This window comes from Tyto alba, unplaced genomic scaffold, assembly GCF_018691265.1.
Source record: "Tyto alba isolate M040663 unplaced genomic scaffold, T.alba_DEE_v4.0 Super-Scaffold_15, whole genome shotgun sequence".
Lineage (NCBI taxonomy): Eukaryota > Metazoa > Chordata > Aves > Strigiformes > Tytonidae > Tyto > Tyto alba.
The window spans coordinates 7,652,008-7,722,244 of NW_024881277.1; the positions used below are offsets into that span (position 1 = coordinate 7,652,008).

Sequence of the window (70,237 nt, forward strand, 5' to 3'; positions counted from 1 at the left end):
GCGGAAGAGCAGGGGGTGAATGTGTTGGGCTCGCTGATGTGCCCCAGGGCACTCTGCCTTGGGAAGCTGTCTGGGCCAGCCTCTCCAACCCTGCGCTGCTTCCAGCGCCTGCTGCAAAGCCAGCGGGCTTGCTGGGCTGAGTTTCTTGGAGCTGGTGTGAGCGGCAGGGAGTCCTTTCTCCGGAGCGATACCTCCGTGCACGCTTTCCTTCTGGATCAGCGTGGCCCAGGCACCCAGTACCTGTCTGCACAGTGCTCCTGAGGGGAGGGGGGGGACGAGTGCCATGGAGCAATCCCCTGTTTGAACTGCCTTCACGCCCCTGTATTGTTTTGTATAGTGAAATACAGTTCATGGGAGCCTCTCGGTTCTCTTTGTTTACAGACGTGGCTGGAGGCGATGGCTACCCAGCTTCCCAGCCGGCTTCCAGGGCTGACGCTCAGGGAGATCGCGTGGGTACGTCCCGGCTTCTTGCTTCCCTTGGGAGCTGCCAGCTCAAAGGCCAAATGTGAGCGAGGCATCTCTTGCGGGTGTGAGAATGCAGACGACCTGCACTGTGTGTGCCAGGTCGTTACGTGATGCCCTTCTATGTTCTGCTATTCAGCTGTGTCAGTGTATTGTATCCCAGCGCGTGACGGAAACTTCTCGTGGGTGTTTGGTTGCAGATGTGGGTGCAGGGAGGGCTCTTCCCGCTTCTCGGCTGGATCTTGCGCTGGAGCTCACCTGGCATCGCAGGGGTGAGTGGTCAGTCTCGACTGACCACAGACTAAGCACTCATTCCCAGTAGTCTATTTGCCAGAAATTTAACTTTGTGCTTTCCGTTCAGGTCCTCCGAGAGCCAAGTACAGAGCGGAAATGGAAAAATCTTCCCCGCGGTCATCAGAAGTCCTAGAGGGAGTCCTGAAGGAACTGGACAAAGCAGCACATGGTGGGTAGGAGATGATTGCTCTTCACCAGAAGCCGTGGGAAGCGGAGGTGTTGGGGGCGTGGATGGACAAGCCGTAGCCTGCACAGCAGGAGGAGGGGGTCGCTCAGAGCCTCACTGCGGCCACACTCAGTTTCACGCCTTGCAGGCGCTGGCGAGCTGCAGAGATGCCTGACTCTCTGCTGCCAGTCGCGGTTCAAACCGAGTGCCAGGACCAGCTGCTGCCCCGGTTAGAGCCTTACCGGGGTCAGAGCTGTTCTGGGCAGACCTTGGTACCCAGCTGGCAGGAACTGGTGCTCCTCACGCCTGGAATGTGTGACAGACTTGCCAAGGAGCTGGTTCCTGACAAGTCATGAGAGGGCCAGCACCCTGCCGGTCACCCACCCGAGGGGAGAGTGCCCTTGGGCTGCGGAGAGGATGCGCAGGCAGCTTGGGGTAGCTGAGAGCAGCGGACACTGCCAGGGCTGCAGGCAGTGCCCTGGCCAGGGTCGGAGAAGCCCCACCTTCACAACCTGGTCTAGCCTCGTCGTTCTTGATGCCTGAGGACGGTCGGTGACACCTCAGTGCCAGGGAAAGGTACAAGCTGGACACCCAGCTTGAGGCCAGACGCCAAACTTGAAGGCAGCTCAAATGAAGGGCTGTGAATTCAGTCTCGGTTGGTTTAGCTGCGCCTGCGTCTAGTCGTGCTTTGGATCGGTCGGTTGTGGTTGTCCTCTTGTTTCGGGGCACTGCGGGCTCGTCAGTGCCACTTGTGAAAATGCCCAGAGTATGGTTGCAAGAGCTGGCGCTTCAGTCCACCATGCGTGTCTGTTACCCTGACCGTGGGATGGAGTTGACACGATGGGAAGTGCTTCTCAGAAGGGCTCTTTCCCCAGCTGAACTGGCTACAGCATCTTCCTGTCCCCTCTGACAGATTCTGTCATTTACCATCATCTTGCCGTTTGCCAAAAATGCACTAAGTGGAATGCGAACAAGCTCACGTGCAACCTCCTAGTCTCCCAGCAGGTCAGGATTTTCTGTCTGCTGGTTAAAGTGGAAAGGGTCTAGTGCTTAAATTGTCCTCCATGAATGACATGTCATTGGGACTAGGCACTAGGTACACCCCCAAATGTCCCGGCTTTGTTTCTAAGCGTCATGAAGGGATGTTGAGAAGTATGGCCTCCTGGAGATACTGTGTTCCTGATGAGGAACGGTTACTTCTAATTCAATTGTCCTTCTTTCTTTCTAAAGAGACGGACCAAGAGACTGTGGAGAACGAGGCGTTTCGGGGAGGACGCAGTCAGGCAGTGAGAGTGTCTGATGCAAAAACGGGGGCAATTCAGTCAACAGGCCTCCCAGGTAATTGCCGTCCTTTGATCCTCCAGCACCACGCATCAAAATCACTCCGTGTCTTCAGGCTCTTCCCCCAGTGCCCTCTACCGCGCGTCCTGTCGGCAGCACAACCCAGAAGAGTTGGTGGTACAGAGCGAGTGCTTCAAAAGCAGCAGCCAGGACCGGCTCTCTGAGGATGCCGGTCACCTCTGGGCTGTGGAGGCGCTTGCCGTCAGCGCGCCGGGGAGATGCTCCCTCGTAACCCTCCGTGGATGCAGAGAGATGCTCACCTCCCACCACACCCCGCTGACAGGACTTTCAGAACTTAGTCATTTGGGGAACAAGACCATCTGAGCCACGCTCAGCAGATGATGGGAAATGCGACTCTTAATGGAACGTACCCCCCTGCAATAGCTGCAGGCCAGAGCTTGCCCTGGGTCCCTAGAGGCCCCAGGCACGGCAGCGGGGGATCCCTCCTGTGACCTGAGGTCCAAAGGGATGCACTGACATGTCGGGCACAGGCTTTGGGGAAACCTCCACCATCCTCCTGCAACCTCTGCGCCTGAGCCATTTCCCTTTCTCTGAGGTTTTGCCTTTCTCTGAGGCTTTCCCTTTCTCTGGTTTCTATGCAGTTCTGTCCAAGCCCGGGAACGCCCACCGCGCCAGGATATATGGATTTTTTCGAAGCAGTCCAGGTACTGAGCCATCTGGCAGGGGGCCATAAGTGGGAGACGCGTCCCCAATTCTCTGAGGCTTTCCCTTTCTCTGGTTTCTATGCAGTTCTGTCCAAGCCCGGGAACGCCCACCGCGCCAGGATATATGAAGTTTTTCGAAGCAGTCCAGGTACTGAGCCGTCTGGCAGGGGGCCATAAGTGGGAGACGCGTCCCCAAAAGCGGCGGTGTGCAAGCAGGGCCCATGCTGGAGGGAAGGCGAAGAGAGAGGGCGAGGTTCAGGTGTCTCCCGAGAGGGCCTGACTCTGTCCCCTCAGGGTGTGGGTGCGGAGCTGGGGAATGAGAGCTGGGGGTGGCACTCCCTGAGGCAGGGATGGCTTTTGTCCATCTCACTCAAAGGGTCGATCGGTCCAACGGGAGCTGTGCTCCCCGACGTGCTCTCCATTTGGCCTCATGAGTTCAGTTCAGTGGGACAAGTTGTCCCAGAGGGCCAGGGAGAGCCTCCATGCAGCAGCACTAGCAGCGAGCCTCGGAGAGTGGAGGTGGGCGAGCGCAGCAGAAATTGTGCGCAAATGCGGAAGGTGACCGAGAAGGGGGAGCAGACCGGGGACACTGCGAAAACTGGGTTACGGCCACCCCAGAGTGCAAGCAAAGCTGAGAGCAGAAAGAGAGGCTCCAGAGCGCGTTGATTTGCAACGGCCTTGGGAGTTTCCTTGGCTTCTACCGAAACCAAGGAAACGGTGCAGCCCCAGGACGTTCACCGGTTCAGGGAGGCCAAGCAAGTGCGAAGGAACATTTCCTGGCAACGTCAGACCTCCTGTGAGATCACCAGTAGCGTGCGGGACACGCTAACATAGAGCATTGTTCCTCCAGGTGTGGGTGGCAAGACAAATGCAAATGCTGCGGGTCATGGAAACTTCATGGAGTACTGCGTGGAGGGTGCCGTGGCAGTCCTGGGCTCCATGCTGCTTGGGATGGTGTTTTGTTGTGTGTTCCACCTGTGGAGGAAGCGAAAACAGTGAGTGTTGCCAAACTTGTGTGTCAGATGGCTGCTATTAGCCACGAAGCATCTAGAGGCCAGGTATTCTGGCGTGCCGAGATAGTTACCGGCCAAACGCTCCGACAGACAAGGCTGTCCCCTTGTCTGGGCAGGGACGGGCACGGGAGCCGAGTGCTGGTCTCTGGCAGGCACGCCGAGAAAGGAGAACAGGAGGCTCTCCTGGCCCTGCAGTGCCGTGCCCAGCTCTGGGCCCCTCGCTCTGCCGGGGTCAAGTGCCCTTGGCGGCACGTGCAGAGCAGGCAGGTCAGGCTGCTCAGGGCCGAGAGGAGATGAGCCGTGGGGAGGCGAGCAGAGCCCCAGCCGAGGGGCGCAGGGCACCCCTGTTTTCTGCACAGAGCTCTCTGTGCCCACAGCTCCCACGTGCAGCCGGGTGCCCACGACCCGTGGGGTGCCCACGCTGCCCCGCACCCTGGCACCCACCCGGCACCGCAGCCGCCGCGGGGCCTCAGCAGTCTCCTCTCTCCACAGGCGCCCCTCCGCAGCTTCAGGAGCCTAGCCCAACCCCAGCAGCCATCCCTCGCGCCCGGACAGCCGTCCGGACGGCCCACCCCGGCACCCCTGAGAGCTGGACCCGACACCAGCGGCCGTCACCTCTGCCTGGAGAACTGGCCGGCCTGGCACAGCGCTCCAGGGGACCGGCCCTCGCCAGCCCGGACAGATGCCTGGCCCGCCCACCTCCACCCCGGCCTCCATGTCCGTCCGACAGCCGGCGAGCTGTTGTGGGACCAGCCCAGCACCCTCCAGCCCCCGGAAGAATTGAAACCACCCCCCCGTCCCCCGAGCCCATTGCCCCAGCCCTCCTGACAGACTCCTGACCCACAGCGCCAGGGATCGACCGTTTATTTCAGAATAGTGGTAGTAGCAATAAATAGAGGTCAGTAGCACACTTGTCTGGGTCGTAACGGCAGCAAGCTCAGGAACTCACGGGTTCTGGGTCGAACTTTGTATCGGGGCACGAGGGTCAGCGAGGGAGGTCCCCGTGGAGTAGATCTCCATTTACCCTTTGTCCTGGGTTGAGTGAGTGGTGGAGTTTTTTGGTGGCAGGGGAGGGGCTATTGGGGCGGCCCCCTGGGAGAAGCTTCTCGAAGCTCCCCCAGCTCCAAGCCAGCTCCACTTCTGTTTGGGAAATTGAGCCAATCGGCTGCACCTCTGCGATAATGTATTTAAGAAGGGACGTGGTGACGGGCAGTGGGACTTGTGAGGAGGAGTTGCTGCAGCTGCATGAACACCAAGGTCAGTGGGGGAACGAAGGAAGAAAGGAGGGGGGAGGTGTGCCGGAGCAGAGACCCCCCTGTATCCTGTGGGGAGACGGCAGGGCGGCTGCCCCTGCCACCCATGGAGATCTACGGTGGAGCAGACATTGATTTATGGCCTGTTGCTCCTGCTCGCCTGATCAAGGTTCTGTGCCCGAAGAAGGCCGGGGTCTCGTGGGAAAAGGCAGCCCCACTGCTGTAATTCAGTGCTAGGAGGATTGCAGCATGCGGGGGGTCCCACGCCAGAGCAGCTCGGGAAGGGCTGCAGCCGTGGGAGAGAATCCAGTCGGAGGAAGTTAGTGACCCATGACGGAGCAGTGTGGGGAACGCTGCGGCCCATGGGAGGAATTCAAGTTGGAGAAAGTTTGTGGAGGACTGTCTGCTGTGAGAGGGGGACCACGATGGAGCAGGAGGAACAAGTTTCGGGCACTCCCCTCACTGAAGATAAGGGAAGTGGCAGCGCTGACTGCACCCCCCATTCCCTGCCCCTGCGCCACTGGGGGAGGAGGTAGAGATATCGGGAGCAGAGCTGAGCCCGGGAAGAAGGGAGGGGTGGTGGGAAGGTGTTCTCAAGATGTGGCAATGCTTCTCACTGTCTTACTCTGTTATGTGTTGTGAGTGTCTGTAATAAATGTATGTTCCTTTTTTTCTTCCCCTAACGAGTCTGCCTTTTGCTCGTGATCATAAAAGGGGGATTTTTTCCCCCATCCCAGTCCTATCTCGAACCCCAAGCCTGGCTCTCTGTCCCTTCTCATTGCCAGAGGGGAAGGGAGAGAGAGCTGCTGCATTGTGGTTGACTGCCAACCAGGCCTAAACCACAACATTTGTCAATCCTGTAGTGGGTGTTCTTGGAACACTGAAGCCGAGAAGCCGCTTGTCTTATCTAGGTGTGTTCATCTTCAGAAAGGCACCTCTTCCTAGCCCCGCGTCTTGGTCCCTATTCCTTCAAGTCAAACTCTTTGCTTATTGCACAGAAACTTATGTCAGTTTAGTGTCCCTCTGAAGAATGTTTTCTATGCACTAAAATGTCCTGGCCTTGTTGGGACACTGGCACCTCGGGAGGAGTGGAGACTGTTCTTATAACTTCAAGATCTCCATCAGGTTTCCCATGGCTATGGGTATTTTGCTAACTTGAGAAGCTTCCTTCCTTTCCTCCCTCCCTCCCTCCCTCCCTCTGCAGGTCACCAGCAAGGCTTCTGCATGATGTGCACAATGGAGGCACACATTAGCAAGGTCAGGTATTCCTCAGGCAGTGCCGCCAAGCCTTGGGCTGCGTCAGTGTTCTCACACGTAAGTCATTTCAGGTGCTCTTACAGTATTTTTTCCATTCTTGGAGGAGAGAACTAATAACTTCTTCTTTCTTAGGAATAGGAGAACATTCTGATCCTGGCATGCAGGAATATGCCCATGAGTTCTTACGCTGACTTCCCCTACCACCGACCATTTTGATTTGCCTTCCAGTCAGGTGCTTGAGCTGCAACACGGTCTCCGATTCCTACGAGCCCTTCCTGGATATTCCACTGGATATAAAAGTAAGAGGTTTGGCAACTGTGCTTCAAGACGTCCCGAGGCCCCTCTAGCTTTCCAGAATGAACATGGTTGACTTAAAAATGCATACTGTGAACACAAGAGTGCTTGGTGGTGGGTGGGGTGTGGAATGGACGGTGTCCTCCTGGGCAGGCCATGGCACTGCTCTCCCTGTAGGTGCTGGCTTTAAGCTGGACAAGCACCCATTATCCTCGCTGCACCCTTGATAGACTCTCATCCCTCTTTCTTTTGCCCTCCCTCAACACCCATCTGGCTCCTAGGCTGATGGGTTGTGTTGTTTTCATTACCAATGACCCTCCACACCATCGGGAGCTGAACTGAGCAGCGGCACAGGCACGTAGCTCTTGACAGCCCCAGAAATCCTGGGGAAATGAGGGAAATGTCGACCATAATACCCTCTTTCTGCCTCCTCCTGGACACTTGCCTGGGGGTTCGCAGTGGCTCTCCTCAGCGTCATCTAGCTGGGTTTTTGTGTAAACTCCTAGTGAGTGCTTGGGCGAGGGTATTTCCCGCAGGTCAGTGCTCTCCTTTCTCACTCCTCCAGGCAGCCTCATCTGTCACCACAGCTCTGGAGGAATTTGTGACACCCAAGCAGCTGGATGGCGAAACAGCTTTAAATGTAGCCAGTAAGATGATTCCTAACGACATATTAGTACTAGATCCTGCGTGCGGGTGCAGCATGTTGTCCATCATAAGTCACCTTTTCACACAGGTTTGATGCACAATAATGAGACACAGCACTTTTTCGTATGGCCTTATGGTACTGAATAGCCTTAAAATAGCGTAAGGCTGTGTGAGACAGGAGAGCTTGCCTGGCCACCTGGGGCAAGGCAGGGTGCATTTCAGCACTGGGCTCTGTGCTTGGCTTCAAGGTGTGACAAGATGGTTGCTGCCACCAAGAGGTTTACCGTCCATCGCGCACCCAGGGTTCTCACGGTGTGTCTGAAAAGGTTTGAATGATTTCACCAATGGGAAGGATCGGCAACGTGCGTACGCAACTGGAGTGCAAGTTTCTCTTCCTGAAGCAGATTTCCCAAAGCAGTGCCCTCATGTTGCATTTTTCATGTTTCATTCTGGGGAGAGGAGAGTTCCCGTGGGAGGACAAGCGTGTACTCTGCTCCGACAGAGATGCTTTGGCTGACAACACTTTCCTGCCACCCAAAGACATCACTTGAGGGAAGACCAAGTGTTCATGAGCCCCAGAGATGTTTTTATACACCTCTGGGCCCTGCTCTTTGAGGGACTATTTCAGTGTAGTATTTCAGGATCATTTCGGAGCCCTCTTGGTCTCTCCGTAGGTCGCAGGAGTATCCCGAGTATCTGGATCTCCACCCGTACATGTCGCAGACAACTGGAGAACCGCTCCTCTACTGCTTATATGCCGTCCTGGTACACAGTGGTGACAGCTGTCAGGCAGGACACTACTACTGCTACACAAAGGTTAAGAGCAACTTCCTTCCAAAGAAGGGAAAAACGTGTGCTGGGGAAAACAAATTTGCATGGCAAGGTTACTGGCAGCCAAGCTTTGGGGAAGAAGGTCTCCTTAGGGGCTGGAGTGGATCTGGTTTGACGTACCCTTGCTTCTTTACTTTTCTGCCTGTGTTCTTCTGGAGAAACCACGCAGTTCATCTCCACATATCAATGCCTTTTTTCACAGGCCAGCAATGGACGGTGGCACAAGATGGACGATACATCTGTGAACTGCTGAGACATCGACACAGCTCTCAGGCAGCAAGCCTACTTACTGTTTTATGCCAGGTATAAACAAGTCACAAAATGTGTTCGGAATGGGTTTCCTTTTCCTGGCTTTGCTTTTTGTTCTTCTCAGCCTCTTTCTGTTTCTCTTTCTGTGTTTCTCTTTCTGTCATAGGAGACAATTACTACCTGCATCCTTCAGAGCTGCCAAATCTGACCTAACCCACGCCAGTCCTTGTCTTTCCTTGCCGGGCTTTAGGCTGCTGCCCTGCTGTAAACTGCTACCTGTCTGCTTTCTGAAGCTGTCCAATGTCGAGGTCCTGGGTTTGGCTGGAATAGAGATGTTTCTTCTTAGTAGTTAGAATAGCGCTGTGCTTTGGATTCAGTGTGGGATTTGGTATGAGGAGAATGTTGGTAACACACTGATGTTTTCAGTTGTTGCTGAGGCATCAAGGACTCTCCAACTGCCCGTGTCCTGCCCGTGCGCAGGTGCACAAGAAGCTGGGAGGGAGCACGGCCAGAGCGCCGGATCCAAAGTGGCCAACTAAATATTCCCTGTGATGTAACGTCATGCTCAGTGTAGAAAGGAGGGGCGGCCAGGAAGAGGGGGGCTCTCCCTCGCTTCCAGGATTGCCATTGGGGGATCTTGGGATTTTGGGACTGCTGGCCAGGAATGGGCTGGGTAGCAGTCAGTGGGTGGTGAGCAATCACATTGTGCATTGCCCATTTGTACTTTCTATTATTGTTATTGTTTCATTTTATTACAGTTACTAAACTGTTTTTATCTCAACCTATGAGACTCCCTTTACCCCTTCACTGGAAGAGGTTGCCCAGTGAAGTTGTGGCTGCCCCCTCCCTGGAAGTGTTCAAAGCCAGGTTGGACAGGGCCTTGAGCAACCTGGTCTGATGGAAGATGCCCCTGCCCATGGGAGGGGGTTGGAACTAGACAGTCTTTAATTTCCCTTCCAACCATTTTATGATTCTATGTTTCTCTGAAATGGAGGCTGTCAGGGGCATAAAGACAAGGTCTTGTTTTGACACCAGTCAAGTTTCCCATTGTCATCTTGGTTATGTCTTCTCTCTGTTGTAGAAACGGCTCCAAGAAAATGACTGAACCCCAGAGGAGGTGCTCGGATTTGCAGCCTGGAGAAAGGGCTTATTCCCCACCGGCACTGTCCTACGCCCGTTCCTTCCTCAGTCAGTGGGCGGCCGGCAGCGAGCAGGTGGGTTCTGTGGGACCACAGGGTCTGCCTTGCCTGACCAAGGCAGCTCCTGGGGAGGTGGCCAGGGCACCAGATGGACAGTGGACTTATTTCTGGGATCTCTTTTCCCTCCCACAAGCTGCAGCTTTCTTCGCAGTTGCAGCACCGCTCCCTCTCCAAGCACCCCACTTAGATCTGTCCGTTTTCTCCACCTTTGGCCCTTCTGCCTTTGCAGCCCTCCAGGAGAGCCTTTAGGAGGCCCTTGGCTGTTCCCTCCCACAGCTCCTGGGGCTTCATCCCAGTGCTGCCTCTGCCCAGGAGGAGCTCAGAGAGACTTTCCAGAGACTCGGGCAGCTCTGCTGTCTGGCCCCCCTGCCCAAAGGTCCCTCGAGAAAGAGTTTTAACCCGTGTTCCGCTTTTGGGATTGCCTTGCAAAACCAGCACTCATTGGGAACGAGCAGTCAGAAAATCCAAAGCCAGATTTAAAAAAACTTGTTGCCCTTGCATGTGTAATTTACGGGGTGTTTCCTTCCTTCTCTGTAGGATTTGAGGCAGTTGGTGGAAATAGCCAGTACTACAAGTTTTTGGTATGGGGTTTTGAAAGCTGTGGGCTTGCATGTGCCCACCTTGCATTCTCTTAAAGTTCGAGTTCTAGTCACTGGAACGGAAATGGTCTGGCTGAGCCAGCACCGAGCGGGACTGCAACAGGCTGGACGGCCGGGCCGAGGGTGCTGCTCAGTGGCACCGGGCGTAGTTGGAGGCCAGGAACCAGCGGTGGCATCCAGCGGTCAGGGCTGGGCCCAGGACTCTTTGCCACCTTCCTTAATTCATGGGCCGGGTGGCGGGCTGGAGCAGGGCTCGGCCCGGGTGAGTGCCCCCCCCGGGGGCTCTCCCGGCCAGCCTCACGGAGCCTGCGCTGCTGGGAAATGGCTGCCGAGAAGAGGACGCAGCCACCAACGCCGTCCCCCTCGGGCGGCCAGCGCCAGCAGGAAGCTGCAGCCCGCGGAGAGCCCAGGCCCGAGCGGGACCCTGGCAGGAGCTGCGGCCCCTGGAGAGGAGCCCAGGCAGCAGCAGGTTCTCTGGCCGCAGCTGGGGCCTGCGGGGCCCAGGCGGGAGCAGGGAAACGGCCTGAGGAGGAAGGGGCGGCAGAGACGAGGCGCCCGCAGCCCCGTGCCCCGTCCCGCTGCGGCGCTCGCTCGAGGGGGAGAGGCGGCCGAGGAGCCGGGCAGGGAGGAGCGCGGCTGAGCCCGGGCACAGCGGCGCTGGGGAAGCGGCTGCCGGCGGGGTTTGTTCCCGCTCCCTTTCTGAGGGACGGACAAACCGCCCCGAGCCCGGCCCGCTCAGGCCCCGCGCGCTGGGGAGGGGGCGCGGGGCGGCGCTGGGAGGAGGGGCCCGGGCTGCCCTGCCCGGCAACAGCCACGCCATTGGCCACGGCTGAGCCAATGGGCGGGGCCGGAGGCGGCCCGGCAGTCCCGGCCGGCCGGGGGCGGGGCCTGAGGAGCAGCGCGGGGGCGGGGCCGCCCTCCCCAGCCGCTCCCCGTGGGCCCCAGGGGAGCGCTGGGTCGGGCCGGGCCTGGCCAGAGCGGGCCGGGGCCGTTTGCCTTCGCCCGCCCTCGCTGGCTGCCGGGCGCAGCCGGGCCGGGCTCCTCCCGCTGTCCCCCAAACCGGGAATGAACCCCCTGAGCCCAGGGGAGCCCCCAGAGGCAGGCATTCTCTGTGCCCCAGCGCGGGGGGGGGGGTCCCTGCGCCCCGCGGGCATGCCCCGGGACAGAAGCCCGGGCTCTGGGTGCCTGCAAGGCAGGAATAGTCCCGGCTTTTCCGAGAAGCCTCCACCTCTCCGCCGGTCTGCTACGTTTACCTGTGAGAAACAAGCTCACGTCTAGCAAAAACATGTTTTATTGGGGACAGAGTCAGCGGAGCAAAGAACACAGCGCTGGGGGCAATGGGGCACCCCCTGCCCCAACAGGGGATTATTTTCATAGAGCAACCAGGAGATATCATTAGTTGAGCGAAAATGGCAGGGTTTTCACCTCTTCACACCTGCAGAGCTCCTTTTTCTTTGTTTCTCCCAGGCTGTCTCTCTCAGTACTTTTCCACTGCCCTCTCGGGGGATTGGGGGGGGCGAAGTCCAGGTCTCTCTCCATCAGGAGTTCTTCGCTTAACCCTTTTCTGCTGGCTTCCATTCCTCCCCAGCCCCCCCCACCCAAGTTCCCCTTTACATGACACCTAACCACAGACCACTCCCCATCCTCCTCCTTGCCCAACTCCCCACCGTGCCCAACCACATGCCTAACTTGTGACCAAAAAAGCCTTGCTTGACTGTTATAATTTTAGCAACACTAATTTTAATAACAGCTTTAGCCTGACTCAATAAAAGTAATTGTTTAATTACTTTTAGCAAAAGCAGAATAATTCCGTTATTTATCACAAACCACCCTGATTTACGGATGAAAGACTTCACAACTAAGGGTTGTAAAGCAGGTATGTTTATTCGGCGCCGGGCACATGGGGAATCGCTCCGCCACAACAAGCCTGTGCCCCCCCCTGCCTGCTCCCACCTTGCTTATATGTTACAAAGTGTTGCATATTCATGAGACGCTTATACATATTCACAACATATCCCCGCCTACCCTCCCTTCTTATTATAATTAGGTCTCCTCCTCCTTGCGGCTGCGCAGTGAGTTCCTTTGGTCCTGGGCAGGGGTCATGATGGGCTGGGCGGTGGTCGTGGGAGGAAGTATCTCCTCTTCCTCACTGCTGAACTTTTCATCCCGAATACCTGCGCAGTCTCTGTCGCCTCCTGGACCCGGGCTAAACCGCAGAGCTGGTTTGTGCTGGTTGTGGGGTAATCTTCTGCTGACACCCACTTACTTAGGGGTGGAGGGGAGGCTTTGTACTGAACAGGAGATAGTGGTTGAGCAATACAAACATAGCAATATCTATCTCGTGCAAGCATAATACCAATTTTGGTTAATATCCCATTTCAATCAGCACTGCCATCTTTGCCTACCTGAAGCCCCCTCCATCTCCTCCCCATCCCTGGACCTGGTGGTGTCAGTTCTGCACTCGGTGGTGCCTCCAGCAGTGAACCCCCTCACCTACAGCATGAGGAACCAGGAGATGAAGGACGCACTGAAGAAGCTGATTCAGTCAGCTGATTCTCAACAGGGATAAGCCGCCCGTGTCTCTTCAGAAGTCATTTCCAATTCTTATCTGAAACCTTCTGTGCAGTAAGCGTTTTATTTGTGAAACTCTTGTTTGTTCCTAAAATGTCTGTATCCACTCCTCTTCCTCAGAGACATGAACCAGCATCTCTGACAGAGAGGCTTTTGTGCATGTGTCTGGTAGGACAGTACAGCTGGCCTTCCTAGTCACATATCTATAATAAAACAATTTTTTCAGTGCCGATATCTGGAGGTTGGTCTGTTCCTCCCAAGCTGAGATCAGGAACAGGCTGAAGGAATTGCCCCTCTGAGCGTGCTGCTGTGCTGGGGTTCTCCAGGGGTTCAGGGCAGGAGGGCATGGGGGGATGTGTTAGGGAATAGGCCTGTGCTGCCCCTTCACGTGGGGGTGCCCAGTGCAATGGCAATGATGGCTGATCCATGGGGATCTCCCTGGGACCATCTCCCCGTGGCTTTCAGCCACCACTGCCCTGCAGAGCAGCACCGCCAGCTCAGGGCCGTGCCTGAGGTGACATCCCGCGACAAGAGCAGACCTATTTCTGGAGGCAGCAGTTTGGGCAGCTTTTCTCTCGCTGGCACAGCAGGAGCTGCCTGGGGATCCCCCAGTGCAGGAGTCTTGTGCTGGGGAGAGGGACGGGCACAGAGGGGCTGCCAGCACTGGGCAATCAGGATCTCTTGGAGAGAAGAGCAGCAGAGAGAGGGAGACGCTGGCCTGCGTCTGCTCATGGCATGGCTGGCCCCAGCCCTGGGGCTGATGGGGAGGCTGAGAGCCCTCTGTGCCCCAGGAGCTGCTGTGACCTTCCGAGGGGCTGGGGCTGTGGGGTGAGTGCCCAGAGCTCTGCAGCACCCTGCGCTGGGCAGTGCCATGGGGCCAGCCAAGACTGGGATGTTGTACTGGGCTGGGATGGTCTGGGGAGAGTGTGGTGGGCATGGGGAGTGCTGGGGAGGTGCTGGGCTGGGGTGGAAAGTGCCTTGGAGAGAAAAATACCAGTGTACAGCTTATACTGTGTGAAGATGCAGGGTGAGCACTCACACCAGGGGATTTGTGGTGCGGAGCCAGGGCTCATGACAGGGATGAAAGACATGAAGGCAGAGGAGAGAGGCTGCTCTGTGCTCTCGGTGGCATGGCCAGACTGGGAAGGTGGCCCAGGACATTCATCACCCCCCAGCCTATCTCGCTGGTCATTTCCAGCACTGGCTGCTCACCCAGGTTTATGGGTGAGCGTTGCTGCTAAACCATCTCCATCCTCCTGCTGGTCTCAGTGCCTGTATGGGGGGACCAGCCAGCCCTGCCCGGCCTCTCTCCTGGTGCAGACCCTGGCAGACTGAAGAGAAGGGAGGTCTGTGAATCCCCACATGGGACACAGCTGGGGCTTGGAAAGGGTTGGATACTGCAAATTGTATGTTATGAGGTTATGTCTTGCTGGGGCTATGGCAGGGTTAATAAATGTAGATGTGGCACAGAGGGACCTGGTTTAGTGGTGGGCTTGACAGTGTTAGTTTAATGATGGGATTTGATGACCTTAGGAATGTTTTCCAACCTAAATGATTCTATGATTCTGTGACTGCCAGGGAATATGGGGAGTGAGGCACAGTCTGTTTAATGTGTCTGACATATATGGAGCTCCTTTACAGGACAGGCAACACTTTAAATTCATGCTTGTCATAAAATCACAGAATCACATAATGGTTTGGATTGGAAGGGACCTTTGCAGATCATCTAGTTCCAACCTCCCTGCTTTGATGATTAACTTCTATTAGTTCTTTTTCTCTTTTTTTTTTTTTTTCTGATTCTTCAGTGTTTTTAAGACTTGTCAAAGAAAAACAGCAAGTACACCAAAAGAGATATTGAGTGAATTGCCAGTAAGAGCCAGTTGAGCTACCCCCATGCCTGTGTGTTCCTGGCAAGGAGTCTGTCCTGAGAAGGGGATCCAGCCTCTGCCACTCTCTGGAGAGGGAAATCAGCAGTGCCCATGCCTCCTGGGGACACAAAAGGAGACTTTTACAAGAGTTACCTTCATGTCAACTGCTTTGGAAGGGCTACTTGAAGATGGCTTACATTGCAAATACTGATTGAATTGACATTGCCCAGCATGTCTACGAAGCAAGCAGAGTGTTTCATTACACTAATTTACACTTAGGCAGATTAATTAATTTTTGTTTCTTTCTTTGTTTCTTTCAGGTACTGCTACTCTTAGGGAAGTCATACTAACATCTTAAGGATTCTTGACAGAAGCCTCACTGTGTTTACATCTCAAGAATTGGGATGCCAGAGGCCAAGGGAAGGACGTGTTGGACACTCATCAGGGTTTTAGCAAACCAAAGCGTGTTCCCCTCTCCCCAGCACCATACCCTCTTTATCGAGAGATGTGAGAAACTCTGAAAACTAGATCTGAACTCACAGTTGTGTAACTTATGCCTAGTTGAAAAAAGTGTTTTCATGCAAGATCACGATTTGATATTTCATTTGAGACCAAACCATTTAAATTCACACTACCTCCATCTTCATTCTGATGCTGCGTGATGTGTGACAGAGCTGTTCTGCATCTCCAGGCAGGATGGGGAAAAATTTGATGCTTGAACTTGAAATTGTCCCCTTGCCAGCAATGTGAATGCAGCAGGCTGGAGCCAAGAGGCCCAAGAAACCAAATTTCTGTAGGGCCAGCTAATGAAACATCCCATAGGCTGTGGGACTTCCTTTCTGCTGATAGAGAATTTGTAAATCCAGATGATACGGCTTCACCTATTTTTTGTTTCTCTTTGAAACTTGTCTCTCTGAGGTATTTAGCCTGTATTTCTAATTTAAAAGTCTGGTTTTGAAAAACTAGCCCAGTGTGTGGAGATTTTTAGTGTCTAATTCAAGGAGGTGATGGGGTTTATACTCTGGGTAACTCTCACGGGTTTCTGTCAGGAATTTTGCTGAATCCTGATGATTTCCTTCCCTGAGTCTCCTTTCTAGAGAAGCCTCACCTGGAGTTCAAGGTATTCAGGGTTGTCAGGAAAGGCAGGCCTTGCCACAACAGATTCCAGCCTTTCCAGCAGTTCAGAAGCTGCAGATTGATTTGAGAACTAGCTTAGCAATGCTTCCTCCCTGCAGTGCCTGGGGAGAGCTGAGCTGTGCCTGGGTCACTGAAAGAATTGTTGGTGTTATAAGCTCCAGCACACAGTACAAAGCAGGGGGAATTTTTTTTTTTTTTTTTTTTGCTGCTGGTGCATCACTTATTGATCTGTGGGAAGAAAAGGGCAAGGGTAGAGCAGGGCATTAGATCTGAGTCAGGGTTTGCAGAGAGATCGCGGAAGGGAAGATGTGGTGGGGTAGAGGCAGAGAGTGAGGCCCCAGGTCTTTGTTCCCAGGCACCGTCAGCACAGAGGCCAACCCTTCATGCTGAGCATTGCAGGTGGGTGCTGGATGTCCCGAGTCAGGGAACTGCCGATTTTGCTGTGGGTGTTTGTGCAGTGAAAGTGTGTGAGTGAGAGCTGAGTCTCAGCCCTGTCTTGTGCTGCACATGTCCCCAGCCCAGCTCCCTCCTTCCCCCGATACCCTGAGACCCAGTAACTTCCAGCAGAGATGCTGGGGAGGGGCTGGTGGTGCTGAGTTCCAGCTGGGCTGGGATCTGTTGGAGCCCTCCCTGGCACTTACCCACTTCAGTTGGCATGGGGGAAAAGTCAGTGCAGGGTCTCTGGGGCCATATCACCTGAGCCCTTCTCCTCCCACAGGGCTCTCTTCTTTCCCAGTTTCTCCATCTTGTCTCCTTCCCTCACCGTTCCACAAGCTCAGACCCTCAGCTTTCTGACATGGACTCTCACTCATCCAGTGGGGAGGGCTGGGGGCTTTACTCATCCTTGTCAGCTCTGCTAAAGCTGGTTGCTTCCAGAAGCAAACCATCACAGCCAGGAGGTGGGTTTGACAACACTGAGAGCAATATGTATTTCAAGGAGCACAGCTGGTGAGGCTGCTTCTCAGGCAGGCACTTTCCCTGGCTGTTCACTCAGGCATGTCCTGGGCATAGATTTTGTCCCACCTTTTCTTTTACTGTCTCACACACAGTGTGGGCTCAAGCATCCTCTGTCATGATCTCATTGAACAGTCCCTTTTTCTGAGCAGGTAACTCCTGACCTGCTCCTGGTCAATGCAAGAACTTGGCCTGCTCAGGGCAGGAATGCTCTCCTCAGAAGGGCAGCGTTTCTGAGAGCTGAGACCACTCACCCAGCACTGCGCTCAGCCTTCTCCCGGTTGGAGAAAGGACATCTGCCTTGATCTTTTGACAGAAACAATTTATTTCAAATCATGGCACTGGTTTTCCTTGTCAGAGCACAGAGGATCTCAGTTCTAAACAGCTATTCTGGTCATGTTGAGGAACCCCCGAGCACAGTAAAGCAGGATGTCAAAATGTGAGCAAAAGCACATGATGTTTGCATTCCAGCACGAGGAAGAGGCAGCTCCATGGGGCAAGGCAGCCCTGTGGTCAGAGGGAGTGCTCTTGGGACAAGTGGGTTTGTCCGGTCCTGAAGAACCCCGGTACCTTCTTCGAGGTTAGAGAGAGACAAAAATATACTATAAACAATGCTAAGAATATGGAATTTTTGTTTCTTTGCATATTTTTAAGCCGTATTTCCATTCAATCTCTTCTTCCACTTAGTGCAGAAATGCAGCTGTTTTATCACAGGCCTCCTTCCTGGTAAGTGGGGAAAGAAAGAGAAACAAACCTGTATGGAAAAATGGGAATAGGGGAGTCGGACATCCCTCACGAAGTTCCTGCTGAGGGGAATGGGGAATGTGCCCTCAATCCAGACTCCACTCTTCCTCCTATCACTCATCATGTCTGTGATTGGGCACATCCTCATCATTGTTTTGATGGTGTCAGAGCAGCATCTGCACACCCCCACGTACTTCTTCTGGGGCAATCTGCCCTCCTTGGAGACCTGCTACAGCTCCACCCTCCTGTCCCGGCTGCTGGCCAGCTTGCTGAATGGGGACGGGACCATTTCTGCTCACAGCTGTATGGCTCAGCTCCACTGCTCTGGCTGCTTTGCAACTGCCGAGTGTTACCTGCGGGCCATGATGGCCTATGATTGGGATCTGGGCACGTGCCAGCCCCTGCTCTATGCAGGCTTCATGACCTGGAAGGTCTGCCTTCAGCTGGAGGTTGCACCTTGGCTATGTTGGTGTGTGCGACAGTCCCAGTCTTCTTATCCCAGCTGAAGTTCTGTGGCCCCAGGGCAACTGGCCACTTGTTCTGTGACCTCTCTGCTGGAGATTGCCTGCAGTGGCACCAGCGTGGTCACACTCACATCCTTCATCCTGTCTTTCCTGAGCGTTGTCTTCCCCTTCCTGTTTGCTTTTGCATCCCATGTGTGCATCATAGCTGCCATCCTGAGGATCCCATCCAGCATGGGCAGCAGAAGGCCTTCTCCTCCCGCTCCCCTCCCCTCATTGTCATCTCTCTTTTCTCCTGCACCCTCCTCACTGTCTACCTGCTGCCCAGAACAGCCCCGCTGAGGCAGCTCAACAAAGTGCTCTCCCTCTTCTGCCACTGTCCTCACGCCCCTGGTCAATCCCCTCGTCTACAGCCTGCGGAACAGGGAGGTCAGGGAGGACCTGAGGAAAGCTCTCAGGAAAGACAAGGTCTGCACCCAGGTTGCACAATAATGTTCCACCTGCAGGGATAAATGCTTTCTGCTTCTGTTTTATCTCAGTAGGGAGGACATGGGCAGGCCTATGGTGTCCAATGCTGCAAACACTGTTTTAGGAGGGTGTGATATTGAGCATGCCTGTGGGATGGAAAAGGTTGGGGGGAAGACATTTCCTTTGAGAGAGTTCATAGAATCAGAATCAGAATAGGTTGGGTTGGAAGGGACCTTTAAAGGTCACCTATTGCAACCCCCCTGCAATGAACAGGGAGAGATTCAACTAGATCGATTTGTTTAGAGCCCTGTCCAACCTGACCTTGAATGTTTGCAGGGACGGGGCATCTACCACCTCTCTGGGCAATGTGTTCCAGTGTTTCACCACCTCATTGTAAAAGCTTTCTTCCTTATATCTAGTCGGAATCTACTCTCTTTAAGTTCAATACCGTTATCCCTTATCCCATTGCTACAGGCCTTTTTAGATAGTCTGTCCCCGTCTTTCCTATAAGACCCCAAGAAGTACTGAAAGTCTGCAATAAGGCCCATGGCCTCTCTGGGCACACTCCAGAATCCCAGGGGAGGGTGACAGAGCAGACAGGAGCACTTGCAATGAGCCTGTCCAAGGCGGCCGAGATGGAGCTCACTGGGAAGGTGGGGTTGTTCCTGCAGTCACACACAGAAGTGTCAGGGCTCTGTCAGGTGCCCACAGCTGAGCTGGCCTCAGGCACTCCTCTTACACACAGGGCTGTTCAGAGACACGAGTCCTTCCCTTGCACACTCAGAGGCAGTGCACTGCAGGAGCCATAGTGTCTCTCTGAACTCCTGCTGCCACCCCCAGAGGCTGGGAGGCACCTCAGCCCTGCGGTGCTCGCCCTGCTCTGCACCCGTGGGAGATGCCCCGAGGCACGAGGAATGGACACAGGGACCGGGTTCAGGGAAGCACCTCCCAGTGCTGCATTCAGGGGGTTTCCCAGGGGACGTCAGTCTTTACGTGAAGTGACCCCAAGAGATGGTCTGTGCCACAGACCTTCATGGCAACCCCAGGAATAGCTGGTGGATTTTGTGCTCACTCAGGTTCATCTCACAATGCACACATGATGTGCAGGTTTATGCTTTGTCTGTACAATGCAAACATGGACTTCTGACCTAGTCCTTTGTTGTCCTTCTGTGGAAGTATGAAAAACCTACCTGATCTGAAGTAAGAGGTCCATGCTGGAAATGGTGGTTGTTATTGGCTGGTCTGTGGCAATTGCCCTGGGGCTGCTTCCCCAGGGGTGTCCAGCACACACGGGCACAGTCCAGCCCATGCTTTCCTGGTCCTTCAGGTCTCTTACAAGAGCCTGGCTGTACAAGGACACTGCTGTTTGCCCCCACCCTACACATGCACACACTTCCACTCTTCAGTGGTGGTTTCTCTCCTGGGCAATTTTCTGGGCATGGTCTTGAGAGCAACTCTGGAAGAAGACCTAAGCCTTCATGCACTGCCCAGAGAAGATCCCCTTGTCTGATGGAAATGCTGTCATGAAGGCCAGCTCTGTCACAGAAGTGCCCACTGCCTGTCCCTGCCTGCAGTTAAAGGACTGCCACACCGTGGGACAGTGACCACAGCACAAAACCACTCACATCTTAGACCAGTACAAGGGCTGACCTGGTAGGACCGGAGAATGACTTGGAGGAAGGATCTCAAAGCATGTCTCTACAGTGTCCTTTATTTTGTTTAACCACAATGAGATCATGGATCCTCATTTACACAGTCTCTGGTTCACACAAAAGATTGATAGATACATAATGAGAACAGGGAAAAATAATGACACATTTTAGCAGAGAACATAACGTAAAGTAAAACAAAGAAAACAAAAAAAATCAACTCCAAAAGACCCAACAAAAACCTACAGACTGAGATCCTGTATGTAATCAGTTACACTTAGAGTTGTTTACAGAAGACACATATTTTATTGTTTCTGAAATTCATCCTGTTACCAGTTTCCTCAGGGCATCTTTGATCTCCTGGTTCCTCATGCTGTAGATGAGGGGGTTCACTGCTGGAGGCACCACTGAGTACAGAAATGACACCACCAGGTCCAGGGATGGGGAGGAGATGGAGGGGGGCTTCAGGTAGGCAAAAAATGAAGTGCTGATAAAGAGGGAGAGCACAGCCAGGTGAGGCAGGCACGTGGAAAAGGCTTTGTGTCGTCCCTGCTCAGAGGGGATCCTCAGCACAGCCCTGAAGATCTGCACATAGGACAGCACAATGAAAACAAAACACCCAAAAGCTAAACAGACACTAAGTACAAGAATCCCAGCTTCCCTGAGGTAGGAACCTGAGCAGGCAAGCTTGAGGATCTGGGGGATTTCACAGAAGAACTGGTCCACAACATTGCCTCCACAGAGGGGTAGGGAAAATGTGTTGGCAGTGTGCAGGAGAGAATTTAGCAACCCAGTGCCCCAGGCAGCTGCTGCCATGTGGACACAAGCTCTGCTGCCCAGGAGGGTCCTGTAGTGCAGGGGTTGGCAGATGGCAACGTAGCGGTCATAGGCCATGATGGTGAGAAGAGAAAACTCTGCTGTTATCAAGAAGAGAAAGAAAAAGAGCTGTGCAGCACATCCCAAGTAGGAGATGTCCCTGGTGTCCCAGAGGGAATTGGCCATGGTTTTGGGGACAGTGGTGGAGATGGAGCCCAGGTCGAGGAGGGAGAGGTTGAGGAGGAAGAAGTTCATGGGGGTGTGGAGGTGGTGGTCGCAGGCGATGGCGGTGATGATGAGGCCGTTGCCCAGGAGGGCAGCCAGGTAGATGCCCAGGAAGAGCCAGAAGTGCAGGAGCTGCAGCTCCCGTCTGTCTGCAAATGCCAGGAGGAGAAATTCGGTGATGGAGCTACCATTAAAAATTTGCTTCCACTGGTCATTGAGCACTGTCCAAGGAGGAAAAGTCATTGAAAAGATAGTGTAGACTTCTCTGAGATAGAATCTACTCTGTATTTCTCAGTGACTGCCTTTCCCTTTTAACCAAGTTCTTTGGCCAGTCCATCCTGTGAGCTCAGGTTGATGTTGGCTGAGGGTGCCCCATGGAGCAGGGGCTCTGCTGTGAGCTCTGGAGGAGTCAAATCTGCTGGACAGCTATTGATAAATCAGAACACGGATAATCATACATTAAATCCACTTGTATTATCAAAGAGATTTACAGTACTATTTCTCCCAATTCACCTGACTGCAGGGTGGAAACATGGGGATTTATTTTTTTGAGTGTTCTAGTTGCACCACTGCAACTGAGGAGTGGTTTTAAGGCAGAAATTCTTGGCATTTCTGCTGCACCTCCCAGTGAAACATTGTGGGTCCTGAGGCCAAGGGCCTGTCCTGCAGTTCAGAGTGAGGAGAGTCGCTCTGTCCAACAGCCCTGGTCTCATCTGCCCTGTGCTGGCACCGCTTGATGATAGACACCACTGGATGATGATAGACACAGCTGTTCCCCACAGAAACAGGGCACTGGCTGGGACTAGAGGAATCCAGTCTCCAAGCACAGCTCTCCAAATCCCTCAGCCCCTCTCATCACACCTGAAGAGGATCTCAGCTCTCCCCTCCCAGCCAGGGACACAGAGGGCTCATTGCAGCTGCCTGTGTGCAGACGTCCAGCAGCATTTCCATGGCCTTAGCACTGAGGTGTTTCCTCCCTGGGGCTGCTGGATAACACAGAGATGCCCCAGGAAAGCTGTTCCCACCTGGAGAGAAACCTGCAGCCCAGCACGAGCCCCTCAGAGCAAGAGTTGAATGTCCTAAAGAGTAAATGTCCTGAATGGAATATTGTGTCCTTTGTTTTGCCCTGAGCCCACAGATTATGAGGGGACTTTACTCCCATGGACATATCTGCACAGTAGGACCCACAGGGTTGGGCTCTGAACTGCAGCTTAAGCCCAGCCCCCCATCCCAGCAAGTCCAGGCATGACAGTAAGGGGAGCAGATACAGGAGGGGGAAAATGGACAAATACTACAGAGCTAGTGCTGCTGGAGGCAGAAAGGGACAGGCAGTTAGGTATTTGCTAAGTTTTCCCCTTCAGAGCTGAGGCTACTGGGAAGGTGCCCCATGGCCTTCAGGGAAGAGACTGTGTTGAGTGGGAGGGGACAGCAAGGGGTTGCTCCATGGAAGACATCTGAACTGCAGGACATGGCAGTGAGGTGCCCAAATCCCCCCTCTCACCGCATTCCTGACAGCAACACCCTCTCCCTCCCTGCCTATGTCTCTGGTACCTGGGTCTGTCCCTGATGAGACCTACTTTTTTGTCCCCTTATCTCCTCCCTGTTGGTGTTGCCAGCCCCCATCCCACCCTCTGTGTGCTCAACTCTGCCCTGCAGACCCCTCCTGGCAGCAGGACATTGCTCAGGGGCAGTTCCATGTGTGCAGGGTCTCAGGAGTGGCTCAGAGAAGTGTTAAGGATAACTGAGATTTAAGCGCCTTCACTAGAGTGGAAAAATATCCTATCAGTGCCCAACCAGCCAAACAAGAAAGGAAATCTCAAAGAAAGGGTCCTTGCATTACAAGTAAAAGCAGACTTGAGATCCTTCTTCAGAAGGACCCTCTGCAAAAGTCCCCAGAGTGCTTTGGAGCTGTGAGCAGCATTGTCATTTCTGTGATGGTGGTCTCTCCTTCCCCCCACAGCTTCTCCCCACAGCGCCGTGGGGAGCTCCCCGGGCAGGCTGAGTGCTGACCCTGGCAGGCGGCAGAGTCCCTGCCCCAGCACACAGCCCCCTGGGGTGCAGGGACCCTGCTGGGAAGGACAGCCCTGGGCACCCCTGCCTGCACACCCGGCTGCACACCCCTGCAGCCGGCCCTGCCAGAAGGCAGCCCTCATGCCCTGGCCCTCACAGGGGGCACCAGGGAAGCCCAGCTCAGGAGCAGCTCCTCCTCCTCCTCCTTTAGGCAGGAGGCAGATTCTTGGCAGCTCTGCGCCTTCCCCAGATCCCTCCCCGAGCTGCAGCTGCATTGCCCTGCACCCCCAGACTTACTGTGGCCAGGGCCCTGACGCTTTCTCCTCCTCGGAGCTCTCAGCAGCCTCCCAGCCCAGGCTGCCTTGAAGCTGTGTGTGCCTCGCTGCTCTGCCCTGGGTGCCTGCAGGCAGTGCCCTCAGCCCTGCTGCGCTTTGCAGAGGAGCTGCTCCTGGGCAGAGCTGTCTCTCTGCAGCGCTGCCCACTTGCCAGGAGCTCCCTCCGGCCCAGGAGCCCGGCCCAGCTCAGCACCACAGCAACAGCCCAAGGCACTTTAATGACCCCTCAGGAGGGTTTGGTGCCAAGTCCGTCAACCTCAGGCACTGAGAAGAACCTGAAGAAACCTCTGAAGAAGTCAGAGTTATTTTCAAACTCCAAGATTTCCTGGAGTGTTAATGGCTCCCACTGAGGGACACTGTTGACAAAGCCTCCTCAGGGTCCTGTTAGAGCAGAAATCTGGAGGCAGTGATGAGAAGTTGGGAACTAAAAGGGAAAGGTGGCTCTGATGCTGAGTAAACCTGAATGTGTTGCATTAAGGCAAAGTTCCAAGTCCTCAGCCCATTAACCAAATGGCCAAGCCACGACCCCCAGCCCCTGGGAAGGGAGATCCTGTCCCTCCCACATTCCTCAGGGCTCTTCCTGGGGTAGGGGGTATGGAGATGTGCACCTCCCAGGCTCCTGAGGATGCACAAGGAGGCCATGAGGCCCCTGTGCTGCAAGGGACTGTGCCTCCTCACAGGCATCAGTGTCAGGGACAGCATCCATAGCCAAAATCGTGATGGGGTTGACTTTATTGGGGTCTTTCAGCTTTCCCACAGCCCTCTGTCATCTCCACCACAGGCTGTCCTATGGGGTTGCATGCCCTGCGCCTCTTTCCCTGCAGGCTGTCCTCATCCCCCCGGCTGTCTCACCTCGCTCCCCCTGAGCATCTTCCTTTCTTTCCTGATCTCTCACCATCCTCCCTGGATCTTCCTTGAAAAACAAAGTCTTGTTCTGATCTGTACTCCTCCTGGCTCATGTGTTGCACCACAGCATTTATCCTGTTGTCCAGTCTGGACTTCCCCAGCTGCACAGTATGACATTATTTCTTTCTCATGCTGTTTTCCACTGTGAAGAAAAAGTCCACCGTCTCTCAAACCACCCTTCAAGGGTTCTTGGGCTACTCCTAGACTGTCCCAAGTCTCCACAACACTTAGTCCAGAATGTTTATATCTAAGCACATTGCACATGGGCTTGAGTCCTCTAAACCCCATCTTGGGGTGATGTCTGGGTACTCTCAAAGGTGTTTGGAGATGAAAACATAGTGGTTACAGGTCAAGAAAGATGGAGTGATACTTCTCACCAGGATCTGTATTGGAAGGGCAAGTGGCAATGGTGTTAAAATGAAAGAGGGTAGATTTAGATTTGAAATAAGGAAGAAATGTTTTACGATGAGGATGCTGAGATACTGGAACAGGTTGCCTAGAGCAGTTCCAGGGAGGGGCAATCCACCACTTCTCTGGGCAACCTCTTCCACTGTTTCACCATCCTCATACTAAAGAATTTCCTCCTTTTATCTAAGCTAAATCTACCCTCTTTCAGTTTAAACCCATTACCCTTTGTCCTATCCCTGCAATCCCTGATAAATAGTCTCTCCCCATCTTTCCTGTAGCCCTGTTTAAGTCCTGGAAGGCCACTAGAATTTCTCCCTTGGAGCCTTCTCTTCTTCAGTCTGAACAAAACAAACTCTCTCAGCCTGTTCTCACAAGGGAGGTGTTCCAGCCCCCCAGTCATCTTCACGGCCTCCTCTGGACCTGCTTGAGCATGTCCATGTCCTTTTTATGTTTGGATCATGAGAGCTGGAAACCAGACTACAGTGCCGGTCTCATGAGAGCAGAGCAGAATGGGAGAATCCCCCACCTTGACCTGCTGGCCACACTTCTCTTGATGCAGCCCAGGACACGGTTGGTTTTCTGGCCTGCGAGTGCACAGTGCTGGCTCACAATCAGTTTTCCATGAACTACCAACCCCAAGTCCTTCTCCGCAGGGCTGCTCTCAATCCACTCCTTGCCCAGCATCTATTTGTATGTGAGGTTGTCCCAAGCCATGGGTAGGACCTTCAACTTGGCCTTGTTGAACTTCATGAGGTTTGTATGGGCCCACTTCTCCAGCCTGTCCAGGTTCCTCTGGATGGCATCCTTTCCCTCCAGCATGTCACCACACCACACAGTTTGGTGTCATCTGTGAACTTGCTGAGGATGCACTCGATCCTGCTGTCCATGACGGCAACACAGATGTCAATCAATACCAGACCCAAATCCAACCCCTGAGGAATTCCCCTCATCTCTGTTCTCCAATTGGTTGTTGAGCCTGTGACCTCAGCACTTTGAGTTTGATCCCCCCAACCAATTCTTTATCCACCGAGTGGTCTATCCGCCAAATCACCGTCTCTCCAACTCTAGACGAGAATGTCATGCGGGACCGTGTCAAGTGCTTTGCACAAGTCCACGTAGATTACATCAGTTGCTCTTCCAACTGTTCTTTGGTGAGGCCAGCAACAGGCAAGACCAGTGTGTGTGCATGTCATGTTGGTGTGTCTGCCAGTGGGTGTAACTCATGGTCTGAGCCTGGTCGGCAGCCAAACACCACACAGCTCCCACCTGGGAATGGGGAAGGAAGCAGAGGGGTAAAGGGAGACTCACGGGTTGAGATAGAAACAGTTGAATAATGGTGATAAAATAATACAGTGGCAGTATGAACGGATAATGTAAAATGCAATTGCTCACTAACCGCCGACTGACACCCAGCCGGCTCCCGGCCAGCGATCCTGAAACACAAAGATGCCGCGACCACAATCCCAAAAGTGAGAGTGTGCCCCTTCCCGCCCACCCCTCCTTTATATGGTGAGCGTAACTTCACATGACATGGAATATTGGCCAATCCAGGCCCGCTGCTCCAGCTCTGTTTCCTCTCTGCTTCTTGTGAGCCTGTGCACAGGCAGGACACGGGGAGCTGGAGAGTCCCTGAAATCTCCGTGTGCATCAGCACTCCTCCAGCTACCAAAAAGGAACATGAACTCTATTCCAGTCTGAACCAGGACCGTGTCCACCCCTTGTTCCATATCCTTTGCATTATCCTCAGGTTCCATATTTCCTAATACAGTCTAATAAATTACTGTCCTCTTCCCTGGTCTTAGGCATGTGCACACAGATATAATTCCCTTAGCCCATGGGCCATCTTAAGCCCATACGTGGAATTACCTTTGCCCAAGGACCTGGGTGCACTTGGTCCTTGCAGTCTATATACTGCAGAATGTATCGTGAGTTCATTTGGTCCATAGCTTCAGGTTCCATCTGTCCTAACAGTCTCTTAAGGCAGGAGGAGGGATTCTCAGTTGGTAGGGCACAGGTGTCCTTGGGCCTGGCAGGAGGATGGCATGCAGTCTCTGTTGCAGCTGGAGCTGGTGGCTGATGCATCTGACGCTGTCTATATTCAGTCTGCAGCAGGCGCTGGGTATCAGTTGCTGAAACCAATCGTGACTTTATTGAAGCTCGTGTTTTTCTTCATGAATATGATGCCATTAGCATAATATGTGTCAACCATAGCAATGCATTTATAGGGTTGTTTGGTGATTAATGTAATACAGTTTATTGGCTATTTTCACCTAACATTAAGTCCCCTTGAGGCACACATCGGACTTCCCCGTCCTTCTGCATTGCCCACCAAGTGCACCCAGGTCCTTTGGCAAAGGAAATCCCACATATGGGCTTACCTTTACCTGAAGTAGGAATAACCCAAATAGTCTTCCCCAGCATGTTCTTAAGGTGCACTACTGGGACTCTATCTCCATCTGCAGTATGTAGAATTTTGACTGGGCAGGGCCATCCTGGTTGGTAGATGCTCTAGTTTTGACTAACCAGGTGGGCTTTGCTAAATGTCTGTCCCAGTGTTTAAAAGTTCCTCTTCTCATTGATCTCAGCGTGGTCTTTAGTAGCCCATTGTACCACTCAATTTTCCCAGAGGCTGGTGCATGGTAGGGGATATGATATACCCCCTCAATGCCATGTTCTTTTGTCCAGGTGTTTATGAGATTATTTAAAAAATGAGTGCCATTATCTGACTCAATTCTTTCTGGGGTACCATGTTGCCACAGGACTTGTTTTTCAAGGCCCAGAATAGTGTTCCGGGCAGTGGCATGGGACACGGCCTATGTTTCCACCCACCCGGTAGTTGCTTCCACCATTGTGAGCACATAAAGTTTGACATGCCAAGTATTGTGGAAGCACAATGTAATCACTCTGCCAGGCCTCCCCATATCTATATTTTAACCATAGCCCTCGATACCAAAGAGGTTTTAACCTCTTGGCTTGCCTGATTGCATCATGTGTATCACATTCATGGATAACCTGTGTGACAGTTGTCGTGGTTTAAACCTGGTCAGCAGCTAAACGCCACGCAGCTGCTCACCCACCCTCCCCTCCACTTGGGAATGGGGAGGGAATCAGAGGGCAAAGGGAGACTCATGGGTTGAGATAAAAACAGTTTAATAACAGTAACAGAATAATATGGTGACATGATGAATGGGTAACGTACAATACAGCTGCTCACCACCCGTCAACCGACACCCACCTGCTCCCGGCCAGCGATCCCAAACACAAAGACCCTGTGGCAACACTCCCGGAAGTGAGAGCCCCTTCTGACCCACTCCTTCCTTTATATAGTGAGCGTAATGACATGGAATATTGGCCAATCGGGGCCCAGCACTCCAGCTGTGCTCCCCCCACCCCCGCACACAGGCAAGGGCTCTCGGACCTGGAGAGCCTCTGGGGCCTCAGTGTGCTGCAGCACTCCTCCCGCTGCCAAAATGAACAGGAACTCTATTCCAGCCCGAACCAGGACAGGGGCCCTGTGTGTAACTGCGTGTCTGTGTGCCTGTATGCCTGCATGAGAGAAGTGAAACGCAGCACAGCTGCCAAGTGAGTGCGGAGTTCTGATCCCTGCTTCCATGTCCTCCACGAGGAGAGTGGCCGGAGGCGAGAGAAGCGAACAAAGTGTATGTCAGATTTTAAAACAGGATTGTTTGAGCCTGTGGTTAACTTTTGGTGTCCCATACACAGACCCGAGGATTTTTCTTGTAATCCAATCTTTGTTTTGGAATGCTTTGGTTGTGGACAAGACGTCTGGGTGGAATTTGGAGACGATTTCTGGTGTAGTAAATGTCAAGGGAAGTGGTCTGACTGGGACAGAATTGAGCGCTCGGGTCAGCTTAAAAGAACTTATTGTGGGAACCTAGGAAACTTACAGAGGCAATAGAAGCAGAATGTGGATAAGCCCTCCCGGCTAACAATATGGGAGGGAAACAGAGTGGGGGTATAGTGAAAAAGATCCCTCTGGGCTGCATCTTAGCCCATTGGAAGGAAATTGGAGGCACACCAGGTGGAAGTGTGAATAAAAGGACATTAACTAAATACTGTATCCAGTGGTGGCCCCTGTATAAATTAGATGACAGGGGGAAATGGCCCTTTAATGGAACCTTGAATTATAATACTTTGTTGCAACTGATGTTGGTTTTGAGGAGAGAAGGAAAGTGGGATGAGGTCAGGTCTCATATGCAGACACTCCGAAATCACCCTGAGTATCAAACTGATTGTGGATTAAAGAGCCCACAAGACCCAATGGTTTTGGCTCTAGAAAAGGAAAATATGAAAGAAGGATACTCCAGGACAAAATATTTAACCAGTCCCATGCCCCAAATGGTGTTTTGAGGTCACCATGGAAAAGGGTAAGACAGGGAGCTTATAACCCGCTTATAGAGAAACCGTTAGGGTTTCATAGCTTCACACAGTGGTTCTTACCCTGGTTTGGAGTTCGTGAGATTGAAAAAGCCATGGTAAATATTTTGGCAGAAATGGAAATAATAGCAAACGCAACTACTGATGCCCTTTTATGTTTAGACCAGGAGGTAAAATCCCTGAAGGGAGTAGACTTTCAAAACAGAACGGCTCTAGATATAATCACAGCTCACATGGGAAGGGTGTGCACCTTGATCAATACAAGCTGTTGTATTTATGTAGATGAATCAAGTAGAACAGAGATTGACCTTCAGAAGATTTGGGAACACTCAAAAGTCTTACATCGGGTATCCCTGGATGATACCTCGTATGGGTTTTCTAACCTCTGGGAAAAGCTCACCTCTTGGCTACCTAATGTCGCAAAGCTTAAGTAGCTTTTTGTTGCAGTTATCGTGATTATTGTATTAGGATTATTGGTCTGTTGTGTGTTGCAATGATTTATGTGGATGGATAAACAAACTGGGAATACCGATGAGGAGTGGAAGAAACACAAATTACAGCAAAACATTGAAAATGGCAAGTATTTTGCTAAAAGGAATGGTGCCATATAGCAAAAGAATTTGCAAGGGTAAAAAAAAAAGGGGGGGACTTGATATAGAAAATAAACGCTTAGCAAAATAACTAGCAAGATAATGGGATACTTGGTTGCAAAAGACCTTGAAAGATAACAGGAAACGTCTTTACAAGAGGCCTCCATAGATAACAGGATATCCATCTGTTAATTAAGGCGTCTGCAAGAAGGAGCCATCTGGCTGGAGCCAGTTCTGCAGTTACTGGCTGAGGTAACTCAGCATTCTGGGACAAAGCTTGAGAGTACATGGTGAAGAAGACCACGAGCCTTCCTCCAAAAGACCCCGGCCCACGACCACCGGATGGCAGTACGCATGTGGCAAGAGGAGGAGACTTAGGATAATGAATTCCCGGAAATAATTACAATAATCACACCTATTCTTAGAACTAATTGTAATAACCCAGCCTATACTAACGAATATGCATGTTTCTGTATCATAAATGATGCCTGCTTCATGATACGGTGTACAAGCTTGGAGGAGAGATCGCCCTTGTTCAATCACTGCAATAAACATACCTGCTTTATAACTCTTTGTGAATTGTAAAGTGTGTTTCCACATGTCAGAAAACAGCATGAGAAAGACATAGCAGAACAAAGTACAGCAGGGGAGGTAGAGAATGGAGACAAAGAGAAAGAAATGTCACCACAAGGGCAGTGCTGTGCTGCAACAAGTCTCCCAGAGGGAGTCTGGAAGAGCCCACAGCTCTGTGTTTCAAGGAACAACCAGGAGGATGGATAGATACTCAGCATTTGTGCGGCCTCACCTTCGACACTGTGTGCAGTTCTGTGCTGCACAGTTTGAGAAGAACGTGAAGGTCCTCGAATGCATCCAGAGGAGGGCAACAAAGCCGGTGACAGAGCTGGAAGGAATGTGCTATGAGGAATGACTGAGGACTTTTGGTTTGCCTAGTTTGGAGAGGAGGAGGCTGAGGAGTGACCTCATTGCTCTCTGCAGCTTCCTGAGGGAGGGACACGGAGTGGGAGGTGCTGATCTCTTCTCCCTGGTATCCAGTGATAGGACATGTGGGAACTGGTTTAACGCTGTGCCAGGGGAGATTTAGACTGGACATGAGGAAGCATTTGTTTTACCAAGTGGGTGGACAAACACTGGAACAGGCTTCCCAGAGAGGTGGTCGATGCCCCAGGGTGGTCAGTGTTTAAGAGGCATTTGGACAATGCCATTCATGCCATGCTGTAACTTGGTCAGCCCTGAATGGGTCGGGCAGTTGGACTAGATGATGGTTGCAGGTCCCTCCCAACTGAAATAGCCTCGTCTATTCTATTCTCTACCAGTGAGGGCAGTGAGATGCTCAGGTGAGAGGGAGGTGGGGAAGAAAGGCTGATGTTGAGAGTCTGTAGGGAAAGAGCTGCAGGTGTGGGACACTGAGGACAGCCTGTGGGAAAGACAACTGAAGGCTAAGAGCCCCCAGCAGAGCCAAGGTCTTTTCCTCCTTGCCTATGACTGTTGCCTCCATAACTAAGGCCTACCTGGACAAACGGTAACCTTATGGTACCAGGACCTTAACGCCCCTCGGCCCCACCCCAGAGAGACCCATATTTGTCACTATAGTCCTGTCCTTGACACCGCAAATTCCCATATGACACTGTCCCAGGAAGAGCCCTGGGCAATGTGTGAGGGACAGGATTTCCCTTCCCAGGGGCTGGGGATCAGGCTTTGGCCCTATGGCCTAAACACGTTAAGGTACAGTAAGCACCAGAACCACCTTAACATTGTGTTTGTTTGCCTCGCATTGACACCTCCAACTTCCTGCTCTAACCAGCCCCTGAGGAGGCTTTGTTGCTGATGGCCCTCACTGGGACCCATTAACACTCCTTGAAACCTTAGGGGTTGCTTCTGATGTTGACTTCTTCAGCCCTTCGCTCAGGCTCTTCTTGGTGTCTGAAGCTCATGGTCTCAACATCACAGACACCATGGGGCTCATTCAAATGTAAAAAGCCATGTCTCCTGCAATTGTTTTCTTCAGTTATCAAGCCTTGGACAGATAACTGCAGAGGTCTCTGGAGTGTATGTAAAGGGGAACATTTGACTGAGCATTTCATACAGAAGTATTTCTTAGGTTTAAGTCTACTGTATTACTTTTTCTGTTTACAGAAGAAGTGATTGCAGCCTCCTCTGATCTTGATGCAGAGGGTCTCCTAGTGCTGTCAAGATGGGTAGGGCCAGCTCCTCCTGAAGGTCAGACACTGCATGGACAGCCTGATTCCTCACCTCCCCAGCCCTGCCACTTCTCTCATCGTCCCCCTGGCACTTGCAGCACAACTCCTTCCATCAGACTTCTCCACCCAGGCCCGCAGCTGGATGTTACAGCTCCACTGCACCAGCTCCCACTGGCTTTCCTCAGAGACCTGGCTGCACACGGGCACAGCAGAATTTACCTTCATTGCAAACCAACAGATGGAAAATATAGTAAAAAGGAAAGGTCTTGGTGGGTTGGAGAGGAGGCAGCCGCGTGCCCTGGCAGCAAGGGAGGCCAGCTGCACCCAGGCCTTTGTGGCCAGCAGGACGGCCAGGAGATCAAGAGAGGGGCTTGTCCAGGTTACTGTGTCCGGATTGCAATCCCCAGTACAGGAAGGATGTTGACAAGCTGGAGGGGGTTCAGTGAATGTCCCCCAAGACAGGCTGGGGCTGGAACACTTTGCCTGTGAGGAGAGGCTGAGGGAGCTGGGCTTGTGCAGCCTGGAGAAGGGAAGGCTGAGGGGCACCACCCTGCAGCCTCTCCGCACCAATGAGGAGGTCCTGAAGAATACAGAATGGGGTTCTCCACCATGGAGCATGTTAAGAGGCTGAAAGAGGAGGGTTGGGTGAAACAGGGGATGTTCACCCTGGAGATAAGGAAAAGATTTTGGAGCAGTCTCAGGGCTAGTCCTGAGTAGGGTGGCCATGAGCCCTGCCTGCCCTCCTGTCTGCCATGGCTGCTCAGGTCACAAGAACAGAGGTGCCCCCAGAATCAGAACACAGGTGGGCCTCTTCCACCTGCCTCAGCCCTCCCCTCCCCAAGGAGGTCATTTCTGTTGGGTGGCTTCTCAGATGTACTGGATGACCTCAGAATGCCTGCTGGCCAGCATGTCTCCTGAGGGCCAGTCAGGCTGCTGCAGTGGAAGCCACCTCATCATCATCACCATTCGTGCCACCTGCCCTTGGTCTGTCTCTCCCCTGCCTCTCTGTCCCTAGCTTGTCTCTGCTGGGATGAGTGGTTTTGTGATGCACGTGTTGGCCCCAAATTGCTGGAGCCATCTGCTGTCCAATCAGGCTCCTGTAACAGTCGTGGCCTCACAATCACCACCACAATTGGTGTTGCCTTTGCCCATCTTTCCCCACCCACTCCCTTGACTCCTCATCTCTGCTGCAGCCCAAGCTCAACAGCCAAACCCAGCCCCTTTCCTGGCCTTTCTCTCTCCCCTTTCCCATGGCAGGACAGAACCACCCTGGGTGTGGTGTGTTTTGGCTTTGCATTTATTGTGACTTACGCTTGTGATTATATGTTCCTGTTTTACGAACTGAGCTGCTGTTCCAAACTTCTCTATCTCAATTTCTAAAATCTGTAGTTCTCTTTCTACATCTTGTACCTGGCCAATACCTAACTGCAGTTATTTAATCTGTAACCAGGGTCTGTGTCAGTGGACCATAAGAGCATCCTCATTTGTGATTAAGTCTGCTCTCTTATTTTGGGAAATTACTCCTTCAATTTCTTCATATCTTTTTGCATGTTCTTTAGCATCCGTTCCTCTCAGGAGAAATCTATTTCTGAATGCACCAGCTCAAGACAAGTTTCTCTATTGTTGGGGTAAGTGGAGAAGTTTGAGGAGGCCCTGGTCCAGGATTCTTTTTCCTGGGAGAGGGGCTGGCACAGAGGGGCTTGCTGGCAGGGGACAATAAAGATGCCTGGGAGACTGGAGCAAGGGACACAGGGAGACACTGGCCTCCGTCTCCTCATGCCATGGCTGGCCCTCAGCCCTGGGGCTGATGGGGAGGCTGAGACACCTCTCCTTCCTTCCTTCACTCCCCACACTTGGATGGGCCTCAGGAAACATCCAGGAGCCTGGAGGATGCACAAACCTCCTGGTCCAAGGGAGTGGGGCTATGTGTGACAGTGTGTGTGTGAAAGACATGAAGAAGATGTGAGGTGTCTGTGTGAAGATTCCTCAGCATCCCCTGAGGGGAAGGATCCCCATTCCCAGGCTATGGGGGTCAGGGCTTGATCATCCTGCGTGAGGAAACACATCAAGGGCTTTCACAGTTGCCTGAACATTTGATTTTCAGCCTGGCAGCAGTGCCTCTGCCTTCCTGCTTCGTCACCCCCAGAGACAGGAACCTTGTCTCCTCATTCCCTCCATGGGCTCTTCAGTGATGGACCTCGGTGGCCATCACTGACACCCTCAGGAACTTGGAGGGTTCCTGCTGACTCCGACTTCTCTAGAGGCTTGAGTCAATCCCTTTCCAGGATCTGCAGTTCAGCAACTTGACACCAGAGGGCTCGGAAGCAGCTAAAACGTCCTCAATAGCCAAGTATCTGAGTATCACTGAATTCCTCAGTTCCTATGTGGTGAATTTGAGTGGTTTCAGGAGTGTCGTCAAAGTGAAAAGCTTTCCGTATTAAATGTTAATAAGAAACAATCTCTTCTTTTTCCACTAGTTCCTATTTTCCTGCTTACACACTGAGGGACATCACCTAACTGCAATTGCTACTGATTCTAGACCATCTCCCGATTAAGTCTGAATATGGATGGAAGTCAAGACCCTGTATGTCAGACACTCTCTGGGCAGTGTTTGTCCCTACCTCCAACCCCACATGTCTCTCACCAGCCCCCTGCGACTTACAGCAATACAGCAACTTTGTTCTAATCTGAGATTTCTCCAGACAGTCTGTAGCTGCACGTTTCAGCCCATTCACACCAACTCCTACATGCTGTACTTGGGAAATGAGCTGCACACAGACACAGAAGAATGTTTCTTACTTGTTAAAAAAAAAAAAAAAAAAAAAAAAAAGAAAAAATGATACCCAGAACTCCTGTTCTGCATATGAAGTCCACCTAAACTGTTCTGAAGTCCACTTTCTACAGTGGAGATACCCTTACACCAAAGAAAAACATATTATTTGTCAAGCAGAGTGCCCAAGAGCCCCCATTGTACCCCCTGCCCCAGACGCTGTCCGCAATCACTCATGGTCACTCACACACTGAAGTTATAAGCTCCCTAAATTCACAGAGGGATGCAAAGAGTCAAAAGAAAGGAAATGCCCTCTTTTGAATAGCCATATCTGCACTCATCCCACTGTATGTGGGCTACAAGTACGTCTTCAAGTAGGCTCTGCAGCATCTGGACCCACTCATTTCTCATTCGCCTCCAACACGGGGCAGCTTGGGTGCAATTGTCCAGGCTTCCTCATCTACTCAAGGGACAGAAATTATCTGTCTTGACTGAGATGCTTTGGCTTCACCCTGCCTGTCCACCAGCTCCTGCTCCAGAAAGTCTCCCACCAGCCTGGGGGCACATTTCCCAGTCCCATGCCATGGCCTCATCTACCCTTGTGTATCTTGTGGGCAGTGGTCACCACTTTGTGGGCAACTGAATCAACCCTTGAATGAAGATGTTTGGCAAAAGTTGAACCATTTGCAGTGTTGACCTTGGTGTAATCCATATGGAAGAAGATTTCATTGCCAGAACTTTGACACTGTTCTGTTCATTCTCATTAATTTTTTTCACAGGCCATGGACAAAGACCAGCAAGCTGATAGTGCTTTCTCGCCCCCTATGTAAAGAGAGTTGGATACATCTGATTCCTTTTGACAGGTAATATTCGCATTTTTTCATATAGCCCCTGATTCGATTCTTCTCCACCATTGGCTGTTTTCCTCTAGAGTCCTGCCTTGAGGCACAATGGCTTAGGAGAACCTCTTGGTGAAATATGAGGCAAAGAGAACATAAAGTATCTCGGCTCTATTGCCACCAATCTTAAAAAATTTAGTTGCGACCAAGCATTATTCCTGTTTCTTCTTGCTACTGTTCCTGAAGTAATAAAATCTTATGATGAAGCCCGTGAATTCCCATTCAAGTTTCAACTGAATTTTGATACAGAAGACTGCGGTGCTTGGAGGATGCTGTCTTTGAAAACCAGGTACACTTGGCTTTGCTGCCCATCAGTGCTGCTGACCATGAGATCCCGGCTAAAACTCCCCATAATCAGCCAGATCTGCTTCACTGAGGACCAACATTTGCAGTCCTCTATTCCCCTTCCTCACTGCCCTCAGGAGCTCAGACTCCGTTATCACTGTCCCAACAGCCAGTCTTCACAGCCCTGACCAGCTCTTCCTTGCTTGCAATTATCAGCTCCAGGTTGGCCCATCTGGCAGCTGTGAAAACAAGCTGTCCCCAAACCGCCTGGACTGTTTGCATGCTGCTGTGTTCCAATTCCAGAAAATGCTGGGGCCATTAATGTCCCCAGTGAGGCCCAGGCTTCTCCAGCCAGAGACTTCCTTGGGGTGCTTTGGAAAGATTATGGCATTTTCTCCATTCATGTTAAAACCAGAGGCCCGCTCTTGTCCCAGCTGACGGCATGAGTGCACATTTGGGTCATAGCACCTCAGGGGTAGCACCAGGCCAAGCTCTGACTTGTCTCAGGGAAACCTGGAACCAAGTGTCCAAGACCCCATGCGTGCAAAGGCTTTTCTTCAGAGCAGAGACGGGCCAGAGCGGACGGTAATGGAAACATAAAGCCAAAACTGGAAGCCAAGAGATTGAGCAAACCCTCCTGTCCCCAAGTCCAGAGAGAAACTGGGCTGGGAAACACAGGCCTGGATAGAAAACTGTTTAAGGATTTCCCCTGGTTACATCCCGTTCAATATATGGCTGGGGTTTTCTTCATCCTGCTGTCTTATCTGCAGATCTTCAGGGTCGTGCTGAGGATCCCCTCTGAGCAGGGACAGCACAAAGCCTTTTCCATGTGCCTCCCTCACCTGGCCGTGCTCTCCCTGTTCATCCACACTGACATGTTTGCCTACCTGAAGGCCTCCTCTATGTTCTCCCCATCTCTGTCTCTGGTAGTTTCATTTCTGTAATAGGTGATGCTTTCAGCATTGAACCCCCTCTTCTATAGCATAAGGAACCAGGAACCCAAGGATGCCCTGAGGAAACCGATCGGAGGTTTTTCAGCAGCCATAGACTCTCAGCCTTTCTCTGCAAATGACCCCTACTATATATCATGACAGCCCAAGAATACCTTTGCTTCTCTATACATTTTAGTCCTCGTTTTTCCAGTTGCGATGATGTGTTCTTCAAAGAAATAGCATTATTCTTTCCCTCCTACTTCAGTATCCAACCATCTTGTGCAACCCAGAGACTTGGTTTCAATAACGAGCTCTCTGTGTATTTAAGCAGAATAAATGAACACACAACTTTTTGCCTTAAATCCATCCTGATCGGGGCAGGAATGAATGGGGAATGAAAACACCTTTCTGGCTGCACCAGCTCAGGGCAGGCCTCTCTGACAGCATGGCAGCAGAAGCTGCCTGAGAACCTCCAGGGCCAGGGATCTTGTGCAGGTCACGAGAGAGGGGATGGCATGGAGGGGCTGCAAAGCCCTCAGGATGTGCTGGAGAGGAGAGCAGGGGATGCTGGGTGACACTGACCTCCTTCTCCTTGTGCCAGTGATGCCTCCCATCTCCGGGGCTGACCCCTCCCTGCCCCCATGGAGCTGCTCTGCCTTTCAGAGGGGTGGAGGCCATGGTGGGAGTACCAGGAACCTGCCTTGGGACTAACCCAGACTGGGCTTTGCTGGGAAATGAGGTGGAGGAGGTCAGGGGAGGGGGAAATCTTGCAGAAGTTTGGCTTGAGTGGAAAGTAGCAGGAAGAGAAAAACAACAGAGTATAAGTTGTACTGCATGACCACGCGGGGTGAGGACACACCAGGGGATTTGTGGTGCAGAGCCAGGGCTTGTGGAAGGGATTGAAGGCATGCAAGTGCAGGAGAGAAGAGGCGGCTCTGTGCTCTTGTTGGCATGAACAGACCAGGCAGGTGGCCCAGGGCCTTCATCTCCCCCCAGCCTCTCTCACTGGCCATTTCCAGCACTGGCTGCTCACCCAAGCTTATGGGTGAGTCTTTCTGTGAGACCATCTCCATCCTCCTGCTGGTCTCAGGGCCTGTGTGGGGGGACCGGCCAGCCGTGCCCGGCCTCTCTCCTGCCCCAGACCCCAACATACCCTGGAGCAGGGCTGTCTGTAAAGACCAGCATGGGACACAGCTGGGTCTGGGCAGGGGTCAGATGCTGGAGGAGCCTCCAAACCATCATGGACTTGGGAGAAGGGGCAATGAAAACTGTATTGGGGATTGATCCAGAGAACCTTTCAACTATCACAAACCAAATGAAGGAGGTGATTGGGGAAATACAGCACAGATTGCTCAAGGGCAAATCATGCCAATATAACATCATCATCTTCTTCAACAAATAACATCTTCTAGTGACATGGGGAGATCAGTGATGTTGTTGTCCTGGACTTCAGCAAAGCATTCAACACCTTTTCCTACATCCTTCTCCTGGACAAAGTGGCAAGACAGAGATTGGGGGTTTGATGTGTGAGATGGGTAGGAAATTGTCTCACAGGCTGCACTCAGAGGGTGGTGATCAATGCTTTTACTTAGGCTGGAAGCCTGTAGCATGTTGGATCCCCCAGGAATTGGTACTGGGTCCCATGCTGTTCAACATCTTCATAAAAGTTCTGGATGTTGTGATTGAAATCACCCTCACCAAATTTGCTGATGCCATTAAGCTGGGTGGTGAGGTGGACATGCCAGAAGGGAGAGTCATCTTACAGAGAGACCTGCACAGGCTGGACGAATGGGCCAGCAAGAACAATATGAACTACGAGACAAAGACAAGTCAAAAGTCCTGCACCTGAGTCAGAGAAACCAAAGAGCCCAGTAGAGGCCAGCGGGTGTGTGGCTGGGGAGCAGCCTTGCTGAGAGGGACCTGGGGGTTCCTGGTGGACAGCAAGCTGAAGAGGCTCTGGCAGTGCCCCGCTGCAGCAACAACAGCAAATAGGCTCCTGGGCTGCATCCATAGGGGCGTTACGAGCAGGCACAGGGACATGATCATCCCACTCTGCTCAGGCTTTGTCAGGCTACAACTGGAGTGCTGTGTCCAGTTCTGGTCCCCACAATGGAAGAAATCCACAGGCAGACTGGAGACAGGCCAAAGGGCTAAGGACAGTCATTCGCTGGAAGGAACTCCCCAAGGGATGTGGTGGAGTCCCCACCACTGCAGGTTTTCAAGAAGCAATTGGACAGGGTGCTAGGTAGTCTCATGTAGGCTCCCTTTCTCAGAAAAGGTTGGACCTTTCCAAGCTGGGCTGCTCTATGATACAATGATTCTATGAATATCTCTTTGATCAGTTGAGGTCAGCTGTCCTGGCTGTGTCCCATCTACCCCCCACTTCTTGCCCACCTGCAGCTATTCACAGGAAGGAAAGAGTGAGAAATAGAAAACACCTTGATGCTGCACAACAATTGCTCCGCAATGACAACAACAATGCTGTGTTATCAATGCTGATTTAGACTCCAAGGAAAAAAAAAGCCACCATAAGGGCTGCGACAATTAAAGTTAACCCCATCCCAGCCAGTCCCAGCACACTTTAACCAAAACTGATACTACAGTGTACAGGTTGTCTGGCGAGTGACGAGTGGTGGGTAAATCACTCTCTTCACTCCTCTGGCAGGTGTCCTCTTTAAACACTCCAGGACACTGCTGGCTGCCTTTGCAACCAGGTCATACTGCATTGTGCTGATCGCTGCTGGATCATGTTTTGCTTTCTATTCCTGAGCACAACCAAAGACTTGTGCATAGAGCTGCTCCTCATCCAGGCAGGCCCCTTCTGCTGTCACTACAGGGTGTCATTCTCTCCTAGTGGCTAGACCTGGATGTTTTCCTTCTGTCTTGTGAAATTCCTGACAGGACAGTCCTCTCATCTGCCAGGTTTCATCAGAATGGCATCCCTAGGGCACAGGGATGGTCCTCTCAATTTACTGTCATTGACAAACACTGTCAGAATTGCCTCCTCTGGGTCATGGATAGAGTTGTTAAATTGCCCAGGTCCCAGGAGATTTCCCTGTGCTGCCCCACAATGCCCCAGTATCTCCCACTGGCCTCCAGGTCGAGTATGACCCCTTCACCACAGCTCTCTGAGCCTGAACCTCCAAGTGGTGTTTCACCTCTCTGTCTGTCGATCCACCCAGACTGTAATGGCCTAACGTGGGTATGAGAATATTGAGGGAGATCATGGCCAATGCCTTGCAGCATTGGAGGTACCTGACATCCACTATTCTTATGTCACACACAAAAACAGTTACTTCATCCTGCGGGCAATCAGGTTGGCAGGGCATGATTTACCCTTGGAAAGTCCCTGCCGACTGCATTTGGACATTTTCTTCTCTTTTAGGTGCCCAGGAACATCACCCAAGAGGACTCTAACTGACGGCACACTCCTCACCAAAGAGAGCTTGTACAGCCTGTGGTTCCCTGGGTGGCCCCTGTGGGCTCTTTCAAAGTTGGCTGCAACATTGGCTTGTCCTCTCCCACAAGAAGCCTCTACCAATCCCATGGCCTCTTAAAAGGCATATTCCAAAGAAATATCCATATTGCAGTCTAACTTAATTGCCACTATCCTGCCTGGTTTACCACGTACTCAATTTCTCTAATCTTTCATGAATTTGCACCTGGCCAGGATACAATGAACATTTCTCACGTCACCTTTTCAGATGCAGACTGAGGAGGCAACGGACATTTCCATTATTCTCCAGCTTTTTCTTTCATTATTGTTTGTACCTTCAGATAACTCTCACCTATGTTGCTCTTTTGAACTTTAGGGAGTAAAAACTTTCAACAGCCTCTTTGTTTCCTTAGTCAACACTTCAATTGTGTTTATACCTATCTTTGTGTATTTACCTACCTAAGTTATTTCTCCTGACAGTAGCCCTCCCAGAAGGCAACATCATTAGAGTTATCTTGTACTTAGCATATGTTTCTGGATCACTAATTTATTGGTCATGAAAATATATCACACTTCTAATTTCTTACTTTCCAAGGAACTAAAACCCTTCTGTGCCTGTGGGCAGCCAGTTCTCTAAGGGCAGCAGTGGGAGCTGGTGTAAAGGATGTGTAAGATCCAGCTGCAGAGATCAGTGGAGAAGGCTGATGTAAGGAGAAGTGATGCAAGTCCCAGGGGGCCAATGTGAGAAATGGTGAGAATGGGCAATGAGGAGCCAGGTTGTCCATTCTGTGTTGGACCCCAAGGGACTGTCCAGACCTCCCAAGGAGACACTGTGCATCAATATCAGAGACAGAATGTTGTTATCACATCTTCTCTAAACAGAAATTAATATAAAATGCTCTTTATAATGAAGAATCATTTTTATTAGATATATTTGGAAATGTTCCTCCTTAACTACATTCCAAAATTTATTCAATTATCTGTACGAGTCTTCAAGACTTAAAGGAAAATGCATGGCTTGTTAGGACATTCTGTATTTTAATGAGCCCCATGGTGTGTTTGGCCCTGAGTCCAGGAGCATCAGATACTAAGTGGAGACTGAGCAAAATACTCAAGAAGTCAAAGTCAGAAGAAAACCCAAAGTACCTTGAAGCATTGATTGGCCCCACTGAGGGCCATTACTGACAAAGCCTCCCCATGGACTCGTTAGAGCAGATAATTGGAGGCTGTGGTTGCAGGTAGGCAAAGGCACTGTGCAGGTGGCTGTAAGGCTGAAAAACCCCTTGGTTTGTTTTATGAAGCAGAAAGGACAATCCCTGAACCGCCAGGCCATGCGAAAGCAGGTCCTGTCCCTCACGTGTGGGTCAGGGCTCTTCCTGGGGGAAGTGGGGTGTGAGGGTGAGCAATGCCACATGTAGGGAAACTACACAACACCTCCCAGCTTCCCCAAGAAGGGACAAGGAGGAAATAAATTCCAGAGCCTCAAAATAAGGTTTATCCTGGTAGGCCTCAGCAGCAGAGGCAACTGCCATAGTCAAGGGGACAAAGAACTTGTTCTTGTATGTCCTTTCAGCCCTCCCAGAACCCTTGGCCACCACTACTGCAGGCTTCCTTCTACTGTCCCCTTTACGCACCATTTTCCCTTCAGGATTTTGGCATCCATCTTGCTTTCCCACCGAGCTGTCACCCCAGCATTTCTGTACCTTCACTGACATCTCTCCACCCTCGCTGGCTGCTCCTTGAAAAACAATGCTGTGGGCTTTTTGAGAGTCCTTCTGGGCACCTCCTATGCCACAACGCAACCCTTGTAGTGAGATTTCCTTCTCTCACATCCAGACTGAAGTTTCCAAGCTGCACTTTGTGGAGCTTCCCTTCTCCTCCCACTTCCAAGAAAAGCTCCATCTTCTCTGAAACCATCCTTGAAGCTGCAGACATCTGCTACAGTGCCCTCAGCCTCCACTTTACCAGGCTAAAGAAGCCCAAGTCCCTCAGCCTACCCTCAGAGGAAGGTGAGGACTGGATCTCAGAAGAAGGCTGTGACAGCACACAGCAGGACTTTCACGGTGTCACTGCAGGAGAGCTCCAGTGAAATCACAGAAGAGGTGGCCCACTCCACTGGGGCCCCAGCACTGTATCTGGGACAGGAATGAGATGATGACCCTAGATGACATCAATACCCCTAGCCAGGGTGCAACTGCCTTCTCAGCACAGACCTGCCAGTTTGGGAATCTTGCAGAGAGAAGTGGGTGGCACACAGCCCGGTACTGACCTTAGGATGTGGCCACCAGCGGGAAACACTCAGCACGTGCAAAAGGTGCCAAAACCAGCACTGACACTGCTGTGAGCAGAGGTGGTACCTATGAGGAAGAACTTTTGCTTCTTTGTTAGTTGCTTCAATCAATTGTAAAGGAAGTTGGGAGAGGTGAAAGGTGAAGGTATGTGTGCCTCTGAGTGCATTCACACTCCCTAGATGTGCTCTGTGCCTTCTGAAAGGTGATAAATGCCTTCTTCTGAAGGGCAGTGTCACTCATGCTTGCAGAACCCCTTCTGACTGTGCAGGTGAGATACTCCCCAGGGGAACTCCTTTCATTCTGTGCATTTGAAGGCAGGGGCCAGACAGCCAAGAAAGGGTGATGGAGCAGAGAGACACAATGCAAATTTGGACTTCTGACCTAATCCTTCTGTGTCCCTCTGAAGACAGATAAACAACCTGTCTGAGCTGGGGTGAGAGGACCATGCTGGAAATGGTGGTTGCTATGTGCTGGTCTGTGGTCATTGCCCTGGGGCAGCTTCCCCGGGGTGCCCAGCGCACATGGGCACAGCCCAGCAACTGCTCTGCTGGGCCTTCAGGTCTCTCACAGGAGCCTGAATGTGTGAGGACACTGCTGTGTGCCCCCACCCTGCACATTCACACATTTCCAGTCTTCACTGGTGGTTTCTCTTCTGGGCAATTTCCTGGGTATGCTCTTGAGAGCAACTCTGGAAGAAGACCTAAACCTTCCTGCATTGCCCTGAGGAGATCCCCTTGTCTGATGGAAACACTGTCCTGAAGGCCAGCTCTGTCACAGAAGTGCCCACTGCCTGTCCCTGCCTGTGGTCACAGAACTGCCACATCGTGGGACTGTGACCACGGCACAGAAGCACTCAGATCATAGACCAATAAAAGGGCTCAGGAGCAGAAAGGGGAAGTTTAAAACCAGCAGCTTAGGAAAGATCAAGTGCATTTGCTTCCTGGAAGCACTGTTCTGCCAAGATGTTTTTCCCCTCCACCTCTGCACACAAGCACTGTCCCAGTAGATCCAGAGAACAGCTTGGAGGAAGGATCTCAGAGAAATATATTGCTGCAGTATCTTTTATTTTGTTTAAACACAAAGAGAGCATAGGTCCTCATTTACAAAGTCTCTCAGTCACACAAATCTTGATAGATGCCAAATTATAAAAGCGACAAATAATCACACTTCTTTGTAGAGAATATTATGCAAAGTAAAACAAACAAACAAAAAAAAATCAACTCCCCAAACCCCAACAGAACCTACATACTGTGCCCTCCTTTGTAATGAGTTACATTTCAAGTTATTCACAAAATACATGTAATTTATTGTTTCAGAAATTCATCCTGTTATCAGTTCCCTCAGGGCATCTTTGATCTCCTGGTTCCTCATGCTGTAGATGAGGGGGTTCACTGCTGGAGGCATCACCGAGTACAGAAATGACACCACCAGGTCCAGAGATGGGGAAGTGATGGAGGGGGGCTTCAGGTAGGCAAAGATGGCAGTGCTGACAAACAGGGAGACCACGGCCAGGTGAGGGAGGCACGTGGAAAAGGCTTTGTGCCGTCCCTGCTCAGAGGGGATCCTCAGCACGGCCCTGAAGATCTGCACATAGGAAAAAAGAATGAAAACAAAACACACAAAAGCTAAACAGACACTAACCACAATAATCACAACTTCCCTGAGGTAGGAATCTGAGCAGGAGAGCTTGAGGATCTGGGGGATTTCACAGAAGAACTGGTCCACAGCATTGCCTCCGCAGAGGGGTAGGGAAAATGTGTTGGCAGTGTGCAGGAGAGAATAGAGCAGCCCAGTGCCCCAGGCAGCTGCTGCCATGTGGACACAAGCTCTGCTGCCCAGGAGGGTCCCGTAGTGCAGGGGTTGGCAGATGGCAACGTAGCGGTCATAGGCCATGATGGTGAGAAGAGAAAACTCTGCTGAAATGAAGAAAATAAAGAAAAAGATCTGGGCAGCACATCCCAAGTAGGAGATGTCCCTGGTGTCCCAGAGGGTGTTGGCCATGGATTTGGGGAGAGTGGTGGAGATGGAGCCCAGGTCAAGGAGGGAGAGGTTGAGGAGGAAGAAGTACATGGGGGTGTGGAGGTGGTGGTCGCAGGCGATGGCGGTGATGATGAGGCTGTTTCCCAGGAGGGCAGCCAGGTAGATGCCCAGGAAGAGCCAGAAGTATAAGAGCTGCAGCTCCCGTCTCTCTGCAAATGCCAGGAGGAGGAACTCGGTGATGGAGCTGCTGTTGAAAAATTGCTTCCACTGGTCATTGGGCACTGTCCACAGAGGAAAAGACATTGAAATGTTAGTGTAGACTTGTCTGAGATAAAACCTACTTCATACCTCTCAGTGACTGCCTCCCCCTTTTAACCAAGTCCTCTGGCTCTGCTGTGAGCTCTGGAGGAGTCAGTCCTGCCAGACAGCCATAGATAAATCAGAACATGGGTGATCACAGATTAAATCCACTCATGTTCAGCATTTTTGCTCCCAATTCACCTTACTGCAAGGCATAGCTGTGGGGATATTGGATTTTTTAAACCGTTTTTGTTGCACCACTACACATGAGGAGTGGTTTTAAGGCAGAAATTTATGGCATTTCTGCTGAACTCCTACTGAAACATTGTATGTTTTGAGAGACCCAGGGGCTGTCCTGAAATTCAGAGTGAGGAGAGTTGCTCTGTCCATCAACCCTGGTCTCATCTACCCTGTGCTGACACCGTTTTGAGCTGGATGATGGAAACAGGGCACTGCTGGGACTAGAGGAATCCAGTCTCCAAGCACAGCTCTCCAAAGCCCTCAGCCCCTCTCATCACACCTGAGGAGGATCTCAGCTCTCCCCTCCCAGCCAGGGACACAGAGGGCTCATTGCAGCTGCCTGTGTGCAGACGCCCAGCAGCATTTCCATGGCCTTAGCACTGAGGTGTTTCCTCCCTGGGCCTGCTGGATAACACAGAGATGTCCTGGGAAAGCTGTGCCCACCTGGAGAGAAACCTGCAGCCCAGCATGAGCCCCTCAGAGCAAGAGTTGAATGTCCTAAAATGAAGGTGTCCTGAAGAGAGAATTAGGTCCTTTATTTTCCCCTGATCCCACAGATTATGAGGAGACTTTACTCCCATGGACACATCTGCACAGCAGGACCCACAGGGTTGGGCTCTGAAATGCAGCTGAACCCTGTACCCCCATCCCAGTAAGTCCAGGGATGACAGTAAGAGGAGTAGATACAGGAAAGCAAAAATGGAGAAATTCCCGAATGCTGGAACTGCTGCTAGAGGGAGAAAGGGACAGGCAGTTAGGTATTGAGTAAGTTTTCCTCTTCAAGGGTGAGGCTGCTGAAAAGGTGCCCCATGGCCATTAGGGTAGAGGCTGTGTTGAGTGGGAGAGGAGAGCAGGGGTTTGCTCAATGGAAGACATCTGAACTGAAGGACTTGGCAGGGAGGAACTCAAATCCCCCCCACCCATGGTGTTCTGGGAGCAACCCTTTCTGCCTCCCTGTCCATGTCTCTGATACCTGGGGTTGTCTGTGCTGGGACCTGCTTTTGTGTTTCCTTATCTCCTCCCTTTCAGTGCTTCCAGCCCCCGTTCCACCTGCTGTGTGCTCAGCTCTGCCCTGCAGACCCCTCCTGGCAGCAGGACACTTCCCAGGGACAACTCTGTGTGTGCAGGGTCTCAGGAGCAGCTCAAAAAAGTGCTAATGAGAACTGGGATCTGAGTGCCTTCTCCACAATAAATAAATAATCTAAGCATTCCACCCAGTCAAACAAGAAATCTCAAAGAGTCGCTGCATTTCAAGTGCAGTCTTGATATCCTTCTTCAGAAGGACCCTCTGCAAAAGTCCTCAGAGTGATCTGCAGCTGTGAGCATCCCTGATCCACACAGCAGCAGCTTCTGGAGAGCAGAAGGAGCCTGCCCTGGCGGGGGTCTCTCCTTACCCCCACAGCTTCTCCCTACAGCGCTGTGGGGAGCTCCCCGGGCAGGCTGAGTGCTGACTCTGGCAGGCAGCAGAGTCCCTGCCCCAGCACACAGCCCCCTGGGGTGCAGGGACCCTGCTGGGAAGGACAGCCCTGGGCACCCCTGCCTGCACACCCGGCTGCACACCCCTGCAGCCGGACCAGCCAGAAGGCAGCCCTCATGCCCTGGCCCTCGCAGGGGGCACCAGGGAAGCCCTGCTCGGGAGCAGATCCTCCTCCTCCTCCTCCTCCTTCTCCTCCTCCTCCTCCTCTAGGCAGGAGGCAGATTCCTGGCGGCTCTGCCACCTTCCCCAGATCCCTCCCCGAGCTGCAGTTGCATTGCCCTGCACCCCCAGACTTACTGTGGCCAGGGCCCTGACGCTTTCTCCTCCTCGGAGCTCTCAGCAGCCTCCCAGCCCAGGCTGCCTTGAAGCTGTGTGTGCCTCGCTGCTCTGCCCTGGGTGCCTGCAGGCAGTGCCCTCAGCCCTGCTGCGCTTTGCAGAGGAGCTGCTCCTGGGCAGAGCTGTCCCTCTGCAGCGCTGCCCACTTGCCAGGAGCTCCCTCCGGCCCAGGAGCCCGGCCCAGCTCAGCACCACAGCAACAGCCCAAGGCACTTTAATGACCCCTCAGGAGGGTTTGGTGCCAACTCCATGAACCTCATGCACTGAGAAGCTGAAGAAACCTCTGAAGAATTCAAAGTTTTATTCAAACTCTAAAGTTTCTTGTGGCTTTAATTGTATCCACTGAGGACAGTATTGACAAAGCCTCCTCAGGGTCCTGTTAGAGCAGAAATCTGAAGGCAGTTATGAGAATTCGGAAAGAAAAAGGGAAAGTTGTCTCTGATGCTGAGTAATCCTCAATTTGTTGCATTAAGCCAAAGTTCCAAGTCCTAAGCCCATTAAACAAATGGCCAAGCCACGACCCCCAGCCCCTGGGAAGGGAGATCCTGTCCCTCCCACATTCCTCAGGGCTCTTCCTGGGGTAGGGGGTATGGAGATGTGCACCTCCCAGGCTCCTGAGGATGCACAAGGAGGCCATGAGGCCCCCGTGCTGCAAGGGACTGTGCCTCCTCACAGGCATCAGTGGCAGAGACAACAGCCATAGCCAAAATCGTGATGGGGTTGACTTTACTGGAGGCTTTCAGCTTTCCCACAGCCCTCTGTCATCTCCACCACAGGCTGTCCTATGGGGCTGCATCCGCTGCGCCTCTTTCCCTGCAGGCTGTCCTCATCCCCCCAGCTCTCTCACCTTGCTCCTCCCGAGCATCTTCATTTCTTTCCTGACATTTCACCATGCTCTCTGGCTCTTCCTGGAAAAACAAAGCCTTGTTCTGATCCATACTCCTCCTGGGTCATGTGTTGCACCACAACATTTATCCTGTTGTCCAGTCTGGACTTCCCCAGCTGCACAGTATGACATTATTTCTTTCTCATGCTGTTTTCCACTGTGAAGAAAAAGTCCACCGTCTCTCAAACCACCCTTCAAGGGTTCTTGGGCTACTCCTAAACTGTCCCAAGTCTCCACAACACTTATCTCAGAATGTTTATATCTAAGCATATTGGACATGTGCTTGAGTCCTCTAAACCCCATATTGGGGTGATGTCTGGGCAATCTTAAAGGTGTTTGGAGATGAAAACATAGTGGTTACAGGTCAAGAAAGATGGAGTGATACTTTTCACCAGGATCTGTATTAGAATGATAAGCGGCAATGGTGTTAAAATGAAAGAGGGTAGATTTAGATTTGAAATAAGGAAGAAATGTTTTACGATGAGGATACTGAGATACTGGAACAGGTTGCCTAGAGAAGTTCCAGGGAGAGGAAATTCATCACTTCTCTGGGCAACCTCTTCCAGTGTTTAACTACCCTCATAGTAAAGAATTTCCTCCTTTTATCTAATCTAAATCTACCCTCTTTCAGTTTAAACCCATTACCCTTTGTCCTATTCCTGCAATCCCTGATAAATAGTCCCTCCCCATCTTTCCTGTAGCCCTGTTTAAGTCCTGGAAGGCCACTAGAATTTCTCCCTTGGAGCCTTCTCTTCTTCAGTCTGAACAAAACAACCTCTATCAGCCTGTCCTCACAAGGGAGGTGCTCTCACCCCCCCGTCATCTTCACGGCCTCCTCTGGACCTGCTTGAGCATGTCCATGCCCTTTTTATGTTTGGATCATGAGAGCTGGAAGCCAGACTACAGGGCCGGTCTCATGAGAGCAGAGCAAAATGGGAGAATCCCTCACCTTGACCTGCTAGCCACACTTCTCTTGATGCAGCCCAGGACACGGTTGGTTTTCTGGCCTGCGAATGCACATTGCTGGCTCACAATCAGTTTTCCATGAACTACCACCCCCAAGTCCTTCTCCGCAGGGCTGCTCTCAATCCACTCCTTGCCCAGCACCTATTTGTATGTGAGGTTGTCCCAAGCCATGGGTAGGACCTTGAACTTGGCCTTGTTGAACTTCATGAGGTCTGTATGGGCCCACTTCTCCAGCCTGTCCAGGTTCCTCTGGATGGCATCCTTTCCCTCCAACATGTCACCACACCACACAGTTTGGTGTCATCTGTGAACTTGCTGAGGATGCACTCATTCCTGCTGTCCATGACGGCAACAAAGATGTCAATCAATACCAGCCCCAACTCCAACCCCTGAGGAATTCCCCTCATCTCTGTTCTCCAATTGGATGTTGAGCCTGTGACCTCAGCACTTTGAGTTCGACCCCCCAACCAATTCTTTATCCACCGAGTGGTCTATCCGCCAAATCACCATCTCTCCAACTCTAGACGAGGATGTCATGCAGGACCGTGTCAAGTGCTTTGCACAAGTCCACATAGATGACGTCAGTTTCCCTTCCAACTGTTCTTTGGTGAGGCCAGCAACAGGGAAGACCAGTGTGTGTGCATGTCATGTTGGTGTGTCTGCCAGTGGGTGTAACTCATGGTCTGAGCCTGGTCGGCAGCCAAACACCACACAGCTCCCACCTGGGAATGGGGAAGGAAGCAGAGGGGCAAAGGGACACTCACGGGTTGAGATAGGAACAGTTGAATAATGGTGATAAAATAATACAGTGGCAGTATGAACGGATAATGTAAAATGCAATTGCTCACCACCTGCCGACTGACACCCAGCCGGCTCCCGGCCAGCGATCCTGAAACACAAAGATGCCGCGACCACAATCCCAAAAGTGAGAGTGTGCCCCTTCCCGCCCACCCCTCCTTTATATGGTGAGCGTAACATCACATGACATGGAATATTGGCCAATCCAGGCCCGGTGCTCCAGCTGTGTTCCCTCTCTGCTTCTTGTGAGCCTGTGCACAGGCAAGACACGGGGAGCTGGAGAGTCCCTGAAATCTCCGTGTGCATCAGCACTCCTACAGCTACCAAAAAGGAACAGGAACTCTATTCCAGTCTGAACCAGGACCGTGTCCACCCCTTATTCCATATCCTTTGCATTATCCTCAGGTTCCATATTTCCTAATACAGTCTAATAAATTACTGTCCTCTTCCCTGGTCTTAGGCATGTGCACACAGATATAATTCCCTTAGCCCATGGGCCATGGTAAGCCCATACGTGGAATTACCTTTGCCCAAGGACCTGGGTGCACTTGGTCCTTGCAGTCTATATACTGCAGAATGTATCGTGAGTTCATTTGGTCCATAGCTTCAGGTTCCATCTGTCCTAACAGTCTCTTAAGGCAGGAGGAGGGATTCTCAGTTGGTAGGGCACAGGTGTCCTTGGGCCTGGCAGGAGGATGGCATGCAGTCTCTGTTGCAGTTGGAGCTGGTGGCTGATGCATCTGACGCTGTCTGTATTCAGTCTGCAGCAGTCGCTGGGTATCAGTTGCTGAAACGAATCGTGACTTTATCAAAGTTCGTGTTTTTCTTCATGAATATGATGCCATTAGCATAATATGTGTCAACCATAGCAATGCATTTATAGGGTTGTTTGGTGATTAATGTAATACAGTTTATTGGCTATTTTCACCTAACATTAAGTCCCCTTGAGGCACACATCAGACATCCTCATCCTTCTGCATTGCCCACCAAGTGCACTCAGGTCCTTGGGCAAAGGAAATTCCACGTATGGGCTTACTTTTACCTGAAGTAGGAGTAACCCAAATAGTCTTCCCCAGCATGTGCTTAAGGTGCACTACTGGGACTCTATCTCCATCTGCAGTATGTAGAATGTTTGACTGGGCAGGGCCATCCTGGTTGGTAGATCCTCTAGTATTGACCAACCAGGTGGGCTTTGCTAAATGTCTGTCCCAGTGTTTAAAAGTTCTTCTTCTCATTGCTCTCAGCATGGTCTTTAGTAGCCCATTGTACCACTCAATTTTCCTAGAGGCTGGTGCATGATAGGGGATGTGATATACCCCCTCAATGCCATGTTCTTTTACCCAGGTGTTTATGAGATTATTTCAAAAATGAGTGCCATTATCTGACTCAATTCTTTCTGGGGTACCATGTTGCCACAGGACTTGTTTTTCAAGGCCCAGAATAGTGTTCTGGGCAGTGGCATGGGGCACGGCCTGTGTCTCCACCCACCCGGTAGTTGCTTCCACCATTGTGAGCGCATAAAGTTTGACATGCCAAGTATTGTGGAAGCGTGATGTAATCACTCTGCCAGGCCTCCCCATATCTATATTTTAACCATAGCCCTCGATACCAAAGAGGTTTTAACCTCTTGGCTTGCCTGATTGCAGCATGTGTATCACATTCACAGATAACCTGTGTGAGTGGTCGTGGTTTAAACCTGGTCAGCAGCTAAACACCACGCAGCTGCTCACCCACCCTCCCCTCCACTTGGGAATGGGGAGGGAATCGGAGGGCAAAGGGAGACTCATGGGTTGAGATAAAAACAGTTTAATAACAGTAACAGAATAATATGATGACATGATGAATGGGTAACGTACAATACAGCTGCTCACCACCCGCTGACCGACACCCACCTGCTCCCAGCCAGCGATCCCGAACACAAAGACACTGTGGCAACACTCCCGGAAGTGAGAGCCCCTTCTGACCCACTCCTTCCTTTATATAGTGAGCGGAATGTCACATGACATAGAATATCGGCCAATCGGGGCCCAGCACTCCAGCTGTGCTCCCCCCACCCCCGCACATAGGCAAGGGCTCTCGGACATGGAGATCCTCTGGAATCTCAGTGTGCTGCAGCACTCCTCCCGCTGCCAAAATGAACATGATCTCTATTCCAGCCCAAACCAGGACAGGGGCCCTGTGTGTAACTGCGTGTCTGTGTGCCTGTATGCCTGCATGAGAGAAGTGAAACGCAGCACAGCTGCGAAGTGAGTGCGGAGTTCTGATCTCCGCTTCCATGTCCTCCACGAGGAGAGTGGCCGGAGGCAAGTGAAGTGAATGAAGTGTATGTCAGATTTTAAAACAGTATTGTTTGAGCCTGTGGTTAACTTTTGGTGCCCCATACACAGACCCGAGGATTTTTCTTGTAATTGATCTTTGTTTTTGAATGCTTTGGTTGTGGACAAGACGTCTGGGTGGAATTTGGAGACGATTTCTGGTGTAGTAAATGTCAAGGGAAGTGGTCTGACTGGGACAGAATTGAGCACTCAGGTGAGCTTAAAAGAACTTATTGTGGGAACCCATTAAACTTACAGAGGCAATAGAAGCAGAATGTGGATAAGTCCTCCAGGCTAACAATATGGGAGGGAAACAGAGTGGGGGTAGAGTGAAAAAGAGCCCTCTGGGCAGCATCTTAGCCCATTGGAAGGAAATCAGAGGAACACCAGGTGGAATTGTGAATAAAAGGACCTTACCTAAATACTGTAACCAGTGGTGGACCCTGTAAAATTAGATGATGGGGAAAAATGGCCCTTTAATTGAACCTTGAATTATAATACTTTGTTGCAACTGATGTTGTTTTTTGAGGAGAGAAGGAAAGTGGGATGACTTCTCGTATGCAGACACCCCGAAATCACCCTGAGTATCAAACTGATTGTGGATTAAAGAGCCCACAAGACCCAATGGTTTTGGCTCTAGAAAAGGAAAATATGAAAGAAGGAAAAGGAAAACTAAAAAGGTGCTGTTCAGCCTGTAGCATAAGTCAAAGATCCACAGGGTTGGAAAAGCTAAGGGATCCCAAGGTGGGAGAGCTGCCAGAATATTATAAACTCCCAGCAAAAACACAACAAAAGGAACGGGAGGATTTGGACCCAGGAACTCCTCCCGATAGCCTGGTCACTTTACATATCCGGAGTAAAAAGGAAAGAGTTATGGTACAGGCACGCTTGAGAGAAGCTATAGGTCAAGGAGGAGAGCCTGTCCTAATAAAAATTCCCTTCTCCTCCTTTGATCTAGAAACATGGAAAAATGTGGCGAAAAACTATCGGAGTGATTCTGTGGGGGTGATCAAACACTTCCAGTTTCTGATAAAACAGCATAACCCTGACTGGAGTGATATTCGATTGTTATTAGACCATATGACAGAGTCAGAAAAACAATTATTATTTAAAACAGCCCAAGAGCTGGCTAGTGATTTTCTTAAGAATACGGGGAAGATATAAAAGACCATTTCCCCTTACAGGATCCAGGATGGATCCCTAATAGAGGGACGCATGTAAGGTTGCTGAATACATACAGAGATTGGGTTATGAGAAGAACGGAGTGGGCTATTCCAAAAACAATTAATTGCACAACTTTGTATGCCGTTTAGCAAGGTCTAAGGCATACTCCCTCAGAATTTTTGGATAAACTACAGGATACTATGAAGCAGTACACCCCTTTAGACCCAGGATCAGAAGTAGGCACTCAGCAATTAGTGTCTCTGTTCATCGGACAATCAGCGAGGGACATCCGGAGGAAGCTGCAGAAATTGAAGCTGGTGGAAAGCAGGAATTTGGAGACTTTGTTAGATGAAGCATGGAGAGTGTTTAGCAACAGAGAGGAGGATGGTCGAAGAAGAGACCAGCGGAAGTTGGTAGCAGTGTTACAAGAAAATAAAGAATTCAGGAGTATGGGACCAAGGTGGCCTGTGGGAAGGGATCAGTGCTCATGGTGTAAACAAAGGGGACATTGGAAGAATGAATATCCGGAGAAACAAAAAAGGAAAGGGAGGATACAGGCCCATGTCAAAGAAGATTGACGAGGATCTGGGGAATCTACCCTAGCAGATCCACTGGTTACATATAAGCTAGGGAAACGACAACAGAATATAAAATTTCTAGTAGATACTGGAGCAACACTTTGGGTTTTGGATGAGGCTTTAACACCTATGGATCATGATTATGTAACTGTAAGAGGAGTTATCAGCCAAAGTGAAAAGTCATACTTTTTAAAACCCCTTAAATTTAAATTAGGAAAACAATTGGGAATACATAAATTCTTACATATGCCTATTTCCCCAGGACCTCTATTAGGCCAAGACCTATTGGAGCTGTTGAAAGTGAAAGTAACTTTTGAGGGAAGAAAAATAGAATTTCAAGTGGGGAATGATCAGCTAATTGAACTTTAGAGTCTGGCCCTTATAGACACTCCTGTCAGTCCAGGAGTGCCTGAAGAAGTCTGGAATCAAGTATATCCGGGAGTATGGGCCTCGGAAACACGAGGAAGGGTGAAAAATGCCTCCTCAATAACAGTAAAACTTAAAACAGGAAGGCAGCCTGTGAGAATTAGGCAATAACTCCTTAGGAAAGAAGATAGTGAAGGAATCCAGCCAATAATTGACTGATTCACCAAATTTGGGTTGTTAACAGAGTGTGAATCAGAATATAACACTCTCATTTTACCAGTCAAAAAGCCAGATGGGAGTTATCAGATAGCGCAGGATCTCAGACCTATCAATAGGATGGTTGAAGACTTGCACCCTGTTGTGGCCAACCCATACACATTATTAACCAAATTAGAACTTGAATTGGCCTGGTTTACTGTATTGGACCTAAAAGATTCCTTCTTTTGCCTACCCTTGAGCCCTGAAAGTCAGTTGCTGTTTGCGTTTGAATGGGAAAACCCTGACTCTGGAAGAAAGACACAATTAACATGGACTGTGTTACCACAGGGGTTTAAGAATACCCTCGCTCTTTTTGGAAATCAATTAGCCAAGGATTTGGAGAAGTGGGAACGACCACATGGAGCTGGGATAATACTACAATATGTTGGTGATTTATTGATAGCAGCAGAAATGAGTGAGATATACATAGTATGGACAGTTAGTCTGCTAAATTTCCTTGGACTTAATGCCTATCGAGCCTCTCCACAGAAAGCCCAAGTGGCCCAGCAGCTGGTGACTTACCTTGGATACGAGATAAGTGCTGGACAAAGATCTCTAGGCACAGCAAGAAAGGTGGCCATTTGCCAGACCCCTCGACCACAGGCAGCTAAGGAGCTCCATACATTTTTAGGAATGATGGGATGGTGTCACCACTGGATATACAACTACGGACTCCTGGTAGGGCCACACTATGAACTGTTAAAATCCAGGTCTGGGAAGCCTCACTTGGAATGGGGAAGCAGATAAAGCGTTCCAGCAACTGAAAAAGAAGCTCATGGAGGCCCCTGTCTTGGGGCTACCTGACACAACCAAACCATTTTGGCTGTTCTCCCATGAGAAGCAGGGACTAGCCCTGGGAATCCTGGCTCAGAATGTGGGACCATACAGAAGGGCAGTGGCATACTTCTCCAAACAACTTGATGAAGTTAGTAAAGGTTGGCCTAGCTGCCTAAGGGCAGTAGCAGCACTAGTGCTAAACATTCAGGAAGCACGCAAATACACATTAGGCCAAAGGATCACAGTGTTGCTATCCCATACCATATCTACAGTATTAGAGGTAAAAGGGGGGCACTGGCTCTCACCCCAAAGATTTCTTAAGTACCAGGCTGTTCTAGTGGAACAGGATGAAGTGGAAGTAGTCGTTACTAACATTGCCAACTCAGCATCTTTCCTCAGTGGAAATACAGGGGAATCGGTATCACATGACTGCCTGGAAATGATTGAAGCAGTAGCGGATCCGATCTGAAGGAGGAACCTTTAGCAGACGTGGAGGACTCCTGGTATACAGACAGGAGCAGCTTCATTCGACAAGGCGTCCGCAAAGCAGGGTATGCTGTAACCACTCCACAGCCCCTGCCCCAGATACCTTGGCACAAAAAAGCAGAATTAATAGCCTTAACCAGAGTGCTGGAACTCCCCAAAGGCAAAAAGATAAACAACTGGATGGACTCTAAATACACCTTTGGGGTGGTCCATGCCCATGGGGCCATATGGAAAGAAAGAGGACTCCTGTCCACCCAAGGGAAAATTATAAAGCATGCTGAAGAGATTCTTAAGTTCCTGGAAGCCATCCAGCTGCTCGAGAAGGTGGATATTATGCATTGCAAAGCTCACCAGAAAGGAAACACTGCCCAGGAGTTGGGCAATGCCACAGCAGACCACGAGGCTAAAAGAGTGACAGAGAAGGGTGATGTAAGGGTACAGTCTTTGGTCCCAGATGGTAAAATACAAATTGATTGCAAACCCATATATTCAAAAGAAGATCAGAAACTAATTGAGGAGTTGGGAGGGAAAGTTGAAACAAGTGGTTGGGCTAAAACTCTGCAAAGAAAATTAATCACACCATTCACATTGTTGTAGGCCATTGCCATGGCAGAACATAGAAAAAATCTCATTGGGGAACAGAGTCTCTGTATAGGTATTTGAACCAGCGTGTAATTGCCCAAAACCTTTACACTACTGTTAAAGAGGTGACCCAGCAGTGTGAAATATGTTTACAGAATAATCCTAAAATGGGCCTCAAAGCCCAACTAGGACAAAAATGGGGAGGGGAAACTATCCGGGACAGCAATGGCAAATTGACTTCACAGAGCTCCCAAGAAAAGGAGGGTACCGGTATTTATTGGTCCTAACAGACACCTTCTCAGGTTGGCTGGAAGCATTCCCTTGCCGAACCAGTAAAGCCCTAGAGGTGACCAAGGTCATATTACAAGAAATAATAACAAGGTTTGGGGTTCCAGTGGTTGTATCCTCAGACCGAGGGTTGCACTTCATTGCAAAAGTTGTTCAACAAGTTAGCAAACTTCTGGGGATAGATTGGCAATTACATACCCCATATAGGCCACAAGTAAGCGGCCAGGTGGAGAAAATGAACCACCTTATTGAAATACAGATTGTCAAATTGGGACAAGAAGCTGAATTGCTCTGGCCTCAGGCCCTACCATTGGCTCTTTTGAGAATGAGAACCAAACCCAGAGCCAAAGAAAGGCCGAATCCCTTCGAAATAGGATACGGGAGACCCTACATGATACAGGCTGGAACATCAACCGAGGTCGGGAATGAAATACTAACCGATTATGTGATAACCCTGCAGAAACAGATTCAGGAGGTTAGGAAGCTAGTCTTGGGAACTAGTGCCTGAGGTCTGGATGGACCTGTGCATAATATTGAGCCTGGAGATTATGTGTATGTCAGATCTCTTTCAGATTCGCCTCTGGAGCCAAGGTGGGAAGGCCCTTTCCAGGTGTTGCTGACATCCCATACAGCTATCAAGATTAAAGAACAAGCATCGTGGATACAGTATACCAGAGGGAAGAAAGCCCCTAAAACCCAGTGGCAATCAGCACCTACTGGACCCCTGAAGCTCCGCATTCAAAAGCGGAGCTAAGATGAGGACTAAGAGCCCTGTAATACTGCTCCTTTTCAGTGCCTGTGTAATAGCATGGAGGGATAATGTGTTTCTGCAACAAACTGGGAAGATAGCTCGTTCACTAAATTTAACAGATTGTTGGGTATGTACAGCTCTTCCCAGAGGAGGAAATTCAGGACCACTCTTATTTGGAGTAGTATCTAAGAATTCAACTATGAATGCTCAGACTACAAAAAGTTGCACTTTTGGGGAAGATAGAGATAAAAGGACAGGGCCTAATTTCATTTGCAGATATGGGATCAAGCAAACACAATATACAGAAGAAATAGCACAGGAGGACAGGATGTAGGGACATTCAGATCACTGGAGACTTTAATTGGGACCATTCAGAATATCCAAGAGAAAAGTGCAGGTAAAGGGCAAGCTCTGTTTTTCCTTAGTAAACAGACTGAAAAGTGTAGTCTAGGTGCTGGGTGCTGGTGGCTCGGCGGAGATGGAGTGGCCAGAAAAAGCCTGCCTGCTAATTAGACAGGGATATGTGCATTGGGGTACTTGATACCCCAGGACAAAATATTTCAGGTGCTGCTGACCACCCAGACAGCGATCTGAACTAAAGAAAAGGGTGGACTCATGCCTCCTGAGGAAAAGGACCGGTGGAAAAGCCTCAGGAGTGGACTGTGGTACCATCAACTGACCAACTACAAGTCACCCTCAAAGAACTAAGTAAATTCATCAGGAGGGGATTGAATGACTCTTAACCAGTGGTTTGACTGGGGTTTTGACTGGGTTCAGAAGTAACACTGTGAAAATTTACTTATTCATTTACTTACTTGCTGTATAAGGAACCAAAAAAAAAAAAAAAAATGTCAGGGAAAAGCTGGCGTTTACTGAGCATTAACTGGCAGACATGTGACAGAGTGGCTTTTGGTAATAGATTATGAACATTTTGGATTCGATCAGGCATTGCTAGAAAATCAACCTAATAGGGTAATACCTTGTCTCGAGTGTATGTATGGGTGTCATGAAGCGTGGTTTTGTGTGATGTGAAATGTGTCACCGGAGGTGGTATTTCTTGCAGATGGAGAAAATTGTGTTATAACTGTATAGGGAAGGGGCATGAACTGTAACCTTGATTTACGGGAAAAAGAGGTTAATCCCCATAATTTGGGATGTCCCTGAGAGTTGATGGAAGGACACTATCAGAAAGTGCCAAAAAAAGAAGAAAATTTGCTTTGCTTGGAAACAAAGGAAGTGGCTACGAAGGAGCTGAACTTGAATTGACTAACTCTTAACACACAGATTCGTTAAAAGTAGAGGGCAAGACCGGGTTAACCTCTGTGTTCGCCACCAGGAAGACTTTTATCTCAGCTGTGGGCTGCAACGCCATAGGCATGAGAGGTGGGAGTATATGTTATACCGGACCTCTGCTAATCATCCTGATATGGTTTGCTTTAATAGTGGCAAATTTGTGCAGCAAGTGCTTTACTGTTATGTCCAACATCAGAGTGGCTTTGCTTTCCCAAAGACAGAAGGGTGGATGGAGATATTTTTAGTGGGAAGAAGAGAATCCAAGTAAAAGATGTGACAGAAGTAAAACAGCCAGTACCAAAACCGCCAAAAAGACCTATAACAGAATTTTCGACATGGTTAACCAAACATAGACAAGGTAACAATAACAGTAACACTACCAATCAACAGTTTTCCACCCAAACCTACTTAAACAGCATGTGTCTCAGGCTGGGCCGAGGGATGTGCTCCCAGACTTTGGGGACGGGGAGAGGAAGGAGATGGTGGTTTACGTAAGCAGATACAACTACATGGGCACTTGAAAGAGGAACATTTACAAGGGCAAAAGATATGTAGTAAAAAGGCAAACAAAGTGAGGGCTACCAACATCAAGGCTGCATAATAAATTGCTGCCCATACATAAGCACGCTCCATTGTTTCCGCGGTTTCGGAGGTACAAGAGTGAGAGCGCAAGTGGTCAACAGGCCTGGTCCGTAGGGATCGGGAGTCAGGGTCCACATACACAGCAGGAAAATGGATTTCCACACCCCCAGTCCAAAGCGCATGTGTTGTTGGAGGGTCTCGAAAGTTCGGCTATACCTGGATGGCAAAAACAACTGCCAGGCCCGCCCAGATCTAGGCAACACAGGCATTCTGGGTGGAAGAGAAACTTCCGCTCATTGCGCACTTGGACCTTCCTCGGTCAAGCCCCTAGCCTGGGGCTGGACTATCCCCACTAATCTTACCGATCCCGCTGGATTGCAATTTTGGGAAGATGGGAGTAGGGGACGATCCCGTGTGCGCCGCCCTGCTGTTGGGATTTTTTGTTATATTGGTAGTGATCGTCGTTGCCATTGCAGTATGCGAGGGAATGTCTCGTGGCTGGTGTCGGAGAAGATCACCTCCTCCCCCCAGTCCTCCAAGATCATGAAGACAACTAAGATGCCCTCGAAACCTTGATGAGGTGATGGAAACAGACTTATAGTTCAAAGAAGAAAATGTTACTCATCAGCGGAATTACCACGCAGAGCATGACTGTTGTTCTTGGACTCTTTCTATCTTTCTATCGCAATTGCCCCCGTGAGCAGGGGTAACAAGAACTCGAAGGACAACATCCGAAGGACAGTGCTGATATCTTTGTTTCTTATTTTCTCTCTTTCTGATTGTGTCGCGTGGGACTTTGCTGGATTGTTATACAGTTAATTATTTCAGGTTCTTGTTTGCTAATAAATTGTTGATTATTGTTCAAAAAAAAAAAAAAAAGGTACAAGACATAAAACTGGAAAATGGACTGATAGAATGGTTACAAATCTACACAACTTGGGAATTAGTGGGTGGCTGAAAGGTATGTTGATGCATGGACTGGCAATGCTGATTGTCATTATGACTGTCATGATGGTATTGGGGTCTGTGTGGAAATGCTTTATGAATGCTATGAATTGAGCATTAAAAGGAGTCTGGATTGTCTAAAAAGAAAAAGGGGGAAATGTGGTAGGATTTTTTAGGGATCAGGGTCATGCACTGATCCTACAGGGTTTGGACAATCCAGGCTGGGTCTCTGAGCAGAAAACTGCCCCATGGTAATCCTGCCCTTGAGGTCACCTGGAAGGGTAAGAATGAGGAAGTCAAGTTAGTGCTTCCTTCCTGTCTGAATGCCTGTATAAACTAAATCTAAAGTAGACTTAGTTTATACACGTCAATTAACGATGCAGACCTATCACAGCACTTCCGGGTGGGGTGGGGGGTGTGATAACTGCCTTTAGCCAATAGACTGTAAGCTTGCATGCTTAAGTTGTGCTTTATCAGGTATTAAGAAAGTCTTTGAATGAACGTTAAGGCAGACTCTGCTCGTACAAAAAGAAAAAGGGGGACTTGTTGGAGAATGGCTCAGAGACAAGGGTCCTGAGCCCACCGAGCAATTGTACGATCAGAGCCTGTTCTAGGGGCTGATGCTGCCTCGCTGATGCTGGGCCTCACTAGGGTTTGCCTGCAGCTGCTCGCAGCTGCTGATACATGAAGAATGTCAAGGACGCTTCAGCCCTGTGTACCGTGGTGTGTCGAAAACAGGTTAAGAGGAATTAGAAATAGTGGCCTGAGAAACTTAGTGTTATGAGAAGCTTGTGCTGTTAGCTAACTGCAAGTAGGTGGACCATGCGAATACGACCTTAGAGCTTAAGCCAATCAGCTAGTGACTAGTAGGCATAATAATTAGCGTTGTCTGTATAAATATATGTACCCTGGACTAATAAAGAGAGTACGACATTCATCGCATCTGTGTGAGGTCTAACTCCGGTCTCGCACTCCGTACAAGGTCCTTCCTACACCTCAGCACAGAGCAGTGTCCACTCTCCTCCCCTACGCTGCCCAGCCCATCCCTCTACAGTGGTTTTGGTCAGAAGGGACCTCTGGACGTCTCTAGCACCGCGGGCTGCTCTGATCAGGGATAAGTTTACAGTTAGATCAGATTGGTCAGTGCTTTCTCCTGAGCTAGGTCTAATCATGATGATTTTTTTCCCTGTTAAACTCTTTAGAAATTAGAGTTTTGAAACTCACAGGCCCCTGGCCCAGTGCTGGCCCACTGTCATTGTGGGTTTGGGGTTCTTTTCTTTCCTCAAAACCTCATTTGAAATTTCACCTCCTGCTTCTTGTCCTTGCCTTCTGTGATTCCCACCCAGATCATCCATCACACCGACTCAGAGCAATGCTAATCGCAACCTACTCTCCAAGCATGACCTCACTGGGACCCCCTAGGGCCATGCAGGCAGGCTGTTGTGGCCAGCTCCACACAGGAGGACAACAGCACCAAGAGCCTGGGGGCACCACTCCTTCCTCAGCCACTTCACTGGCCTGCTGGAGCACCAGGACAGCAAGGACTTGTGGCTCAGCAACAACCAACAGACCCAGAGTCTGGACATTGCCTTGATTTAGCTGAACATCATCATTTTTCCATTGGAGGCCGTTGCCCAGCCCAGGTCACCTCCCTTCTGATCTCCCCCCATCCTTACTCTGCTCTGGGCAGCCTCTCCTGGCCCCCTCCTTGTGCTCTCCATATGGCCCCAGGATCTTTAGGGATCACTGCTGCAAACCCCCTCCCAAAGGGTCTGTGGAGGTGGCAGTGCTTGAAGGGAGGGCCTATGGTGCATTTCCAAGGGGAGCAGGGGTGTTTGGCTGTGCCTGAGGGTGAGATGAATCACTCTGCAGCCTCCTTTCCTTGTGCCTGCTGCATCCCCATGGCCTCCTCTGGGATTGCAGAGTCCTTGTTTTCCTGAAGATACCTGGATTTAGCACTTTCCCTTTGAGTGACTCCCAACCTTGGGTGATCTCTCAATTTATGGGGCTCCAGTTCCTGCCCGCCCCAGGCACCTGCTGTTCATGGAGATACCCCGTGGTCTTCAGGCAGCTCCAGGCTCCCCTCCTTAAGGACTTCATCTGCATATCACTGTGGGACAACCATGGAAATGGAATTCAGCGACCATTCACCATCTCCACTGTCACTAAACATGGATGCCATGACATTGAGCTCTTGGCCCCTGACTACATGGAGTAACTGACACTCAGGGAGCAGTTGCTTGTGCCTATTCCTAGCACCAGCTTTGGTAGAAGACCCTAACCTTTCGGCAGTGCACTGGGAAGATCCCATTTTATTGTAGATATCCTATGAGAGAGTCAGCTCTGACCCAGTGTTAGACATAGTTTATACAGGCTCCAGGAGACAGAGCAGAGTCATATCTCAGTACAAGCGAGTTGAATCTAAACATTTGTGTAGGAAAAAAACAACCACAGATTACCAAAAACAATAATGATAACTATAAAAATGAGAATGATAACAAAAATTGTGATGATAATTCAAATTATGTTAATGATAATAATAAAAAAGCATAGACCTAGCATGGGATACCCTACGAGTCACTTCTGCAGAGAGGAGGGAAACTTAACAGTATTGATAAATAGCCATGAAATCACTTTCCTAATGGCATCCTTGATCTCCTTGTTCCTCATGCTGTAGATAAGGGGGTTCACTGATGGAGGCACCACTGAGTACAGAAGAGCCACCTCCAGATCTTGGGAAGGGGAAGAGATGGAGGGGGGCTTCAGGTAGGCAAACATGGCAGTGATGACAAACAGGGAGACCACAGCCAGGTGCGGAAGGCACGTGGAGAAGGCTTTGTGCCATTCCTCAGAGGTGATCCTCAGCGCGGCCCTGAAGATCTGCACATAGGACACCACAATGAAAATAAAGCACCCGGATGTTAAACAGGCACCAACCAAAAGAACCCAAATTTCCCTGAGGAAGGAGTTGGCGCAGGAGAGCTTGAGGATCTGGGGAACTTCACAGAAGAACTGGTTAATGGCATTGCCTTGGCACAGTGGTAGTGAGAATGTATTGGCTGTGTGTAGCACGGCATTGAGAAACCCACTACCCCAGGCAGCTGCTGCCATGTGGACACAAGCTCTGCTGCCCAGGAGGGTCCCGTAGTGCAGGGGTTGGCAGATGGCAACGTAGCGGTCATAGGCCATGATGGTGAGAAGAGAAAATTCTGCTGACATCAAGAAGGCAAACAGAAACTCTTGCGCAGTACATCCTGCATATGAAATGGCCTTGGTGTCCCAGATCAAGTTAGCCATGGCTTTAGGGACAGTGGTGGAGATGGATCCCAGATCGAGGAGGGAGAGGTTGAGGAGGAAGAAGTACATGGGGGTGTGGAGGTGGTGGTCGCAGGTGATGGCTGTGATGATGAGGCCGTTGCCCAGGAGGGCAGCCAGGTAGATGCCCAGGAAGAGCCAGAAGTGCAGGAGCTGCAGCTCCCGAGTGTCTGCGAATGCCAGGAGGAGGAACTGGGTGATGAAGCTGCTGTTGGACATCTGCTGCCTCTGAGCATGGAGTCCTGTCCAGGGGGAAAAAGACAGTTACAATTTGGGGCAGAGTTCTGTGAGTAAATTTTTATGAATTACTCAATGCTCCCTTTCTCTGTCCCCTGTCCCCACCCAAACACACATTACCTCCCTCCTTGCTCGTCTCTCAGGCTGAGCCTCTGGGTTGTGCAGGCTGAGTGACTTTCCAGCAGCAGTGGCCTTGGCCCATTGGCTCTGGAGGAGTCAGCCCTTCTCTACAGCAGAGGGTATGACAGAAAAGGTATGAAATCAACAGTTCATGTCAGCTATAATTCACTAGTAATGCAGAAGTGCTCTTCAGCATCTTCCAGGAGGACAACCCCAGAGAGACTGTTGGCTGTGCCACAGCTGCAGTGAGCAGACAGAGCCAGCTCATTCCCCGGCCCCAGGCACTGTGTTGCCCTGAGCCCTCTGGGTTAGGATGGGCTGGGGCACTTTGCTCCCCTGGACACATCTACAGGGCAAGACCCAATCTTTCATTGTCTGAGCTGCAGCTGAAACCCTCCTCCCCAGAGGGACTGAGGGCAAGAATAAGGGCAGCACAGACAGGAGGGGAAATACAGAGACATGCCCCAATGCTGCTGCTGAAGGAGGAAGAACAGGGGGAGAGAGAAAGTTACTGGGATGTTCAAAGTCCTAAAGGGTCAGGATGCCATCGGGGTGATGAAGCCTGGGAATACATGGCCTTGGGGCAGAAGCTCTGCTGAGTGAGAGTAGAGACCAGGGGAGGGGTCTGCACTGCAGGGGATGGCAGGGAGTTTCCTGAATCCCCCCTCCCTCGGTATCTCTGGGAGCAGCTCCCTCTCCCTCTCTCTCCCTGCCCTCTGTTGCCTGGAGATGTCCCTGCCAGGGGCTCTTTCTCTGTCCCCATGTCTCCTCCCTGTCAGTGCCCACAGACCCCATCCGACCTGCTGCGTGATCAGCTCTGCCCTGCAGACACCTCCTGACAGCATGCATAGTCTAAGGATAGCTCAGTGTTTGGAGGCCCTAAAGAACAGCTGAGATCAACCCTGAGGATTATGTTGATGCTGATCATTGGGCTGAAGGTGGTTAAGGCTTTATGAATTCCTTGCTGACCTATTAACCTGTCACTGCAATGCTCAAGGAGTCTTGGTGTCTTGTACAAACATGACATCTCCATTAACATCTCTGTGCCTCCCCATCACAGCAGGAAACCGAAAGCACAGACTCTAGAAAGTGACTTTGCTTCAGGTAGCCCCTGCCTTGTCCTTCCCACTGAAACATCCCCCAGGTAATATCCTGAAGGTGATCTGGAGCTGTGAGCAGTCCTGACACAGACAGCAATCTCTCTCAACAGCAGAAGGAGCCTGCCCTGGCGGGAGTTTCTCCATCCCCCCACAGATTCTCCCCACAGCTCTGTGGGGAGCTCCCCGGGCAGGCTGAGTGCTGACCCTGGCAGGCAGCAGAGTACCTGCCCCAGCACACAGCCCCCTGGGGTGCAGGGACCCTGCTGGGAAGGACAGCCCTGGGCACCCCTGCCTGCACACCCGGCTGCACACCCCTGCAGCCGGCCCCAGGAAAAGGGAGATGGGATGCCCTGACCCTCTGAGGGTGCAGCAGGGAATCCCTGCTCTGCACCATGTCCTTCTCCACACAAAAGAAACCCTGAGAGCCATCCTGCCAGATCCTATCTGCTCTGGGATGGGCCAGCTCTAAGAGACCCTCCAGGACTCTCAGGTACATTGCCCTGCACCCACAGACTTACCGAGTCAAGGGCTGTGAAGATTTCTCCTGCAGTGAGCTCTCAGCATCCTCCCACTCCACGCTGCCTGGAACCTCTCCCTGCCTCGCTGCTCTGCCCTGGGTGCCTGCAGGCAGTGCCCCCAGCCCTGCTGCGCTTTGCAGAGGAGCTGCTCCTGGGCAGAGCTGTCTCTCACAAGCACTGCTCAGTGGCCAGGAGCTCCCTCCGGCCCAGGAGCCCGGCCCAGCTCAGCAGCAGGGGACCAGCCCAAGGCGGCACTTTCTCTGTCCCCTCTGGGCTCCCTCCGGGTGTCCCTGGGGCTCCAGGGGAACTGCTGTGAACCAGGCTGAAGGAATCGCTGATGTTCCCTCCCTCAGCTGGGGAGAAACGCTTATTTCCAGCAGTGTCATTTCTCGTCAGGATAGGCTTATGTATAAGATTCATCTTTTCTTGTCTTAATATCCAACAGGACTTGCAGACAGTGACAAGGAGGGATTTCTTTTACCCCTGATGAGGAACTGATTCAGCTGAGTCTGTTGAGGCATCTCACTCTAGACTTGTGGTCCTGGGCCTAGAAGGGGATTCAGCTCCCTCTCATGGCTGTCACAAACCCACAGAGCTGGGGTTCCTCTCTCCTCAGTTCAGGTGTGCACAAAATAGTCACCTGCATGTGAAAAGCTTGTCTCATCTGCCCTGCTAATTAATGGAGATGGAGGCCAGCAGTGAGCTCCTTAGACAAATACCTGGTGACATTTGGGGTGCCCGAGGTGGTCCAAGATATGTGCAAGTAGCTGCAAGCTCTAACAGAGCAGCTCTGAGAGATGGGGCAGCACCTGGGGGCAGCATCCTGGAGCCTGGTTGTGAGTTCCTTTGCCCAACAGCAGATGCCCACATTTAGGATGACTGAACGTTTCCCTACTCCGTATGTTCATGGCAGCCTAAAGAGATATTTATCTGACCAAATGGAATCATGTACCCTAGGAAGATCTAAGCCTTTCCTTCCTTTTGTCATTAGCTGAGTTTCCCACCTGTCCTTTGAATATAATGGCAGTTTTCTCATGTACATCCCTTCAGTGCTTAACCTAATTTAGTGCAGATGAATCTCAGTTTAATATCCAAATACAGGATATGCAAATACAGGCCAGTAGTGCTACGTGAGATACTGGGACTTTCCAGCACAACTGCGCGTCACTGACATGGACAGCACAGGCCCTCTGCAGGGACCTCCCCCCATTCAGCCTGGTCGTGCTACAGGCACCGTGCTGGGCACCGCGGACAGATTCAGTGCCCCTGGGCCAGCCCCCGCATCCCACTGCAGTGAGGCAAGGGCTGGCCATTCCCTGTCACGCAGGTGCAGGGCAGGGCGTGAATACAGAGCACATCACACCGGGGTCTCACTCGTGTGCCTTCACTTTCAAACTATGACGATTCTTCTCTCCCCCATCATTAACCACCCCCTCAATGTTACCATTCCCTCTTTCCTCCTCCTCCTCCTCCTTAATTTCTCTTTCACTATCCTAATACCCTCCAAAAAGAATAGCCTAGCCTGTTAATGCTTTCCCCATTGGCCATGCATTTCTTTTTTTGTACCCTCTTTTAGTATTGCTGAGATGGCTGCTGTAGCATTTTGCTCCTTGGGCGGCAACCCCATTAAACACAAAATTCTCTTTCATTACCTGTAGTGTCTTTCAACTCCTCATATTGTTGTCTTGTTTGAGGATTGGCCCATGAGCCTGAAATGCTGAAATGTTGAAGTTTCAGTCCTTAGGTACCTTGGCACAGTTTCCTATTTGGCCAACAGAAATCTCCTGAAGATTTACAAGGAGGAAGGTTTTGCAAGGAGAAGGGGGGGAAGGTCCACACCAGGAGCAGAATAACCCCTTGCTCCAGGACAGGCTTTAACAGGACTGGCTGAGGAGCGGCCTTGAGGAGTTGAGCATGGGAGTTATGATGGATGCTATATGCACCAGTGGGCTTCCCCTTTCAGTGGGTGGATGGAGAAACTGGAGAAGGTCCAGAGGAAGTCTGTCGTGATGGGGTTTTGGCTCTGAAGCACATGAATATGGAATATATGGAAAGGCTGAGGGAACGGAGCCTCTTCAGCCTGCTGAAGGAGAGGCACAGGGCACTCTAAAAGCAAGTGACGCCTACCTGAATAGATCATGGTGGAGCCAAACTCTTCTCTGGTGGAAGACGGTATGGCAGAGGCAACTGCCACAAAGTGCCTCTTGAGAACTTCACCCTGGGCAACAGGAAAATCTGACTAACAGGCTGGTGCTGCAGTGCAGCAGGACACCCAGAGACTCTCTGTGATCTCCATCTCTGGAGGTTTTCAGGGTTCAACTCCACCAGGAGTTGAGGGTCTCTACAGCATAAGCTCTTGGGACAATGCAGGGTGCAACTGCCCTGTGCTCAGGAAGTCTCTCGTCCTGCCTTTGGTTCCAGGTAGGGCCAGCTCTGAGGTCAGAGCCGGTTGCTCAACTGTTGTGGTTTGAGCTCAGAGGGTATCTGAGCACCACACAGCCGCTCACTCCTCCCTTCCTTCCCAGCAATGAGAAGGGACAAATAAGCCAGGCTTGGGCTTCAAGATAGGACCAGGAGGGGCAAATTACCCATAATGGTCACAGGCAAAAGGCAAACTCGTTAGGGGAAGAAAAAGAGAACATAGATATATTACAGACACTAACAACAACACATAGCAGAATAAGACAGTGAGAAGCATTGCCCCGTCTTGAGAACACCTTCCCCCCACCCCTCTCTTCTTCCCAGGCTCAGCTCTGCTCCCGATATCTCTACCTCCTCCCCCAGCGGCGCAGGGGCAGGGAATCGGGGGGTGCAGTCAGTGCTGCCTTTTCTTCCATCTTCGGTGGGGGGAGCTGCTGGAACTTGTTCCCCTGCTCCATCATGGTCCCCCTCTCACAGCAGACAGTCCTCCACAAACTTTTTCCGATGTGACTCCCTCCCAAGGGCCGCAGCATTTCCCTACGCTTCTCCAATGTGGGGCATCAACTTTCTCCAACTGGAGTCCCTCCCATGGGCTGCAGCCCTTCCCAAGCTGCTCTGGCGTGGGGCACCCCCACATACTGAAATCCTCCCAGCGCTGAACTACAGTAACAGTGAGGTCTGCCTTTTCCCGCATGATCCCAGGTTTTTTTGGGCACTGTCACCTTGGTGATCTATGCAAAACACAGACCATAAATCAGTGTCTGCCCCACCGTGGATCTTCATGGGTGGCAGGGGGAGGGACACCCTGTCATCTCACCAGAGGATACAGGGGGGTCTCTGCTCCAGCACACCTCCCCCCTCCTTTCTTCCTCCGTTCCTCCATTGACCTTTGTGTTCACGCAGCTGCCTCAATTCCTCGTTACAAGTCCCACTCCTTCTCACCACGTCCCTTCTTAAACATATTAGCGCAGAGGCGCAGTTGACTGCCTTGGCCTTGGTGTGGAGGTGGGGCAGATTTGGAGCCGGGGAAGCTTCAAGAAACTTCTCCCAGGGGCCATCCCTATCGCCACCTCCCTCGCTACGAAAAACAACCCCACCACTCACTGAAACCCAGGACAACAATACAGGGAAACACTGGGTGATCCCCAGGCCACCCCTCGTCCCCATAGAGTGGTTCCAGGACACTGGGGGACACTGTGTGGGGGACATGGGAACAGTGAGGAGATACCCAGGCCACCACCCATCCCCAGAGCAGTGGGGTCCCAGTGGGGTCACTGGGGGGAGTCTGCCACCATCTAAGGGTCCCGTTAGCTTTCCTGAGTGTGTGTGTGTGTGGGGGGGTTGGAACAGTCCTCTCAGGCCTCTGATTTGGGGGGGACAGTGGAGGGGACAGCAGGAGAGGCAGTGGCGGAGGGGCACAGTCGGGGTCCAGAATGGTGGTGCCTTTAGGGGTCCTGGTGCAAACATTGGTGTCACTGGTGGGGGGTGTGGACACCATGATGTACTTCTGGACGCTGCCTGTGGTACTGGGGACCATGGGCTCCACTGCCACCAGTCTGACCATGGGCTGGACACTGGGGAGAGTGGTGGTGACAGGGGAGGTGGCAGTGGGTGCTGGGCTGGTGCTGGAGGTGATCACCTGTGGGAATTGGTGAATTTGGGAGGACATGGGGACAGTGTGGGACACAGGGCCACAGGGACTGGGGGGAATGGTGATGGGGATTGGGGGGATGGTGGGCTCAGGCAAGGTTGCTGTCACAACAGGGACCCCCTGGACCACATCTGAGGAGATGATGTCCACATCTGAGCTGGCCTCGTGTGCTCTTCATGCCCACAGGGGTGTTCAGAGGCACGAGTCCTTCCCTTGCACACGCAGAGGCAGTGCACTGTCACAACTGTAGTGTCTCTCTGGCCTCCAGTTGCTGCTCCCAGAGGCTGGCAGGCACCTGAGCTTCGCAGTGTACCACCCTGCTCTGCACTCCTCTGAGGTGCCCCGAGGCATGAGGAATGGACACGGGGACCTCAGCTCAAGGAAGCACATCCCAGTGCTGCATTCTGGTGGGTTCCCAGGGGACAGTACGCTCAAGGTGAAGTGACTGTGAGACACTGTCTGTCCCACAGACGTTCATGGGATCCCCGGGAATAGCTGAGGGCATCTGTGCTCATTCAGGTTCATCTCCCCACGTGCACACAATTTGCATACTCACGACTCATCTGTACAATGCAAACATGGACTGCTGACCTGGTCACTCAGTGTCCCTCCATGGAGGGATAAACAACCTCTCTGAGCTGGGGTGAGAGGCCCGTGCTGGAAATGGTGGTTGTTCCTGACTGGTGTGTGACGATCACTCTGGGGCAGCTTTCCCCAGGTGTTCAGAGCACACGGGCAGAGGGCAGGTCCTGCCCTGATGGTCCTTCATGTCTCTCCCAGGAGAGGCCTGGCTGTGTGAGGACACAGCTGTGTGCCCTGACCTTTCACACTCACACACTTCAGCGGTACAGCGGTGTTATCCCTTGC

The 70,237-nt window shown here is 51.2% G+C and overlaps 4 protein-coding genes across 4 annotated transcripts in view; 1 reads left to right on the plus strand and 3 right to left on the minus strand.

Moving 5' to 3' along the window:
* The window catches only part of LOC122153069, a 3,643-nt gene extending 1,216 nt beyond the window's left edge, over nucleotides 1-2,427 (plus strand). Inside the window, exons 3-6 of the mRNA XM_042789182.1 lie at nucleotides 382-453; nucleotides 663-734; nucleotides 824-925; nucleotides 2,153-2,427. Of these exons, the coding sequence (XP_042645116.1) occupies nucleotides 382-453; nucleotides 663-734; nucleotides 824-925; nucleotides 2,153-2,427 (521 nt within the window). The remainder of the gene's footprint in view (nucleotides 1-381; nucleotides 454-662; nucleotides 735-823; nucleotides 926-2,152) is intronic.
* Nucleotides 2,428-16,060: 13,633 nt separating this feature from the next.
* Nucleotides 16,061-22,667, minus strand: LOC122153070 (olfactory receptor 14J1-like). The gene is made up of 4 exons (XM_042789183.1): nucleotides 22,663-22,667; nucleotides 20,454-21,426; nucleotides 17,553-17,768; nucleotides 16,061-16,072 (listed from the first exon to the last, which is right to left on the minus strand). The coding sequence occupies exons 1-4, from the start codon at nucleotides 22,665-22,667 to the stop codon at nucleotides 16,061-16,063; spliced, it is 1,206 nt and encodes a 401-aa protein (XP_042645117.1).
* A 21,293-nt stretch (nucleotides 22,668-43,960) lies between these two features.
* LOC122153071 (olfactory receptor 14A16-like) lies at nucleotides 43,961-44,860 on the minus strand (the record flags this gene model as incomplete). Its single annotated transcript, XM_042789184.1, has 1 exon — nucleotides 43,961-44,860. A coding segment is annotated over one exon (900 nt), but the record flags the coding sequence as incomplete, so codon positions are not given.
* A 17,725-nt stretch (nucleotides 44,861-62,585) lies between these two features.
* LOC122153072 (olfactory receptor 14C36-like) lies at nucleotides 62,586-63,542 on the minus strand. The gene has a single exon (XM_042789185.1). The coding sequence runs from the start codon at nucleotides 63,540-63,542 to the stop codon at nucleotides 62,586-62,588; it is 957 nt and encodes a 318-aa protein (XP_042645119.1).
* Nucleotides 63,543-70,237: the final 6,695 nt, after the last annotated feature.

Excerpts from the sequence above, each read along its gene's own strand:
- LOC122153070 (XM_042789183.1), bottom strand. Across the intron at positions 17,769-20,453 it reads AAGATGCCCTGAGGAAACTG|GTCTCCAAGGAGGGCAGATT; the intron begins GTAACAGGATGA and ends GAGCTGTAGCAG.
- LOC122153072 (XM_042789185.1), bottom strand. The coding sequence starts at position 63,542 with ATGTCCAACAGCAGCTTCATCACCCAGTTCCTCCTCCTGGCATTCGCA.